The following is a 72,089-nucleotide window of genomic DNA, read 5'->3' on the forward strand; positions in this document are numbered from 1 at the left end:
CTAAAAGACATTCATTAATAGAGAGCATGTAGGATTGATAGTAGCAATTATAATTTATTGCCGCTTGATTATTGTTCATTAATACCAATATTTAGGCTGTATTTTATGTACATACAGTGTGACTTTTATGGGGAACTGTGCTTGCATATAAGAGTTGGCTAAAGACATGGCAGGTGGGAGCAAAATGTAAAAACATGCTTGATTTGATTTGGGGGAATGTTCCAATCTCATCATGGGATTTTGAGATCCGTTGTCTCACCCAGATGCTGGGGCGATTCACTGATACATGTCATTCTGCTTTTCCTTTTACTAGAAGACGCTCTCTAGTGGCTAAAGCAGGTCACTACTGTGGTTCATCACCCAGTAAATAGTCCTGTTCTCCTGCTACAGTATCAGTCTTCAGTGCCACTCAATGTGAAACTAGAAGTCTGGCACACAGTAAGCAATTCCCAAGGGGCAGAAGGTCTCTTAGGAGAGAACTTGCCTACCCCAATCCAGATAAGAAATTCTCCTAACCAATCGAAACTGCTTATGTCCATCTACACCTGAGTATCAGTCAGTCACACCAGTAACCTAAGGGCCAACTCAAATGAAATGTTATTTGTCACATGCCTCATAAACAACAGGTGTAGACTAACAGTGAAACTTACGGGCCCTTCCAAACAATGCAGAGAGAAAGAAAGAGAAATAATAGAAACATAAAAAAAGAATAACAGAAGGAATAAATACACAACGAGTAACGATGACATGGCTATATACACGAGGTACCAGTACCGAGTCTACAGTGCATTCAGAAAGTATTCAGACCCCTTGACATTTTCCACATTTTGTTACGTTACAGCCTTATTCTAAAATTGATTAAATTAATGCATTCAGGCCAAATAGTTCAATCTTGGTTTCATCAGACCAGACAATCTTGTTTCTCATGGTCTGAGAGTCTTTAGGTGCCTTTTGGCAAACTCCAAGCGGGCTGTCATGTTCCTTTTACTGAGGAGTGGCTTCTGTCTGGCCACTCTACAATAAAGGCCTGATTGGTGGAGTTCTGCAGAGATGGTTGTCCTTCTGGAAGGTTCTCCCATCTCCACAGAGGAACTCTGGGAGCTCTGTTAAAGTGACCATTGGGTTCTTGGTCACCTCCCTGACCAAGTCCCTTCTCCCCGATTGCTCAGTTTGGCCGGGCGGCCAGTTCTAGGAAGAGTCTTGGTGGTTCGAAACTTCTTCCATTTAAGAATGATGGAGGCCACTGTGTTCTTGGGGACCTTCAATGCTGCAGACATTTTTGGTACCCTTCCCCAGATCTGTGCCTCGACACAATCCTGTCCCGGAGCTCTACGGACAATTCCTTCGACCTCATGACTTGGTTTTTGCTCTGAAATGCACTGTCAACTGTGGGACCTTATATAGACAGGTGTGTGCCTTTCCAAATCATGTCCAATTAATTGAATTTACCACAGGTGGATGTAGTATCTGAGGAATTATGACTTTGCTAATGTTTTCAAAGTGGAACCTGAGAGGATGTTTATTCAGTTTTAGGGGGAGCAGTTTTAGAGGGACACCCCATAGAACAGAGGAAGTCTGTTGTGTGGAGACAGGTGATTGGTCAGTATGGGAAACCACCCATATCCTGGTAAAGATTATAAATACTTGGTTGAGACAAAGGAGATCAGAACAGGCATATTATTTTGGGACACTGTTCTCCAGATGCTGCAGACGTCTGTAAACTTATGCTGAAATCTTGTGATATAAATAAAACGTATAATCAAAGTACAGTATAAGCGGACTCCTTGGTTTCACAGCATAATTAGCAACGTTTTCTCGACACAACATGGACACCAATCAAGTTGTAGAAGCATCCCAAGGATGACCAATGTAAACAGGATGCACACAAGCTCAATTTCTAGTCTCATAGCAAAGGGTCTGAATACTTATGTAAATAAGGTATTTATTTATTTATTTTTGCAAAAAAATCTAAAAACCTGTTTTCGCTTTGTCATTATGGGGTATGAGATTTATTTATTTTTAATACATTTTAGAATAAGGCTGTAACGTCACAAAATGTGGAATAAGTCAAGGGGTCTGAATACTTTCTGAATATACTGTATGTGCAGAGGTAAGAACGAGGTAATTGAGGTAGATATATACATATAGGTAGTCTTATCAGACTCCCTAGTCGTATCAGTAACAGTAAGCAGGCAATAAGTTGATGAGCCAGCCACATGTCAGACAGACCAGGGACACAGTCAGTCACGCCTCGCTGCCAAACCGGCCTCAGACCACCAGAACAGGTGTGATTTTCATCTCATCCTGCTGCTGACACCTCTTTATCTGTCCTTTCCATCAGTACTCACTTCCCTTTTCTCTCTCTCTCTCTCTCTCTCTCTCTCTCTCTCTCTCTCTCTCTCTCTCTCTCTCTCTCTCTCTCTCAGTGCAGAGTTGAGTGAAGAGACGTGCTACTTACACAGCAGGCTCTCAATGAATATGCCCAGATATGCTTATCAGGGTGTTTATTGTAAAGATGACAGGTTTGTATGTCTCTGCATTAAAAATGATGATGCTGAATAGATATTTATCAATGTTGAGAGTAAACTGTAAAAAACAACAACAATAGAACTGACTCCTAGGTTGAAAGGAGAGTGTAGAGTGGTAGAGAGGTGGGGTGGGTGTTCATGGTAGAAAAGCATACATCCAGTCATTGTTACTTCCCTCGTTTTATTACCTAGTCCTTTGTCTAACTTTCTCTGTCTACCCAAGTGTCCTTGTGTCTCTCTCTCTTCCACAAGTTTAAAACAAGTTACCCAGCAGCAATTTACTTACACAGACAGCAGTGGAGGCTGCTGAGGGGAGAACGGCTCATAATATTGGCCGGAACGGAGAAAATGAAATGGCATCAAACACCTGGAAACCATGTGTTTGATGTATTTGATACCATTCCACCCATTCCGCTCCAGTCATTACCACGAGCCTGTTCTCCCCAATTAAGGTGCCACTAGCCTCCTGTGACAGACAGGAGTAATAAAATGGCAATGGAGAACATACGATGCACAATGGAATAGGGCACACAGTGACAACTGCTGACTGAATCAAGGTCTAACTTATTTGCATCCAAGAAATTGCTTTGATTAATAATTACACAAATAAAGAGTTTGAGAAGAATATTGATAGTTCACACAAATCACAAATGTAATTATTTCCATAAATAGTTTTCAAGGTACGAAAACAAATGTGTACATTTCTAATTTAGGTGAACTATACCTCATCTCTATTTTGAACTGATATGCAGCCAGGACACTTCAATTGTAAATTACCTCAATAAGAAACAATATTGTTGCTTTGATCACATCAGAAGATATCCTCCTCGCAATCTCCAAAATACTCCTAAATGATGTCACCATTACCCTTGATTCTAAGCAATGTTGTGCTGCTATTTTTATTGACTTGGCCAAAGCTTTTGATACGGTAGACCATTCCATTCTTGTGGGCCGGCTTTGGAGTATTGGTGTCTCTGAGGGGTCTTTGGCCTGGTTTGCTAAGTACCTCTCTCATAGAGTGCAGTGTATAAAGTCAGAACATCTGCTGTCTCAGCCACTGCCTGTCACCAAGGGAATACCCCAAGACTCGATCCTAGGCCCCAAGCTCTTCTCAATTTACATCAACAACATAGCTCAGGCAGTAGGAAGCTCTCTCATCCGTTTGTATGCAGGTGATCCAGCCTTATACTCAGCTGGCCCCTCCGCGGATTTTGTGATAAACGCTCTACCACAAAGCTTTCTTAGTGTCCAACAAGCTTTCTCTGCCCTTAACCGTGTTCTGAACACCTCCAAAACAAAGGTAATGTGGTTTGGTAAGAAGAATGCCCATCTCCCCACCGGTGTGATTACTACCTCTGAGGGTTTAGAGCTTGAGGTAGTCACCTCATACAAGTACTTGGGAGTATGGCTAGACGGCACACTGTCCTTCTCTCAGCACATATCAAAGCTGCAGGCTAAGGTTAAATCTAGACTTGGTTTCCTCTATCGTAATCGCTCCTCTTTCACCCCAGCTGCCAAACGAACCCTGATTCAGATTACCATCCTACCCATGCTAGATTACGGAGACATAATTTATAGATCGGCAGGTAAGGGTGCTTTCGAGCGGCTAGACGGTCTTTACCATTCGGCCATCAGATTTGCCACCAATGCTCCTTATAGGACACATCACTGCACTCTATACTCCTCTGTAAACTGGTCATCTCTGTATACCTGTCGCAAGACCCACTGGTTGATGCTTATTTATAAAACCCTCTTAGGCCTCACTCCCCCCTATCTGAGATACCTACTGCAGCCCTCATCCTCCACATACAACACCCGTTCTGCCAGTCAAATTCTGTTAAAGGTCCCCAAAGCACACACATGCCTGGGTCACTCCTCTTTTCAGTTCGCTGCAGCTAGCGACTGGAACGAGCTGCAAAAAAACACTCAAACTGGACAGTTTTATCTCCATCTCTTCATTAAAGACTCAATCATGGACACTCTTTGTGACAGTTGTGGCTGCGTCGCGTGATGTATTGTTGTCGATACCTTCTTCCCTTTGTGCTGTTGTCTGTGCCCAATAATGTTTGTACCATGTTTTGTGCTGCTACCATGTTGTGCTGCTAACATGTTGTTGTCATGTGGTGTTGCTACCATGTTGTGTTGTCATGTGTTGCTGCCATGCTGTGTTGTTGTCTTAGGTATCTCTTCATGTAGTGTTGTTGTGTCTCTCTTGTCATGATGTGTGTTTTGTCCTCTATTTTTATTTTTACTCCCAGCCCCAGTCCCCGCAGGAGGCATTTTGACTTTTGGTAGGCAGTCATTGTAAATAAGAATTTGTTCTTAACTGACTTGCCTAGTTAAATAAAGGTAAAATAAATAAAAAAGACTTGTATCTTAATATCCCTGTGGTCCATTTTATTGGATGGGGGCTATTGTTCTGTTAAAATGAGGCACTTTGCTCAATTTAGATTTCAAGCATGCATTTCCTACTATGTCCACACAAATCATCATAATTTTACCTAGTGGGAGCTTGTTTTCAGTTTCAGTTTGACCTAGTTGGGAGCTTTGGGTTGTTTCTGGACTGAGCCATGACTTCTAGTCAGGTGGTTCATCAAGACCTGCCTATAAAGTGCCTTAGGAAAGTATTCAGACCCCTTGACGTTTTCCACAATTTGTTACGTTACAGCCTTATTGTAAAATGGATTTTTTTAAAAATATATCCTCAGCAATCTACACACAATACCCCATAATGACAAAGCGAAAACAGGTTTTTAGAAATGTTTGCAAATGTATTAAAGATAAAAAAGCTTATTTACATAAGTATTTAGACCCTTTGCTATGAGACTCGAAATTGACCTCACGTGCATCCTGTTTCCATTGATCATCATTGAGATGTTTCTACAACTTCATTGGAGTCCAGCTGTGGTAAATGAAATTGATGATCATGATTTGGAAAGGCACACACCTGGCTATATAAGGTCCCACAGTTGACAGTGCATGACAGAGCAAAAACCAAGCCATTTCATCCTTGATGAAAACCTGCTCCAGAGCGCTCAGGATATCAGACTGGGGCGAATGTCAATCTTCCAACAGGACAACGACCCTAAGCACACAGCCAAAACAACGCAGGAGTGGCTTCGGGACAAGTCTCTTAATGTCCTTGAGTGGCCCAACCTGATCAAACATCTCTGGAGAGACCTGAAAATAGCTGTGCAGCAACGGTCCCCATCCAACCTGACATTCACTTCATATTACCTCAACTACCTCAACTAGCCGGTGCCCCCGCACATTGACTCTGCAACGGTACCCCCCTGTATATATAGCCTCCCTACTGTCACTTTATTTTACTGTATATATAGCCTCCCTACTGTCACTTTATTTTACTTCTGCTCTTTTTTTCTCAACACTTTTTTTGTTGTTGTTTTATTCTTACTTTTTTGTTTAAAATAAATGCACTGTTGGTTAAGGGCTGTAAATAAGCATTTCACTGTAATGTCTGCACCTGTTGTATTCGGCGCATGTGACCAATAAAATTTGATTTGATTTGATTTGATTTGATCTTGAGGGGATCTGCAGAGAAGAATGGGAGAAACTCCCCATATACATGTGCGGTAAGCTTGAAGCGTTGTACCCAAGAAGACTCGAGGCTGTAATTGCTGCCAAACGTGCTTCAACAAAGTACTGAGTAAAGGGTCTGAAAACGTATGTAAATGTGATATTTCAGTTATTATTATTATTATTATTATTATTAGTTTTTTGCTTTGTCATTATGGGGTATTGTAGAATAAGGCTGTAACGTAACAAAATGTGGAAAAAGTCAAGGGGTCTGAATACTGTCCGAATGCACTTTATATATGTATAAATTCAGTACACACAAATAATCAATACTGCTAGTCCATATGTCACATGGTTATGTCTTAATTAACGCCCAGGTCTCAAGGTGCAGCTTGTTGCAATTGTGGGTGGGGCTTGGATGTTAATAAGCAAGCCTTTGGCTTATTCCTGGGCAAGACCTAAACCATGTCACACATACATTCATCTAATAATTCAATTTGATAGAAAAGCAAACACAGAATGATAATAACATTCTTATTTTTCTTTGCAATCAATCATCAAGGCGTGTCAGCATCTCATGAAATGGCAGAGCATGATCGGCCCGACGTGGACCAGTACAAGGACCGCATCACCAGTGCAGGGCGAAAAGTATGGAGTGGATCCAGCTGTCCTCGGTGGTATCATCTCTAGAGTCCAGGGATGGGACAGGACTGGTCAATGGCTCAGGGGACAATGGAAATGCCCATGGGCTAATGCGGGTAATTTAAACATTTATGTGAGAATGAATGTGAGACTCTGGATCAAGGGTTGAAATGACATAATTACAATCATGATTGTATGCTGGTTGTAGAGACATCATTTTTACATCCATTATTGTAATCTGGTTGTTTCATTTCTAACTTTTTTTTACCCACTGTGCAACTGCTTCCCAGGAGGTCATGTCTAATGTGGAATTACTTGTTTGATGAGCATTCTACAATACAATATGAGTCTACAGAATCTACAATTCTATCAATAGAATCTACAATTCTATTGGAGATCTCTATTATATTTCTAGGTTGACAGGTGCTGGCACCATCCACGGGGGGAATGGGACTGTCAGGAACATATCGAACAAGGCGCACAGTTTTTGGCTGGCTCCTATTCAGATATCCTAGCTGGACCAAGGAGTAGAAGCTGAAAGGTACTCATTGACTCACACCTGGATATAGGTGATGCAACTACTAACCTATTCTGTTTATGTTTTTCAGGGGCGTTGGCAGCCTACAATATGGGGGCGGGCAGCATCTCCTCATATGAGTAGGTGGATGCTAAAACCACTGGAGGGGGCTATGCCAATGATGTTGTTGCCAGAGCTCAACATTTCAAAAGGCATTGCTATTAAAGTCTCACAGGCTGACTGGCAGTCTGTCATTCCAAGGAAAGATAATTACATCCTCTGTTTTTGAGTTCAGCTATAAACTCTTATTAAAACTTTGGATTACAATTACATTTTATGTTCATGAACAATAGTGGTAATCTTTAGGCTATTACAGACATTATATTGTATTGTTTTTTTCTCTCACATGTTTATGCATTAATCTCTAATTTAACAGTTCACTTCACTTTCTGAGAAAGATTGTGTAATAAGTCATGTAAGGCTTTGCAGTCTAAGGTTTTACAACAATGCTTTACATAACACATCACACAAGTGCCCAATAAAACGCATTATTAGCCTACAATTGTATTTGATTTTCTTGACCTCTTTTTAAGCAACCATCATTATGAGACATTATAATGCCACTAGTACAACATACGTTATCTGATTCTGTTTTATAGACTATTATTATGATAATACTTTTTAATATGCCTACATATTGGATATAGTTGTTGTAAAGTCTCAAAATAAATCTGCAAAGTAGTTGGCCTGGCCTACATATTTTTTGAATGATATTAACAGTTTCCCCAAACTATGTCTGGATATTCAATTTAGGCTAGCAGGCCTAGACAATTCTGTTTTGTCTGATCCCTAAAGATGGCGCTATGCATTTAAAGTGCTTTTATCCACAGTTCAAAGAGAAGAGGCATGCTTTAGTCTACACTTTTGTCATTATTGCTTTTCGACAGCAAGAGATTGGCCTGTTTTGTCATTATAATGTAGAAAGGGTGCATATATATTGTCATTGAGCATGGAGAGCTGAGGACAACTTCAAGGGATGGAAATATTGTCACCTTCACAGTGAGACTAGTCTGCATGCAGATGTGGGCATGCGCACTGCATCGGTTCTACAGGGGACGGGAAGACATCACGGAAAACTCGCCGTACCCGAATCCCACGCTGAAATTCATTCTTGGTTGCAGTGTAGCACGACTACCGACTACCATGTTTGATACACCGTTGAAGTCAGGGCCTACTTGACACCCTGGCGAATTAAGTCGTCGCAAAACCGTATAAAATACCGTATGGGAACAGTATGCGGGAAATGGTTGGAGGTTGCTGCGTGTGTTCCGATGAGCGAGGCTGGGCTGAAAATCCTCTTGTATACTGTGATGGGCACGGGTGCAGCGTCGCTGTGCACCAGGGTAACTAGCTTGCTATATTACAATGTAATTACGGTATTGGGGAAGGATGGGGTGGTGCGTGCCTACGTGCGCGCGTGTCTGTGTGTTTATGTGGGAGGGGGTGTTTTCCTTCAGCACGCGTTGACGTGGTGCTAGCGCGAGAGAGGGGACATTTACATTTACAATTACATTAAGCCCTTATGGCGCCGACTGTTGCGGTTTTGGTAGCGTGGCTATTATTCGATACTAAGTCACGCAGAGTTAGCAAGCATTTGCTACTACTGGAGCAGCAGACTAGCTGGCCTATCGGGCCTTCCGGATGCATTGTTTCCTGAACTATGTATCCACATGCTTTGTTGACATCTTTGTATCCCCTGTATGTCCATGAGTTTTGATTTTAATAAGAGGCAATAATTAGGATTTAATTTGTACATCTTTACAGTTGTAAGGCTTTAAGAGTTGTGCACACCTTCACAGGATATCACCCAAGGCTTTTATTTATTGTTTTTATCACCCAAGGCTTTTATGTATTTATTTATAGGAAACATCAATTACAATATCGTATGTAGCCGACACACAATACAATCTGAGTTTATAAACTGTTATTAATGTCATATTATTATAAATCAGCCTATGTCTTGCAAAGTAAAACCACTATGGCTGCATTCAAACCACCACCATTCTTTGAAAAAGGTGCCCTACATCAATAGCCTATCAATATTGGGATCATCTCGGGAATATCTGTGACAAGAAATCTATAAATCATTGTCACACTTAACTTTATTCCCTAACTATGCCTTCTCTTAATTCAGTGGCCTTGTGGTAAGAATGTCTGTCCTGATAAGGTTGGGAGTTTGATCCCCGGTCGAGTCATACCAAAGACTGTAAAAATGGGACCTGCTGCATCTCTGCTTGGCACTCAGCATTAAGGAGATAGATTGGGGGTAAAGCCCTGGATATACTAGCATCCTGTCCAGGGGGTGTACTTGTACATCAAGCTGCTTCAAGCTACAGAAACAGCTCTTGCTCCTATGAGTCGTTCCGTCTCTCACAAGCCAAGGCTTGTGCAAGGCTACTTACTATGCTTGCTCTCAACAGTAAAAACAAAAAAACAAATTAAAAGTTGAAGGTATACCAAGAAGTTAGTTAGTTACATATCTAATAAGTTATGTATCGGTTTTGGTTCCTTTGTTTGTGTCTCATTCATTTGAGTGGTAGACTAAAGATGTGTCTGTATTTGTGTCTAAATGTGTGTGTGTGTGTGTGTGTGTGTGTGTGTGTGTGTGTGTGTGTGTGTGTGTGTGTGTGTGTGTGTGTGTCACAGCGTGCTATGGCATCGTCCAGGTGCCCACTGGACCGTGGTTCTGTCGAAAATGTGAGTCTCAGGAGAGAGCTGCAAGAGTGGTGAGTATATACAGCACCAGTCAGACGTTTGGACACACCTACTCATTCAAGGGTTTTTCTTTATTTTTTACTATTTTCTACATTGTAGAATAAAAGTGAAGACATCAAAACTATGAAATAACACATATGGAATCATGTAGTAACCAAAAAAGTGTTAAACAAATCAAAATATATTTAAGATTTGAGATTCTTCAAAGTAGCCACCCTTTGCCTTAATGACAGCTTTGCACACTCTTGGCTTTCTCTCAACCAGCTTCATGAGGAACGCTTTTCCAACAGTCTTGAAGGAGTTCCCACATATGCTGAGCACTTGTTGGCTGCTTTTTCTTCACTCTGCGGTCCAACTCATCCCAAACCAACTCAATTGGGTTGAGGTCGGGTGATTGTGGAAGCAAGGTCATCTGATGCAGCACTCCATCACTCTCCTTCTTGGTCAAATAGCCCTTACACAGCCTGGAGGTGTGTTGAGTCATTGTCCTGTTGAAAAACAAATGATAGTCCCACTAAGCGCAAACCAGATGGGATGGCGTATCGCTGCAGAATGCTGTGGTAGCAATGCTGGTTAAGTGTGTCTTGAGTTCTAAATAAATCACTGACAGTGTCACCAGCAAAGCACCCCCACACCATCACATCTCCTCCTCCATGCTTCACGGTGGGAACCACACATGCAGAGATCATCCGTTCACCTACTCTGCATCTCACAAAGACACAGTGGTTGGAACCAGAAATCTCAAATTTGGACTCATCAGACCAAAGGACAGATTTCCACTGGTCTAATGTCCATTGCTCATGTTTCTTGGCCCAAGCAAATATCTTCTTCTTATTGGTGTCCTTTAGTAGTGGTTTCTTTGCAGCAATTCGACTATGAAGGCCTGATTCACGCAGTCTCCTCTGAACAGTTGATGTTGAGATGTGTCTGTTACTTGAAGTCTGTGAAGCATTTATTTGGGCTGAAATCTGAGGTGCAGTTAACTCTAATGAACTTATCCTCTGCAGCAGAGGTAACTCTGGGTCTTCCTTTCTTGTGGCGTCCTCATGAGAGCCAGTTTCATCATAGCGCTTGATGTTTTTTGCGACTGCACTTTAAAAGTTCTTGAAATGTTCCGGATTGACTGACCTTCATGGCTTAAAGTAATGATGGACTATCGTTTCTCTTTGCTTATTTGAGGTGACCTTGCCATAATATGGACTTGGTCTTTTACCAAATCTTCTGTATTCCACCTCTACCTTGTCACAACAAAACCGATTGGCTCAAACACATTAAGAAGGAAAGAAATTCCACAAATTAACTTTTAACAAGGCACACCTGTTAATTGAAATGCATTCCAGGTGACTACCTCATGAAGCTGGTTGAGAGAATGCAAAGAGTGTGCAAAGCTGTCATCAAGGCAAAGGGTTGCTACTTTGAAGAATCTCAAATATAAAATATATTTTGATTTGTTTAACACTCTTGTGGTTACTACATGATTCCATATGTGTTATTTAATAGTTTTGATGTCTTCACTATTATTCTACAATGTAGAAAATAGTAAAAATAAAGAAAAACCTTGGAACGAGTAGGTGTGTCCAAACTTTTGACTGGTGCTGTATGTCCAATATATCAATATATTATCCATATACTCATTAAAATCAATGTAATGTACTTCATCTCTATCAATGTACAGCATAACCCTGCCTGTTGTAGTAATAACTCTGATAGTACAGTATGCTATTGAAGCTACTGTGCGTAGTTGGTTATTGTGAGGTGTGCTCTTATTTCTCATCAGAGATGTGAGCTGTGCCCTCACAAAGATGGCGCCCTCAAGAGGACAGACAGTGGAGGTAAACTACTGAACGCGCACTTTCTTCCCTCTATACTTCATCCTCCACTTTCCATCAATCCCGCCTTCCTCCACTTTTGCCTTGTTTTACAAATATATGATTAGTGTTAATGTGTGTGTATGCACGTCAGGGTGTGCGTATGTGTGTGTATGTGTGTGTACTAATGTGAGCTGTTCTCTCTCCAGGCTGGGCCCACGTGGTGTGTGCGCTCTATATTCCCGAGGTGCAGTTTGCCAACGTTCTCACCATGGAACCTATCGTGCTGCAGTACGTCCCTCACGACAGATACATCAAGGTATTCTTCACTGTTCACTTCAACTTTTGATAACCTTGTTTGTCTTTTGTGAAGGGTGTTCTGACTGTCATTTGAAATGCATTGTATAGGCCTATAAAGATTTAATCAAATTTGATATATTGTTTATTTAGCCAGAGTAAATGGTTGTTCATCAATGTGCCTATCTTGAATATTCCACACAAACACGTGGGGACATTTTTGTCATATTCTGTGATTTGCAGAAGCATATGATGTGACTGCAAGCAGTCATTAGTATACAATATATTTTTGCACAGGCAAAGCTTTCATGAGATCCTCCAGAGTTTTTACAAAGCCCTCTCTTTCAAGTCCTCGCTGCAAGTTAGCCCATTTAGAGTTGGCATCTGGATGGTCATGTGCCATGTATCCCACCACAGTCTGCATGCTTTTAGGCCTAATGGTCTTGAGTGATCGCTATTGTGGAAAAATCTATATTCAACATACGCCCATCAGACAGATTTTTTGAACGAAAGCTTTTATATGATTAGATTACATTTCTATTAGAGTCAATGGGAAGCTACTAAGATGCTTGCTGCTGTACAATAGTGAGTGCTTGTCTGGTAGTGGTCTCATGTTACAGTGTCAGGTGAAGCCATAGTAAATGGCTTGCACCTCTCTAGTCTGGGTTGTCAGAGCCATTCATCCGGATTTGCTGCCCTGCATTCTTAGAGAGCGTTTGAGTGGACAATGGCCGTGTCCCAAACAGTACCCTATCCCCTATGGGCCCTGGTCAAAAGTAGCTTTACTACACAGAGTATAGGGTGCCATTTGGGATGCAGACAATGAGTGAAGACTCAATAAGCCCACCACCCTCCCTCCTTTACAGTAGCTCCAGATGCCGTTTCTCTGTTTCCCTTCGGCCCACGATACATATGGCTCAGAAGGGGAGAGGAGAGGTAGATGAAGGGAGAAGAAAGAGAAGGAGCCCGCTGTTCCTTTGTCCAGCACCTGTTGCTAGGCCTCTCGTGCCCCCGTAGACAGCCAGCCCCCTCTGTCTGGGTAGTAGCCGTGGGGGAGCGAGATGTGAAGAGGAAGGGGGGCAGAATGTTTCATAAAAGGCTGCTATCAATGACAGGCTAGGGTTGGGCTCTGGGCGCTGGTGAGGCTCATACAGTTGAACAGTATCACACAGAGTGCGTCCCAAATTGCACCGTATTCTCTATGTGGTGCACTACTTTTGACCAGAGCCTAGAGTACAGTGCACTACTTTTTATCCCTATGGGGCCCTGGTCAAAAGTAGTGCACTATATAGGGAATAGGGTGCCATTTGGGTCGTTCCACCAATTAGGTACTTTTTGAGTAGTGTAACTTTTTATTTCACCTAATTTTATCATTCTGTCATATAGAGCACATGTTCAACTTAATAAAAAAACACGTTTTCCCATCCCCAGAGGTGAAATAAAAAAATTACTATAGTAAGTGCCTATTAAGTGCCAAATAAAGTAACAGGGTTGATGACTTCATCTAAAATCAGCCAGGAATCCCCTTGTGACAGGGGGAATGGAGGCTTGTTGTGTGCGACAGGGAGAGGCAATTGAATGCATGCTTCACAATTTATTTATTTTTATCTAAAAATGTATAGTCTGTCTATCTATGGGTAACAGGGTTGACGTGTTATGCTCGACCCGCTCAGTTTTCCACCACAAAACGCCAGAAAATGGCCAAAAAGAGTAGAACCAGTTTACCTGCTTTTAAACTATGATTTGACTATTAGATGTTCAATGTCTCTTGAATTTTCCATTTAAAAAAGCAATACTTTCCCCATATTAAAACGAGAGTTCAGTTCACGTAACAGGGTTGACCTTAAAATGAATCACTAATAACATTAAATAAATAATTATCTTCAGAAATGACTGTCAAAGCGACCAAATAACTAGGGCGAACTTGGAGAAATGTTGGGGTTAAGTGGGTTAAAATCTTCATATAAGTCACGGAGGATGCACAGAGGGACATGTCAAGTCTTTATTCATATAAAAAATCGGATGTATTGAATTTTCCATGTGGTCTATATTAAAGGGCATTTACAGTAATATAACAGGATTTTAAAATGCAATATTTGTGCACAATTTCTACTTAAAATATCAAAGGGACGCAAAAGCCACTCATTTCGTGGAACGACTGATTTACTTTCCATAGCTAAGTCTGCCCTTTACATCTGTGTGTGATTTCAGGTTGACATCTGATGTTGATAAGAGGAGATATGTTCTGGTCAGTCATCATTCTTTTTCATCTTTCTTTTCCACCATTTTTCTTCTTCTCCTCCTCTGTCTTTAGACGTGTTATATCTGTGAAGACCACGGGCGAGAGAGCAAGGCTGCCTGTGGAGCCTGCATGACGTGCAACCGCCAGGGCTGTCGACAAGCCTTCCACGTCACCTGGTGAGTGGTCTGTGTGTGTGTGTGTGTGTGTGTGTGTGTGTGTGTGTGTGTCGGTGTGTGTGACTGTGCGTGTGTGTGTCCTCTCCGGTCTGTCTGACTGTCTGACCCTGTGCAGTGCTCAGATGGCTGGCCTGCTGTGTGAGGAGGAGGGCCCTGAGGCTGACAACGTCAAGTACTGTGGCTACTGCAAGCACCATTACAGCAAGATGGTAAGAGACTGGCAATCTATTCGACTCTGTTTTCAGAGATCTCCAATTCTTATTTATTTAAATGGCATGTAATGTGTAAATGTGTTATATTGTGTAATAAGAAGGCTTTGGAAAGGACTTACAACTTTTCAGTTGGATTTGTAACTTCCATTCACATACTGCATTGAGGAAGGCAAGGAGGCATAGCTTTTCAAGCCTGCGTAGAGAAATATCCCCTGTGACAGTTTCCCTTCTAGCTACTGCCCCCTAGTTGCCCCTGTAGCTGTAACTATTGCCCCACTAGCTATTGCCCCTCTAGCTGTACTTGCCCCTGTGATTGTTACTGTTGGCAGCAGTGTGATTCTCTGCCTCTCCACTGTGGGTTCCTGTAGCAGAAGAAGATGCGCTCCAGTGGGGAGAACACAGAACGCAGCTCCTTCGGCCACTCTAGGGGGCGCTCCACCTCCCCCTCCCCCTCCCAGGACAAACACGGCTCCCACCACCACAGGCCCAGGAAGGTGAGTGTGTGTGTATTGTGTACATACTGAACGTGCATTTGACTATTGCTTTGTGTGGCTTGTATTGCTGTATTTGCATGAATGCTCAAATCCTCAGCCTCTCCCTTTGGTTTCATTCAGAGTCACAAGGACAAGATGAGGCAAAAGGAGCGGCATAAAAAGTCATCTGATGGTCTGGGGTCCTCACTGTCCAGCAGCATGGACAAGGTAAAGCCTAGCCAACCCCAATATTTACACCCCTACATGCACAGTCTCTGTCTCTCTCTAACCTCTCACATCTCTCTCTGTCTCTCTGTCTCTCTCTCTCTCTCTCTCTCTCTCTCTCTCTCTCTGTTTCTCTCTCTCTCTCTCTCTCTCTCTCTCTCTGCTCTCTCTCTCTCTCTCTGTCTCTCTCTCTCTCTCTCTATCTATCTCTCTCTGCTCTCTCTCTCTCTCTCTCTCTATCTCTCTCTCTCTCTCTCTCTCTCGTCTCTCTCTCTCCCTCTCTCTCTCTCGCTCTCTCTATCTCTATATTCTCTCTCTCTCTCTCTCTCTCTCTCTCTGTCTCTCTCTCTCTCTCTCTCTCTCTCTCTCTCTCTCTCTCTCTCTCTCTGTCTCTCTCTCTCTCTGCTCTCTCTCTCTCTCTCTCTGTCTCTCTCTCTCTCTCTCTCTCTCTCTCTCTCTCTCTCTCTCTCTCTCTCTCTCTCTCTCTCTCTCTCTCTCTCTCTCTCTCTCTTTCCCCACATCCACCCGTCCTATCTGTCTTTCTACATTGTTCTAATATAACCATTTGGACTCCTAAATAGTTTGAACTATTGCGTATTGCTAAGTTGATACATTTGAGAAAATGGTTTTATCCAGATGAGGTCCTTGGTTGAACTCTCTTAACAGGACCGTCTAACAATACTTTCTAATGAGCGTAAATGGCTTTAATCTATTACATCAAACCGCTCTCACTCTATAATGACACATTTTCCCCCGTGACCTCTCTGTGTTGTTGATGTAGTTGTCGTCGGGTCACCATGGCAACAAGGACAGCGAGGGGAATTTGAAGAGGTTGAGCTCTCACAGTCAGCTGGGACATCGCAGTAAGAAGACAGGAAGCATTGGCAAGAGCTGCTCCTCTTCCTCTTGCTCCTCCAGTCCCTTCAACACTGGTACAAACCTAATCCTTTATGGACCAACCAACCAGCCATTTTGTGTCCAAGCAACTTCTCATTCAGTTCTGTTTGTTTGTGAATAACCAAATCCATAACTCTCTAGTGCAGAACTGCTCGATATTTAGCGCTTTGTTTTGGTATAATTTCACTGTGTTTAGTCTGAACGTTTGTTTAATAATGGTTTAGGTATAACTGCACCGTATAGTGTTGTCTGGTTATTGTGCTGTGTTTAGGTATAACTATGGTGTGTATTCCCAGGTGGCGGCTCCCAAGACTTCCTCCCGTTCTCCTCTACCTCTCGTTTGGAGTGTGACCCCGACCGAGGAGAGGACGAGCACGGTGCTGAGGAGCACCACGAAGAGCGGACCAGACGGACAGTGCCTGAGGAAGATGACGAAGAAGAGGAGGAGGAAAGGGAAGAAGAGAAAGAAGAGGAAGAGGAATTGGACAATAGTAAATACCACAACAAGGCCTCTCTGCAGCCCCCGGCCCTGACCCCGGTTGACGGACCTCACGGAGGGTCGTCGCAGGGTCACGAGAGGTCAGAGGGCGAGGCCAGCTCCATCGAGACCAAGGTCACCATCTCCACCTTCGGCTCCATCATGCGCATCACTTCCTCCTCGGGTGGGCTAGGCGGCGGCAGCAGCAAGCTCCGCAAAATCTCCTCCTCCTCTTCCTCGGGGGACTACAAGCCTTCCAAGTCGCTTCTCAAGTCCCCGCACCTAGCCACGCCCCCTATACTGGAGGAGGCCGACCTAGAGGAAGACAAGGCCACGCCCCCACCACCACTGCCAACACACCGGGAGAGGAGGCACCGTGGCAACAAGAAGAGCCGGCACGGACCGGGGCGCCCGCGGGGGAGCAAGAACCGGGAGCGGACGGAGAGGCGAGAGGAGGAGTACCGTCAGCACCATCACCACACGGCCCCTGCTCCACCTCCACCCCTAACCTCCTCCACCTTGTCCTCCTCGCTCTTCCCCAGCTCCCCCACCCTCCCCCACACAGCATACTCCTCCACCCTGCACACCTCCTCCCTCTCCTCCTCCTCCTTCCCCTCCTCCTCCACTTCCTCTAGCGTCAGTTTCTCCACAGGCCGCGGCAATACGCTGCTCGGCTCCGGTGAGTTTCTCACCAGATCCATCTGAGTGGGTGTGCTGTGTGGTATCCCTCTAGCTTCCTGTGAGCGCACAAGTGACACTTGCATGTGGAAATAATACACCGCATTTCTATGTATATTGACTGTGGATGATGAACATACACGTTATAAGTATGTGTATTTAGAGATGTTCATGTAGCAAGATACCTCATTTAGAAAATGGGGGCCAGATTTAAGCTTGTACATATTTGCACTAGAGAGAAAGAAAAGGATGAAGAAAAGTAACAGATTGAGTAAAAATAAGAGTAAAGAACCCTTTGTATAAAGCTTTGTTGCTTATGACTTTTTGAACAGAACTAGAAGTGCAGGCTTTGCACATACATAGTAAATCTGACCTTAGGTAGTTAGTGATCTGTGCGTAGTCAAGAGATTTGCTAGATTGTGGTTTTGTGTGTAGTGTCAACAGTGAGAGCGTGTGCGTCAATGGCTGGGTTGACTTCCTGCTTTTGCTCTACTCTCAGAAGATAGAACCTTAGCACTTTTAGGTGTGCGCTTGTGGGTGTGTGTATGTGTCTGTACATATGTGCATGTGTGTGTTCTATAAATGTATTGCATTTATGAATTAAGTCTGATATTATTATCTTCTTTAGGAAACTACATCAGTCACAAGGACCCTCTGTCTTTGAGTAGGGGTGTCTGTAACACCCCTTTGTCTTTGGGCGGAGGGGTGTGCACCACCCCTCTATCGTTGGGCGGGGGCATATGTAGCACCGCTCTCTCTTCAGGACTCCTGCCATCTCACGTCTCCACACTGTCACTTCAACCAGTCAACTCTGCCCCCAACACACAGGTACTCCAGAAATCAACATAATGTCTGGGTTAGAGCCCTGCACAGATATTAATTTTAAGCCCTACCCATACCCATGACATTCAGGCCCTACCCTACCCAGGTCCGATTGCCTCTGCCAAATTTAAGGCCCTGCCCGAAACCCGAAATCAGAAATAACTTCCTCAGTTAGTAAATCCTAGTTATTGATGAAAAAACTGGCCCTACCCGGCCCTAACCCGATGTATAATGTCGGAGCCCGTCAAGCTTGGGTCAGGTAGCAGAGCTTTAGTCTGCACCCCAAATGGCACCCTATTCCCTATATACAGATGTATGATCTTAATTTGAGCCAGTTTGCTAAAGCAGAAAAATTATCCTGCTGCAACATAAAATGTGAATTATTATGTGGATTACAATTAATGGACACTTTTGTAGGAGTTGATACATTTTTCGTAAGGGAGTCTGACATTTCAAAGTGGAAATTCAAACTTCAGACACCTTTTTAAACCTCAAATACACTACAAGTTAAAAATGGGCTCTGGTCAAAGTAGTGCACTATGCAGGGAATATATAGTGCCATTTGAAACGCAGCCCATGACTGAGCTTATCAATGATATCATGTTAAAACTAAAATAGTATCCCACATGTATTCAGTTGCCAGGTAAATGAGATCCTAACTTTGTTCTCTGTGTGTTAAACCCTTGTAGGTCCACCCATGTTCCAGTTCTTCCTACAACCTCAGCTCCTCTCAGCCCTTTGGCAGGATCCTTTCTACTGCCTCTACACTGCCCTCACTACTCAGCCAAGCCCAGACCTCACTTCCAGGTAACACACACACACGCTCGTTAGTGAGATACTTATGTTTGCTATGAAGTTACATAGGGGAGAGTGGGGTAAATTGAACCAAAGGGGTAAGTTGAGCCACCCTTGTTTCTAGGAAACTATACACAAAATTAATAATTTGACCAAATATTTAGGAAGAAACCACATGGAAAAAGTGGTAAGCAAGTTAGGTAAAAAAAAAGAAATCACCAAGTCAAATGAATGTGTTAGAGGTTTCATGATACTTGTATCTATAACCAAAGTAGATAATTTTAAGATTGTTTGATACATCAGTTGGGGTCTCTCTAAGCTTCAATATGAGGTCCTAAACCTGGCATGAAAGTGCATCCTTGTAGCTGTATGGGCTAATATAGTCTAAATGTTTCCATGGGGTAAGTTGAGCCAATGGCCATGGAGTAAGTTGAGCCAATGGCCATGGGGTAAGTTGAGCCAATGGCCATGGGGTAAGTTGAGCCAATGGCCATGGGGTAAGTTGAGCCAATGGCCATGGGGTAAGCTGAGCCAATGGCCATGGGGTAAGTTGAGCCAATGGCCATGGGGTAAGTTGAGCCAATGGTTGAGCCAATAGCAAGTTGAGCAAATTGAAGTGTTTCCTTCCCAGGCATAATGCAAGGCATTATCTCTGGGATATGAGGTAACAACAGGGCCTGGCCTATGTTAAAAGTGTTAAAAAAGTACAAAGTGTTTGTTAGGTGTTAAGCCTCTGTTAAAAGATGCTTAAAATTATTAAAAGACAAAAAGCGATTGTGATTGCTTTGAATTGTGTTGGGGAAATAATGATAGACATGGTTTTAAAAAGGTAATGGTAATATTACATTTAGTACAGACATTTGTAGGCAGCTTAACTTACCCTGTCCCACGGCTCAACTAAGTTGTCTTAACTTACCCTGTCCCACAGCTCAACTAAGTTGTCTTAACTTACCCTGTCCCACGGCTCAACTAAGTTGTCTTAACTTACCTTGTCCCACGGCTCAACTAAGTTGTCTTAACTTACCTTGTCCCACGGCTCAACTAAGTTGTCTTAACTTACCCTGTCCCACGGCTCAACTAAGTTGTCTTAACTTACCCTGTCCCACGGCTCAACTAAGTTGTCTTAACTTACCTTGTCCCACGGCTCAACTAAGTTGTCTTAACTTACCTTGTCCCACGGCTCAACTAAGTTGTCTTAACTTACCCTGTCCCACGGCTCAACTAAGTTGTCTTAACTTACCCTGTCCCACGGCTCAACTAAGTTGTCTTAACTTACCTTGTCCCACGGCTCAACTAAGTTGTCTTAACTTACCTTGTCCCACGGCTCAACTAAGTTGTCTTAACTTACCTTGTCCCACGGCTCAACTAAGTTGTCTTAACTTACCTTGTCCCACGGCTCAACTAAGTTGTCTTAACTTACCCTGTCCCACGGCTCAACTAAGTTGTCTTAACTTATCTTGTCCCACGGCTCAACTAAGTTGTCTTAACTTACCCTGTTCCACGGCTCAACTAAGTTGTCTTAATTTACCCTGTCCCATGGCTCAACTAAGTTGTCTTAATTTACCCTGTCCCATGGCTCAACTAAGTTGTCTTAACTTACCCTGTTCCACGGCTCAACTAAGTTGTCTTAATTTACCCTGTCCCATGGCTCAACTAAGTTGTCTTAATTTACCCTGTCCCATGGCTCAACTAAGTTGTCTTAACTTACCCTGTCCCATGGCTCAACTAAGTTGTCTTAACTTACCCTTGTCCCATGGCTCAACTAAGTTGTCTTAACTTACCCTGTCCCACGGCTCAACTAAGTTGTCTTAACTTACCCTGTCCCATGGCTCAACTAAGTTGTCTTAATTTACCCTGTCCCATGGCTCAACTAAGTTGTCTTAACTTACCTTGTCCCACGGCTCAACTAAGTTGTCTTAACTTACCCTGTCCCACAGCTCAACTAAGTTGTGCCAAGAGACCACTTTTGTTTGGACAAGCTATGTTTTCAAAACAGAAAGAAATACTATATTTCCCTTGACGGAGTGATGCTGAATGTAAAAAACGGCTCAACTTACCCCACTCTCCCTTACTGTAGCTACTTGGTAGTTTATCGTGATTGCCCTCTCTCCTCTCAGAGTCCGAGATGGACGACTGTCGCTTCCCATGTCACGACAACTCGCCACGAGAGAGCCTTTCATCACAGTAAGTTTCTCTATGACTCTACTCTCACTGTCACTATCAATACTATTTTCTCTCACTGTCACTATCAACACTATTCTCTCTCATGGTCACTATCAAAACTATTCTCTCACTATCAACACTGTTTTATCTCACTGTCACTATCAACACTATTCTCTCTCACTGTTACTATCAACACTGTTCTCTCTCACTAACACCATCAACACTATTCTCTCTTACTGTCACTATCAACACTGTTCTCTCTCACCGTTACTATCAACACTGTTCTCTCTCACTGTTACTATCAACACTATTCTCTCTCACTGTCACTATCAATACTGTTCTCTCTCACTGTCACTATCAACACTGTTCTCTCTCACTGTTACTATCAACACTGTTCTCTCTCACTGTCACTATCAACACTGTGCTCTCTCACTGGTACTATCAACACTGTTCTCTCTCACTGTTACTATCAACACTGTTCTCTCTCACTGTTACTATCAACACTGTTCTCTCTCACTGTCACTATCAACACTGTTCTCTCTCACTGTTACTATCAACACTGTTCTCTCTCACTGGTACTATCAACACTATTCTCTCTCACTGTCACTATCAACACTAATCTCTCTCACTGTTATTGTCAACACTATTCTCTCTCACTGTTACTATCAGTACTGTTCTCTCTCACTGTCACTATCAACACTATTCCCTCACTGTCAACACTGTTCTCTCTCACTGTTACTATCAACACTATTCTCTCTCACTGTCACTATCAACACTATTCTGTCTTACTGTGATTATCAACACTATTCTCTCTCACTGTCACTATCAACACTGTTCTCGCCTACTGTTACTATCAACAATAATCTCTCTCACTGTTATTGTCAACACTGTTCTCTCACACTGTCACTTTTACTTTTGTATACTTTACCATTCCATTTCATTCTGTCTCTTGTGTACCACCTTTTTTCCATTTCAATCTGTTTCTGTTCTCTGTAGCCGTATCCCTGTTCATTTACCACTGTTCTTCTCTCAGGTCTCCTATGAGCAGTCTGCCCCTGCTGTTTGACCAGAGAGAGGGCGTAGGCCCTGGGGTCAGAGGTCGCCCTGAAAACGTCCCTCCATCCAGCTTCCACATAGAGCTCCTACTGGAGAAGCATGGCAACGGAGAGATGGGAGCCAACAGTAAGTACACTGGGATGCTTTGTGGCAGTCTATAATATATCTTCATTCTCTGAGAATTTTCCGTTTGTCTTTTTTGGGCGATGTGTCTGCCTTTATGACACAGTCTGTCATACACACCCACTGTAAAATGTATTTTTGGACTCTTGGAAGATGAAGTGGATTCTTATCAACCCGAGTCAGTCTGATACACTGATCTTCTTGCTTTCAGATAATTTCAAATGCGCTGTTCAGCAATGATCATTAGTTTATCCCTTAGGACCTGTCTTTGCACAAACAGCACTGTGCGACACAACACTCAGTATGGAAGCTGTAACAAAAAACGGAAGTGACTCTAATACAGTGCCCCCTCCCCGTCTCCTTCCCCCTTTCCATCTCTCTCTCTCCTCCAGTTGTAGAGATGCTCCAGTCCCTCCACTCGCTGCAGCAGGAGAACCAGCGTCTCCAGGACCAGATCCTCAGCCTGACGGCCAAGAAGGAGCGGCTGCAGCTGCTCAACGTGGAGCTGGCCTGTTCCTTCCCCCTGCAGGTCCACCACTCCCACCACTCCGCCCAGGGCCTAGTGCCCACCCCCACCCACATCAGCTTCCTCTCCTCCGCACACGGTCAGATTCAGAAAACCCTCCTTATCCTCCACTCCTCCTTCACCTCTCAGAAGCTTTCCATCCTCCTTACCTCATTCGTTGTTAGAGTTAGTTTGCTAGTCTGTATGACATCTAAAGCCATGTCTGGAAAGAGTGCCACATGCCACCATCCCCAAACACAAACCTTGTTTTTGTCATCATAATCTGGATGGTTGTGTGTTGTGTTTTTGGAGTTGGTTCCCTGTCCCTGTATCTATATCCCTGTGTGTGTACCTCTCTTATCCCTATAGACCCCCTCAGCACCAATAAGAGTCCCCTGTCTAAAAGCTGCTTCCTGAATGATACCTCCTTCATCACCTCATCCGAGGTGAGAACCCCTTTGTGCCCACCATACCTTATCACCATAGTATCAACCAATACCTGAACCCACTGTGTAGTTAGTTATACATTACACTTATCCTTTATCCCAAACTGTAGCATTAAAGGTGACATCTGAGTTTCATTTCCAATCAAAAGTGCTGCCTCTACTTGTTTGTACGTTGAGTAGCAACGGTCAACTAAATTGTTAAAAGGTTTTTTTAAACATTCGAATAAATGCAACAGAAGGACAATGGATGAAGATACTCCAAACTTTTAGAATTGTTGTAATCCATCAGATATTGACAGAATTATAACACATAAAATATCTTACTGGCACGGACAAATAATGAATGTGCAGGGATTTTGGTGGGAATTCAGGTATTCAATTTATTGTAAAATTTCACATTTTTTCTTAGAATGCACTCATATATAAATGTTATTATTGTATCAGGTATTGTTTTATATTTTGTGTTAAAATGAAGAAAATGTTATGTGCATCATTTGCATAAATACACCAGTTAAAAAATATATAGATATATTTTTTTACATTTACAGATTAACATAAAGGGGTGGGGAAGGGCTGCAACAACCAAACACTTGCTCTGTCTACCCTACCAGCACTCTCCTGCACTGTCTAGACCGCCTCATTAATTACTGTTGTTGTCACTTTGTCTTGCATAATTCAACAAGTGCGTCAATAGCAGGGTACCCTCGGTGTAAAAATCAACACGCTTCGCTCTAGATTACACCTATTTAAACATACTTGACATTGTTTGCGAGATCAAACATAATATCACTATAATCCGAGTGTTCATTTTCGGAAGTTGCTTTCATTTCAGGGCATCAAAATAAAGTCATGTTTCTTGTGATGTAAGTGTCAAGACGGTGCGTTAAATACCTGACGAAGCTTTAGCGTTCTTATAGATTCAATGTAAAGACAATTTATTCCATTGAGACCATTTTAGCCATTACCAGAGTGTGTTTGACAGGTCATTACAAACATTTCCACAGTCGTAACGTTAACGGAAAAAAACGTCAGGCACAAGCAAGAGTATGAAAGAGTCGCAGGAGTGAAATGAAAGGAATTAATCCAGTGAGATTTAAGTGACAAGTGGATTTTTCACCCCTCAAACACAGGAAATAGATGGCTGAAAATAGATCCTCAGGTGGGCGGGACATGCGCGTTGTTACATTGAGGGAATGGTAATGTGTGAAATATGGGGAAATGAAACTTACAGATTGCACCTTTAAATGAACCATAACTGTCCTATTAGTTTTACCCTGTGTTTTTATCTTCCGACTCTAGGAGCTCCACTCTGGTAGTCCCTCCCGCAGTAGCTCATCCCTCTCCTTCCAGAGCACCCCGCCCCCTCAGCAGAGTCCCGCCTCCTTCGGCCAGCCCTTGCTGAACGGGCTGGGTGGGCGGGGATTGACTGACAGCCTGGGGGGCCTCAATCAGGCCAGCAGTTCCATGGTGGGTGGGCTCATGGCCTCCCTAGCAGGAAGTCCCCAGCTGAACATGAACGGCGTGCTGGGCAGCCTGAACGGGGTGATCCAGTCGCCTGTCCAGAACGCCCCCCAGCCCACCCTGCCTGCCCTGCGGCCCCAGCCTCCTCCTTTGGGCACCCAGGCACTGGCACAGGGCCTGCAACTCCCCAAGAGCATGAGTCCGTGAGTACCTCCTCCCTGTCTGATCACCAAAAAAGTATAATGATAGTGTTGGTTGATTGTTTTGTGATGATGTTGTTGGTCGATTGCTGTTGATCGGTTGTTGTTGTTGTTGTGATAGCCACGGCCACTCTTTTTGTGACAGTGATACATTTTGATATAATCTGACAGTGACAGACAGTTGATTTCTTGTTGTGACTGTGTTGGTTGATGTTGTGAATGGCTGTGCTGACTGATTTTGTTCTAGACTGTTACCGTAATTGATTGTTGTTGTGACTAATGGGTTGGCTGGGTAAGTGTTATTTGGACTGGAAGTGTCCCATGATGAGTAATATTTAACATGGTTGTGTTTCAGGTCTTCCCTCCTGTCTGAGCAGCAGAAGCAGCTCCTTCTCCAGCAGCACTTCACTCCAGTAATGACTCTACCATGCCCTACAAACACACTCAGCCATGCAAACACTTGCAGTAAATGCTCTTGATGTTTGGTAACGCAATACAACACAACCGTGATGATAAGATGGTTATCATAAGAAGTTAAGATAAAACTGAAACAGTATTAATGGATGAATTGTCAGGACCGAAATATGAGATATAACTGCGAGCAGCAATGAACGGGGTTCACAGGATGACAAAAAGGACACAAGATCAGTTGGATAACAAAAAAAGCACTCGATCATGTAGGAACTATCTTCCTTTGTGTGAATCTGACGTATGGTTCATGAGTAGATGATTTTGAGCATTAGTGTTACATATGCGAAGAATGAGTTGTTATTAATAGTTTCCTTGTTTTTTTTTAGATATCATTACCAAATTCAGTGTGGTTCATGTTAGGGACGTCTATGATAGCGATGACAAGTTTCAAGTTGATAGGCCACTGTGGAGTGGACACGTCAAATCAGATTTTTTATTTGGAGATAGACGCTTGTTAGGGGGCGCTACAGGCTGGTGGAGCTGGATAGGGGGTGCTACAGGCTGGAGCTGGATAGGAAGAGGTTGGATCGGATGAGTCTGGGGGTGAGGTGGCCAAGGTGATTGGTAGGGGGAGGCTGCGGCTACAGCCCTGCTGGTGGTTCAGGTTGATCAGGTGTAGCTAATGCCAACACTGGGAACTGCGTTGGTGTGGAGTACTGTTTTGGACTGGAATTTGTGCTAGAAGGTGCCGTCTGAAACCTCAGCTGCTCCAAGATTACTCCATGATTTTTGATGGTTGCCTTTAAAGCTTGCATCATAGCCTGAAGCTGTTGGATTGGATTGTCCTGACCTGATGGACGAGGTCAAGGGTTGTCTTTGGTGTCCGGTTATGGGGGTTGGACCTGGATGAGGGTTGAACTTTGAAGTCTCCCACTTGTTCCTCCTCAGATTCTTTGTGCTCCTGTGCAGGGGTGAAAGTAGAATTAATTTATTCCCGGTACGGGACCTACTGTAGTGCACCAACATTTTTTAAGGGCCTAATCATAGAATTACATATAGAATCCCTATTAATTCAATAGGATCTCTGTGGGCCTAGTCGTAAAGAATTGTCATTTAACTTTAAAAATGTATTACCTTTTATTTTGTATTTTATTAGGATCCCAATTAGCTGTTGCTAAAGCAGCAGCTACCCTTCCTGGGGTCCACACAAAACATGACATAATACAGAACAAAATTCCCAAGATGGAGGAAAACCTGTGCTGACGGACGTTATGGGTCATTGAAGCAAATTAGTTCAGCATGAGGAAAGACACCTACATTGCCTTCCGAAAGTATTCATACCCCTTGACTTATTCCACATTTTGTTGTGTTACAGCCTGAATTCAAAATGGATTAAATATTTATTTTTTTCACCCATCTACACACAATACCCCATAATGACGAAGTGAAAACATGTTTTTAGAAATGTTTGCAAATGTATTGAAAATGAAATATAGAAATATCTCATTTACATAAGTATTCACACCCCTGAGTCAATACATGTTAGAATCACCTTTGACCTGTGAGTCTTTCTGGGTAAGTCTCTAAGAGCTTTGCACACCTGGATTGTACAATAGTTGCACATTATTATTTTAAAGCCGATTTAAGTTTAAACTGTAACTAGGCAACTCAGGAACATTCAATGTTATCTTGGTAACCAACTCCACTATATATTTGGCCTTGTGTTTTAGGTTATTGTCCTGCTGAAAGGTGAATTTGTCTCCCAGTTTCTGTTGGAAAGAAGACTGGTACTCAGTGATGTGTTGTGTTGGATTTTCCCCAAACATATCGCTTTGTATTCAGGAAATAAAGTTAATTTCTTTGCAGTTTTACTTTAGTGCCTTAGTGCAAACAGGATGCATGTTTTGGAATATGTTTACTCTGTACAGGCTTTCTTCTTTTCCCTGAGCGGTTTCCTTCCTCTCCGACAACTGAGTTAGGAAGGACACCTGTATCTATGTAGTGACAGGGTGTATTGATACACCATCCAAAGTGTAATTAATAACTTCACCATGCTCAAAGAGATATTCAATGTTTGCTTTTTTTATTTTTACCCATCTACCAATAGGTGCCCTTCTTTGCCAGGCATTGGAAAACCTCCCTGGTCTTTATGGTGTTTGAAATTCACTGCTTGACTGAGGGGCCTTACAAATAATTGTATGTGTGCGGTACAGAGATGAGGTAGTCATTAAAAAATCATCTTAAACACTATTATTGCACACAGAGTGAGTCCAAGCAACGTATTATGTGACCTGTTGAGCACATTTTTACTTCTGAACTTATTTAGTCTTGCCATAACAAAGGGGTTGAATACTTGACTCAAGACATTTCAGCTTTTCATTTATAATTAATTTGTAAACATTTCTAAAAACACAATTCCACTTTGACATTGTGGGATATTGTGTGTAGGCCAGTGACACAAAATCTCAATTTAATCAATTTTAAATTTGGGCTGTAACACAACAAAATGTGAAAAATGTCAAGGGGTGTGAATACTTTCTGAAGGAACTGTACATACAAAGTTTCAAGTCTCTAGGTCAAACGGGGCTTTGGATATGATGGTTTAAGTGAGACTGCTTATAACAGTGCCACCTATAGGCCAATCGGTGCCATTATTTTTGTCCAAGTTACTCATGGCCTCTAGCTCTCTGTGCCAAATTATTAAAAAAGTTACCAATCTGCTTGGCTGTTACCCATAATTATTCAATGAGTGTGACCATGGCCAGGTTTATTTTGGTCCCAAAAAATAAATGGAGAAAAAACCCCAGCATACAGTATATGCTGCGGTCTTTTTTTGGCCCAGCACCGATGGATTAATTTGGGATGTGCGTATCACTACCCATTTTCCAAGTCCCTTATCTCTTGGGCTGTGTGTGTCCCAGGAGCAGCAGGTGGTGGTCTATCAGATGTTGCAACAGCAGCGGCAGAGGGAGCTACAGCGCCTCACGCTGACCGGGGCCCTCACCTCCACCCCCACTGCCCAGTCCCCCAACCTGGGGGCCTCGCCCCTGCAGGGTGGCCAGGGAAACGCCCTCTTCAGCCTACAGGAAAATGCACTTCACAAGCCCGGGGTGAGTGCCGATATGCAGTTGTTCAAGACTCCTTATTTGAATAGACCACTGTATATAATAATAATAATAATATGCCATTTAGCAATGTCAATGCTTGATCAACTGAAGCTTTAAAGAATAAACTGCTTTTGTTGATGTTGACTTGCTTTGTAATGCTGTTAAACCTGAGGAAATACTGTAGGTGTATACTCCATAAATGTTGACAAATGTATGTGTGGGCCAAACATCTAAACTCACAGGTCAGTTTTAAATGTGTTTGATTGCAGGGGATGGGAGAGAAGGGCGGAGACAAGAATGGCTGACATGTCTTCTTCATGTCTGAACTGTTGCAGCTATAACAGCAGCTATAACAGGTGGGAAGGAAGGTAATTGAGCTGTTCCATCAGAAACTAATGTCACCTTTAATCTCCATCTGAAAGACTCTTGACTCTCTATCGTCTGTCTTTCCCACTCTTTTATGAATGTATAATGGAACCGACTTAAACGGTTGTTATTTTTTATTTGAGGAAGTTTTTTTCTTCTAGGTCCGTATGTATGTGTAGGCAGCTTTCAGAGAGCATGAATACAGTGGTCTGTAATTGAATTGCACTAATCTGTTAACAAGACCAATTGGTTTTGCTCTTGTAGCAGAGCCAGAGACTCTGGTGTCCTGAAGGTAGATGTGGAGGGTATCGGGGGTCCAGCATAGAACCCTTAGCCGCTACTCCCAAGGCACTTCCTGAGATCTGAAATGATTAGATGGGTGTAAACAATATGGTGAATATTCCACCCAGCCAATCAGAAGGCAAGGTAAATCAATTACCTTATCATTTTAAACCTATCCAATCCTTTTAGATCTACCGGAGTGCCTATGGGTTGGGCCAAGTGTCGACTTGGAATTTGGGTGTGAGTGTTTTGGGCCAAAGTGTCCTTAGGCCATAACTTTACTGAAGCACTGACCCTCCACTTAAGCAATTATACCCCTATGGAACCAATGTATCCCTCCAAACGTCCTTGTTGAGGACGAACTGTCTGCCACCTTTCTAAACATCAACTGTCTTCCTCAAGGTCTGAATTCCTTTCATTTTCATCCCTCTCATATATTTTACAACTATGATATTCCTATTCTATCCTATTAAATGTCACAGCTACAGACTGGCACCAAATTATCTGGGGACTGGCATTGGCAGGGTAGAGTGCCAACTATGCCTCAGTCCACCCCTGAGAATGTATAGAGATTGTATGAAGTTCAATATGTGTGCCGCTGCCGAGATTAATGAAACCAAACCAAACATTTGAAAATTGTCAAAGTAAAATGTAAGATTATTATTTTAATTTTGTTCAACCCATGTATACTTTTCTTCGAAAATGAACCACCGATATAGAACCTAATAAGGGATATTTGGTACTTACTGTTACTAGGCTACATGGAACTGACAAGTTAGTGATTGATTAGTATGAATATTTTGCACTCTATCCTGAACTGTTAGTGTTTCTTATTTGTTTCTGTTGTACATATTGTTCTTTTGATGCCCGGAAAACTAGTTGTTCTTTTAGCAATACTGTATAGTTGTCAATGCCTTAAAATGATGCTAGAGTTACTGAGGGAAAACAACTCACTCTTAACAGCAAAAAGGCAGGTTCTCTTCTCTTCTAATTTTTTTGTCTTGTTTTTGTTCTGGTTACATTTACCATTATTTCAGATTTAGGTGAAAGCACTCTTTTCAATCTTACAATTTATAATATTGATAGGCAACAGTGATATGTCAACAATTGTAAAATGAAAATAGGTTTATTGATAAGTCTCAAATCATCTGTAATAGTGTCTTAAGATGCTGCTCAATGTTCTAGTTTTTAGAAGAACTGACAAGTAACATCCCATTTTAGACGGTATCACTTTACTTTGTCATAAGATCTATAAAATGCTGTCATAGTAATGGCATAGCGGTCATGGTGTTTGTGACTATGTTCTTATACTACCGTGATTCAAACCATTATTGCTGACTTTATCTGTTATGATATGACTGCCTATGACATCTGTTACGTCATTCTAATAACAGCATAATGTATAGTATGTCTTACGACTGAGATCATGATGTCAAGTTATAAATGTTACCATTCAGAACACATAGGCAACTCGGGAACTCTAATATGTTATTTTTTTTACTGCATCTACTTTCTTGTGTGGCACATAATAACAAGTCCTTCTGTGCTGGGATCAAGCTAATCTATTAACATCGGTCAAAGATCATTTCCAAACGTGGATTCGTTTTCTGTTTGCAACCTCGATATTGACCTCCCGTACATGTGATATCGGAAAGTATTAGAACTGTTCTGTTTTTGTAGATAGTTGTCAGTGAGGAACTTTCAAGCGACTATTTTAGTTGGTAAAATACTGTAGCAACGAGACTATAGGAGAATGTTAACATTGATAACACATGAGCCTATTCCTCCATATTGACAGGACTTCTAAAGGAGGTCTGCAGTTGAACAAGTACGTCCTTATAAGTTGTTGTATGATTAAGGTAAAAATCTAGGAAAGAACATGTCGAAGAGATTGTTTTGACTGAAAGAGTACTGCGAAGGAATCTTGAAGGGGAATCTTTCCCATGTTGCACTGGGGCGATTTGGCCCAATGAAATGTACATGTTTTTTATGTATATATACTTTTGTTGTTTTTTATTGTTTGAGTACAAATTGTATACTTAAATGTGTTTGTGTATAGACACATTCATTTTCTAAGCTTTGAAGTTTGGGTAACCAAGATAATCAATGTTATTATGTACGTATGTTGTACTGTGTATCTGTTATGTATTACAGCATATTTAAGCACCTCTCTCTCAATGAAGTTTGATGAAAATGGAACAAACTTCTTGGGACATAAAATGCATGAAATGCATTTAAGTCTCTCAAATCAGTAGCTAAATACCAAGTTAGACTACACATAGTTTTTAAATGCATTGTTCTCAAAAAATGTTTGAATGAAATTTAAATTGAGCACTGCATTTGAGAAAGGACAAGCATTGTTGTCAATGTACATTGTATTTGTTTGAGATAATTAATCAACAATGAATTTGCCAATATTCAGATGTAATGCCCTGTAAAGTATTTTGATATTTTTGTGTAAAAATTAAAAAGGAACTATTAAGACGACTGAACTTTTACTGTCAATAAATGTATTTTACTGAGTTGATTTGCATGTTCTCGAAGCTTCATTTCCAGACTGCAGCATTGACAAAGTCCTTGTTGTGCGCATTACTTACTTGAAGCAGCTTGTCATAATGCCTTCATGAACCAGTCATAACAGTGTTATGAACAGTCATTACTGAAAGAGAGCGGCTCTCCGGTTGGGCTGGTCAGTGACTCACTGACACATTTTCCAGTCAGAGGAATAAGGCAACGTCACAGAGAGTTACACACAATAGAGAACTTTATTTCCAGAGGACATACATATGAGATGGATGTGGTTCTGTACAGATAAGAGATATGAACGAATATACTGTACATAATAAACATAGCATTAGAATGAGTAACAGCACAATAGCAATTATATTCAGTGGTGTAAAGTACTTAAGTAAAAATACTTTCAAGTACAACTTAAGTCTTTTTGGGGGGTATCTGTACTTTACTATGGGTTTTTTTGGACAACTTTTACTTTTACTTCACTACATTCCTAAAGAAAATAATGTACTTTTTACTCCATACATTTTCCCTGACACCCAAAAGTACTCGTTACATTTTGAATGCTTAGTAAGTACTTTACAGCACTGTACATCATTAGACATCACACTATTAACAAACATTTTCCTTCCTCAGCTCTATGACAAAGACAGTCCCTTTGTAGCCCTGCAACCTCCAGGTAAGAAGTAGCTAGAACACTAGTTGCTTACACATATCTAGTACTGACACAAACACTAGCTAGTTGCTTGCACATATCTAGTACTGACACAAACACTAGCTAGTTGCTTGCACATATCTAGTACTGACACAAACACTAGCTAGTTGCTTACACATATCTAGTACTGACACAAACACTAGCTAGTTGCTTGCACATATCTAGTACTGACACAAACACTAGCTAGTTGCTTACACATATCTAGTACTAACACAAACACTAGCTAGTTGCTTACACATATCTAGTACTAACACAAACACTAGCTAGTTGCTTACACATATCTAGTACTGACACAAACACTAGCTAGTTGCTTGCACATAGTACTGACACTCACTGTGGTGGTTGGAAATGGGTATTGGGGCTGGACAGGTGTGACCCTCCACTGTCGGAGACTACAAACATCCATTCAGGGTGGGGGTGGCGATCGAGGGGTGATTGAGGATCAAATGGGTGGAAAAGGACTAATATGTTCATCTGTATAACACAAATTCTGTATTTATGTTGCAGATGATAGATATGATAATATAAATTCCTGTCAGTTTGAAAAAGAAAGCGGCCCAGTTGATGCATGTATCTGCCTTTTGGAACCACATTCTGCTTCATCAAGAGAATCACAACACCACATGCTGGCCTGTGCAAGTGGGCTTCCTAGACTCAAAGTAAGGAAAATGACTTTCAAACTCATTTTAACTCTCTTCCCTGCCACACATTCTTCATTCCTCAGTACAGTGTGTTAAGACTCAAGTTCTCATTTCACCTTTCTTTCTGTAGTGTCAGCAATGACTTAAGTCTGAAGAGCCTGCACACAATATAAATATTGGAAGCTATCCTCAGAGCGATGGAAAAAGGATGTGTAAGTTCCATGTTCCTTGTCCCAATGAAAATGGCACCATGCAGGAATTTGTTAGAAATAGCGTAATTCAAATCTGGTATTGGAATAAGAGAAAACATCATCAAGAGATATTCAATCCAAGCTAAATTTATTATATGCAAAATGTATGTATGATAAGTATGATGGTTCGTATACGGGTTCACTGAAATACCACGCAGGGCAGACAGAGAACTGATCCATTGTTACAGGCTCTTCTTCAAATACTCTGACAGAGATAGTTCCCGCTCCCTGCTGGCCAATCAGAGTAGAGACTGAGCGTGGTTTAGACTTACTCAGCCTATCCGTTGGCACACAGGCTGGTCCCAGGCCCTTGGCGCTTCACTGTTGCCAGGTGTCTAGTTGTGTTGCAACTTATCCAGAAAGTCAGCACTTTTGCAGTACACATCCTTGAGTATGATGGTTTAACAAAGAGGCAGTGTTCGTGTATGTGAGACATTTGAGACACAAGTTCTTATCTCCCCCTACTCCCTAACAGCTCCTCACATGAATCACAGCTTGTTATGTGAAACAATTTATATCAGTACAGTACAAACCTATTATGTTTAATCATTAATGCATTCTTTCTAAGCTAGGCATCACATCTAGATCCAAGCAATCCCCCTTTTTACACCCACTGGGTGTGAACCCAAAATAAGAAAACCCAAAATAAGAAATTTCAGGGAAATGTTGGATTCCCCGTATTGACACCCTCTAGGGTGTCACTCATTAAAATACAATACAAACAAAAAGAATCACACTTTTATTAATAGGCAATAATGATAATAAAAAGGCCTTCAGTCCTTCCATCTACACCTAACTTGTACTAGGCTGGCTACCAGCCACCCAGGAACTTCAAACCTTCACATAAGGAAAGACAAACATTCACAATGGTTAACTTGATTAATAAAGCATAAAACACAGGATTAATAGAACACAAAACACAAGATTAATAAAACATAAAACACAAACAGGGAAGTACACACCCTCTAGGGTGTCACTCCACCAAGCCTGGTAGGTCATATCCTTCATTCCTTAGGTTGGAGTCCGGGATTGTGCCGTATCTCACCATCTGTTGGGAAACCGCCTGCTCCATCGCCTTTCTCACCAACCCTCGGACACAGGGAAGAAGACAACATCCACAAAGAACAAGTATACCCATAGAAGCTATAACTTCACCCAGAATAGTTACAACAATAGTTTTCCATTTACCAAATATGTTATCAAACCAACCGTTTAGGGAGCTATCAATACCAGAGTTCTCAGCCCGTTCGTTCGCCAGCGTGGTGAGTCCCTGAAGCGCTTTGGTCACGGACCCGTCCGGTGCTGTATTGTTGGGGATGAAAGTATAGCACATAGATCCAAACAGAACACAAACTCCGCCACGCTCAGCCAAAAGCATATCTAAAGCTATTCTATTCTGCCATGCCATTAAGCTAGTTGCCGCTGTCTGCTCAGCTAATCCCTTTATTGCATCACGAGTGTGGTTTATAAATCTTTGCTGGTTATAGTAAATATAATTTATCCAATCTACGTTTTTATTAATTGTTGACCAACAGAAAATATTTGATTCAAACCCAGCTGCGATCTGATTCCTAGCTTTGAATTCTTCTGGAACCCCTCAAGGTACTCCTATCCCATCAATATATATCCTTTCATCAAAGGATCCCGGGAGGAGGTCCCACTTTCTACGTGACAACTCACCAGTCTCTGACACGTTTGATTGTTTGCGTATGTAGGTGAGTTCACAATCTGTTATCACCACACAACCATCAGATGTCAGCACGGGCCTGGTTTTGGTTCCTAAAATCCTCTGGCGGCAACAAAGAGGAGAGATTAGTCATGGTCTCTTTAGTTGTGACATTCTCTGTGTGGGAGCAGGAGCTAAGATGCCCTACCCTGTATCCTATCTTATTAGTCCTAGAAAAACAATAATAAGAATCCCCTGAGACTTCAAACGGAGGCAACCTAGGTCGGGGTGACTTTGTTATCGGGGGATACAGATAGTGCAAGTTACTACAAGACTCCTTCACCACATTCCCAGGTGGCTTGAACAATTTAATCATGGAGGATAAACCTGACGGAGAGTTAAAGCCTGTCAAGGGGAACGGAGTAGTTGTTAACCTTGGTTTGGCTGTCCCACAGGCATAACAGTCCTCTTTAGACATAGTTCTTGCCGTATACTGAATCCATTCCAACCACAGGTTAGGATCTCTATACCTCGTCTCCACCTGTACTACTTCCTTCAGGTCTATAGTTTGCACTATCTTCACCACAGCCCCGGTCTCACTACCTCCCTCAGAGAGGTTTACTCTATAGGGTGCCCCAGTTGAAGAGGATATCTCACTTGTCAGGTCTGTAACCTGTTTTAGCGTAATTCAGACTTTCAGACAGTACCTACCCTTATATGGGTCGCACTGCCATTTCTGGTAATTCCCTACTTTCACAATACTACACCTGTCCTTAAACTGTGTATGGAGATTGACATATTCGCCCCCCCCCCCCCCCCCGCTTGGTATGAGCAACTACATAGTCCCAGGATGTACATGGTGACATAATACATATATATCTCCCATCCTTTACGATACTACCAGCCAGTAGTCCCGAACTGGTCCGCAAAGACCTCAAAAGGTGATGTCCTTCCCTAAAGTCCCTAGTACTTCCCCTTTCCCTACGTCTATCTGTCTCTTATGCCTTCGTAGATTGTGCTCAGGTATTATTTTATCAACTTGTGTTAGGTTAACTACTACTTCTGGCGGATCAGGAGGGTTTGAGTGTGTTAGGAATATGGCCCCCACAATCAGACAGCTACCTACCGTCAGGAGACCTGTGAATCCCCACCCTCGCCCTGAGAACATGTCAGACGCCAGAGGCCAACCCATTGCTTTACCTTCTATCGAACTCACACAGGGATGATCAGACAGGGTAAGGGAATCTTCGTTAAGGAGCCAACCCCCAAGCCCTAGTGGTGATCGGTTCTTTCTCCTAACTCTGTGTTTGTTCGTCAGGTGTAGCTGGGTTTACCTTTTTGCAGTGGGTGACATGCACCCAGGTGGATCTCTCAGCTATTCTGCTGGCAAAGGCAGTGACCAATAGGACTTGGTAGGGCCCTTCCCAACAGGCCTGCTTCCAGTTTTTCTTCTTTAGGGACTGGATGCTCACCAGTCTCCTGGTTAGATAGAGTGGGTCACCTTCTCCTTTAGTTCACCTGTGGGGCACAAAACCTCTGACATACGGGTGTGGTTAATAAACTATCTTCACACATACATGTTCAGCTCTCAATTTCTTTCATTTATTTTTTAATTTATTTTTTTAAGTATTTTGTCCTCTCCTTCGTATATATTTATTATTTAATCCTACCATCCCCCTTTTGACACATGATTTGCCCATGTATCAATATTACCACCTACCTAAACAATCACTTAGATTGTGCCTTCCTCTGATTACTGCAGCTCATTACAATAATTTAGTTTCAAAAACCAACTTGTTGTTTATTAAAGCATACTAAAAATGAAATTTAAATGACAACCTTTGATAATACCTCAATTTACTTCTATCCCGTAAAAGTAATCCAAGATTAGTACAATTGACTATCAACAGGTATCCCTCATTCAGGGAAAGCTCTCTCTCTCTCTCTCTTCTGTTATTTTATGGTTCAAATCATATATATTATTACCAAATTATAATCTTCTTCACACTTTTCACAGTATTATAAATTACCCTCAACTTAGTAAAATAAACTATCTTAAAGTCCTCCTCTCATGCCTTTAGAATTTACTAGTGTGGATGATTAATTAACACCAGAAAGTTAAACATTAATGCATTCTTTCTAAGCTAGGCATCACATCTAGATCCCCACAATTTGCAGTGTTGAATTTGAGAAGACTCATGTTGTCATTTGTTTTCTCTTCCAGTTATTAGAAGATCAGACGAGGCATATGATCGGGATAAGCAATAAGTTTAACTTGGTAAGTGGAATGCATGCCTTTGCCTCTTAAAAAAATGTGAATATGATGCATCATCACTACTTCCTCTTGCTCATTTCTTACTACATTTTTAGAGCAACATGGTTTCTTGCCCCTCTATTTTCTAATAAGGAAGTATTCACACAGCACAGTAATTATTCATAAGAATACAAGAATGTTCTCTTCATGCCTGGGAAATGGGGCAAAATGCTCCTTAGTGTTTGTGAGGAAGCCAAAGGGTGGGGTGCCCGTCTTCATTGGTTAAGAACTTCTCAGAATCCATTTTACATCCTGCTGACCCAGGACATACCCAGGAGAAAAGGAAACCGGAATGTCCTGTTTGGTGTTATTACATTTGAATCGCTGATTGCATTGGAGTCATTCCTCAACCTGATTTGTCACATAGAATATCTAGCAACCTGATGCGCATGAATTTCACGTTATGACCCATTGCCGATTGGCGTGTTGTCTCTAGGGCTGGGCGATATGGCCAAAATATAATTTTACAATATTTTTCAGATATATGGCATTATTTGATTATTAATAGTAAAAGTTCTAAATATGTTTTGTATGTAGCGCATGACCCTAACATGGCATCAAATACATTCTAAGTGGTTTTAATGGTCTTTCTTCATTCTGATTTTGTTTTATACTCAACCAAACTAGGACAAAACTGACAATAAAGTAATCTAATTTGTAGAACTTTCCATATATGTAGCACTATCAAAATACCTTTTATAGAGGGTATTGTAAAAATACATAATAGTATGTTGATCCATACCGGTATACCTTAGAATACGATATATTGCCCAGCCCTAATTGTCTCATGACAATGGATGGTAAAGACTAAATCAGTGTTTTGGTGACTGGTAACTCTCTGTGGTCAGCATGTGCCGGAGGTCCTGGACAACGCGATATGCTGGCTGGAGCGGACAGGAGAGCCCCGCATCAAGCAGCATGTTCAGGAGCTGGGCCGCAGAGGGAACTGCTTTGCTGCTCTTCAACTCATCTTCGCTTTGTGTAAGAACCACTGAGAGTCAGGCAGTGTCCTCCATTGCTGTTCATATGGGGATCTGATGATGTACTGTGACTGTTTGAGCTTCAGACAGTGTTTTTACGGCCTTCTCACACAAAATATGAACACACTGATGCCCAGTTCGGGCTTAGTGGTAGGTAGCTTAGAGGTTAGAAAGGTTGAAAGGTAAAACATGTCTTATGTTAGGTAGGTTAGAGAGGCTGAAAGGTTATTGGGCAATAACATGTCACACGGTTTATCCTACTCTAGAAACTTGGTTAGCAGTGAATGGGTCCTAATATGAACATCATTAACCTCTTCTCTCATCAGATGCTCATTATACACAGGCCATGGGAGTCAGTATAAAATAAATGATGCGAGACCTTGCACAGGGCCCCTGCCAATGGTCTATTGAGGTAAGTGGGTTGGACCGCAAGGTTGTCCAATCCGGCCCGCGGGTGACTTGAGATACTTATTTATATTTTTGAGTGTTTTGGAGGTGTTTTTTGGGGAAACAAAGTCAATATACTTTAAGATGACTAAACCCAAATCAAAACTGTGTAGAAGTAGTGTCACGCCCTGGCTCTGGGACTCTGTTATGTTGAGCCAGGGTGTGTAGTTTCTATGTGTTTGTGTTCTAGGTTCTTTATCTAGCTCATGGTTCTCAATCAGAGGCAACGAGTATCAGCTGTTGCTTGTTGTCTCTGATTGGGAACCATACTTAGGCAGCCTGTTTTGCCACAGTGTTTGTGGGATCTTGTTCCGTGTTGGTTTTGTGTTGTAAACCAAGGACTTCACGTATCGTTTTGTTGTTTTGTTCGTGTGGGTAAATATAAATAAAAGTATGTTCGCATATCACGCTGCGCCTTGGTCCACTGTGTTTGACGATCGTGACAGAAGATCCCACCACAACAGGACCAAGCAGCGTGTCCAGGAGCACACGCAGGAGGTGACGTTGGTGGATGTCCTCCTCGGTTGGGGGCAGATCACGGAGGAGGAGGCTGTCCGTTGCCGGAGGGCTATGAAGGGGGAGACCCAGGCAGGAGAGGAGAAGCGGCGCCAACCGGGCCGTGGTCGGACAGGCGAGAGGTACCCCCAAGAAATGTTTAGGGGGGGGGCACATGGCATGGAAGACGGGGCTGCTGGAGGCAGATAAAGGGCGAGTTTGTGGACATGGAGAGAAGGCCACCAGGTTACGGGGGCCATTGGTCATTAGAGGGAAGGAAAGTGTAGAGGCACGGCGAGAGGTACTGAAGTGTGTTACCAGTCCGGTCCGGCCCGTTCCTGTCCCTCGCACCAAGCCTGTGATGCACGTCGCCAGCCCGGCCCGGCCTGTTCCTGCCCCTCGCACCAAACATACGGTGCGCGTCGCCAGCCCGGCCCGGCCTGTTCCTGCCCCTCGCACCAAGCCTACGGTGCGCGTCGCCAGCCCGGCCTGTTCCTGCCCCTCGCACCAAGCCTACGGTGCGCGTCGCCAGCCCGGCCTGTTCCTGCCCCTCGCACCAAGCCTACGGTGCGCGTCGCCAGCCCGGCCCGGCCTGTTCCTGCCCCTCGCACCAAGCCTACGGTGCGCGTCGCCAGCCCGGCCCGGCCTGTTCCTGCCCCTCGCACCAAGCCTACGGTGCGCGTCGCCAGCCCGGCCCGGCCTGTTCCTGCCCCCTCGCACCAAGCCTACGGTGCGCGTCGCCAGCCCGGCCCGGCCTGTTCCTGCCCCTCGCACCAAGCCTACGGTGCGCGTCACCAGCCCGGCCCGGCCTGTTCCTGCCCCTCGCACCAAGCCAATGGTGCGCGTCGCCAGCCTGGCCCGGCCTGTTCCTGCTCCCCACACCAAGCCAATGGTGCGCGTCGTCAGCCCGGTCCGGCCCATTCCTGCTCCCCGCACCAAGCATGGGGTGCGCATCGTCAGCCTGGTCCGGCCCGTTCCTGCTCCCCGCACCAAGCCTGTGGTGCGCTTCGTCAGCCCGGTTCGGCCCGTCCCTGCTCCCCGCACCAAGCCTGTGGTGCGCGTCGTCAGCCCGGTCTGGCCCATTCCTGCTCCCCGCACCAAGCATGGGGTGCGCATCGTCAGCCCGGTCCGGCCCTTTCCTGCTCCCCGCACCAAGCCAGGGGTGCGCGTCGTCAGCCTGGTCCGGCCCGTTCCTGCTCCCCGCACCAAGCCTGTGGTGCGCTTCGTCAGCCCGGTTCGGCCCGTCCCTGCTCCCCGCACCAAGCCTGTGGTGCGCGTCGTCAGCCCAGTCCGGCCCGATCCTGCTCCCCGCACCAAGCCTGTGGTGCGCGTCGTCAGCCCGGTCCGGCCCGTTCCTGCTCCCCGCACCAAGCCTGTGGTGCGCGTCTTCAGTCCGGCACAGCCCGTGCCTGGGTCACCGGTGCCTGGTCAGGTACCGGTCAGCTGCTCCACATCGGAGCCTAAGCAATCCGCTTCACCGATGTCCAGTCCAGCTCCAGCCAGCGGGGCCAGACCGGACCAGGGGCGCTACGGTGGGATTGTTAAAGGGTGGTGGTCATGCCCGGAGCCGGAACCGCCTCCGAGGAGGAATGCCCACCCGGCCCTCCCCTGTTCGGTTTATGTTTTGGCGCGGTCACAGTCCGCGCCTTTGGGGGGGGGTACTGTCACGCCCTGGCTCTGGGACTCTGTTATGTTGAGCCAGGGTGTGTAGTTTCTATGTGTTTGTGTTCTAGGTTCTTTATCTAGCTCATGTGTTTCTGTGTTGGCCGGGGTGGTTCTCAATCAGAGGCAACGAGTATCAGCTGTGTTTGACGATCGTGACAAGTAGATGTGGTCCTCTGTAGCTCAGCTGGTAGAGCACGGCGCTTGTAACGCCAAGGTAGTGGGTTCGATCCCCGGGACCACCCATACACAAAAAAAATGTATGCACGCATGACTGTAAGTCGCTTTGGATAAAAGCGTCTGCTAAATGGCATATTATTATTATTATTATTATAGTAATGGACCTACAGTGCCTATAGAAAGTCTTTAACCTTTTTCACATTTTGCTGCCTTAAAATTAAATCTAAAAAGGGACTAAATTAGATGTGATTCCTACAGATCTACAGAACCTACTCCACATTTTCAAAGTGCAAGAAAGTTATAAAATGTTTTCCTAATTGTCTCGCTGAGAAATAAAACTATATCCCAGGGTTAGATTTTCAGAAGACAGAGGTGGGTTTTCCTCTAGCTTTTTACCTGGGCTTTATTTCTTTCATATTTATTTTGATCCTGAAACTCCCCAGTCCCTGCCGATGACAAGCATACCCATAACATGATGTAGCCGCCACAATACTTGAAAATAGAGAGGGTTTCACTCTCTTGTGTTGGATTTGATTTGTATACTTTAATTTAGGCCAAAAAGTTAATGTCTTTGCCATGTTGTCTTGCAGTACTACTTAACAGCCTTGTTGCAAACAGAATGGATGATTGAGTGGATTTTTTAACACTGCTTCTTTTCACTTTGTCATCGAAGCCAGTAATATGGAGTGAATGCAATGTTGTTGATCCCTTTGTATTTTCAAGTATTGTGGTGGCAGCATCATGTTATGGGTATGCTTGTCACCGGCAGGGACTGGGGAATTTGTCAGGATCCAAATAAATATGAAAAAGAGCAAAGACCAGGTAAAAAGTTAGGGGGGGTGGAGACTTATCCAATTATGATATTTCAGTTTTTATTTTCTCTTAATTTGGAAAATGTTCTATAACTTTTTTTCACTTTGAAAATGTGGAGTATGTTGTTTAGATCTATCGGAATATAATCTACTTTAATCCCTTTATAGATTACATTTTAAGGCAGCAAAATGTGAAAGAAATTCAAGGGGGTTTAGACTTTCTATAGGCACTCATTCATACGGTTTCTTGACTGTGTCCAGCTCGCTAATAATTACTGAAATGAAAGCTAGCCTCTTAGATGTTTAAGAAGTTTGCAGGCTTTGCAGTTCTGGGACTATTATATGGGTCCATATAGCCAGGCAAACTAAATCAAGTGCAGATAAAGCATTTTAAATGATTTAAAATAGTACTTGAACCCAGGTCTGCATGCTTGACTGAGGGACATGTCACGCAGCATGTCACCATAGGTAATAGGACTCACTCTCTTCCACAGCACCCTCTGCTGTGTGCTTCTAAACTGTCTGGCACACTGACATGGTGTGGGTGTTCTCTGGCAGAAAAGGGACAGTTGACAGTTGACATTTGGTTAAATTAAACAAGGTCATCCAAAGACTAAATAATTTATACAGATTGGTAACAGATTGGTAACAGATTGGTCATAGTGGTTATAGTATACAGTAGCTCAGACAGAGACTAGATCCTACAATACAGACAATACAGAATCCAATAGTAATATGTGGTATAAGATAGAGAAGTTGTAGAATTGTCTGTCTGAAGGACATTTAACAGATAAACCCTTCACTCCTACAGATGTAGGATCTTAATTTGATCGCCTTGTTTCAGGAGAACTTTCCTGCAATACAGGAAATGTAAAACTTGTAGTGTATTAGAGGTTTAAAAAGGCATCTGAGGTTATTAATTTCCACTTTGAAATTTCAGACTTGATTTTCCCTTACGATATATGTATCAACCCCTACAAAAATGTCCATGAATTATAATCCACATAATAATTCACATTTCCTGTTGCTACAGGATTATTTTCCTCCTGCTGTAGCAAATTGGCTCAAATTAAGATCCTACATCTGTATTAAAAGGGAACTCAGACCTGACTCTCACAATGTATCACTCCATCCCTCCATCTCTCCCTTCTCATATCAAAGCCTAATCAGAGGAGAGCTGATGAGGACCTCCAGCACACAGCCAGGCTATATCTTGTCTCCAGTTTGGCCGCTCACTCCTCACCGTCAGCAGTACAGTACATCTCTTCCTGAGAGGCACCATCCATATGGTGAAGCATGGTGTTGGCAGCAACATGCTGTAGGGATGTTTTTCAGCAGCAGGGACTGGTAGACTGGTTAAGATGGAGGGAAAGATGAACGGAGCAAAGTACAGAGAGATCCTTGATGAAAACCTGCTCCAGAGCGCTCAGGACCTCAGACTTGGGTGAAGGTTCACCTTCCAACAGGACAACAACCCTAAGCATACAGCCAAGACAACGCAGGAGTGGCTTCAGGACAAGCCTCTGAATGTCCTTGAGTGGCCCAGCCAGAGCCCGGACTTGAACCCGATCGGTCATCTCCGGAGAGACCTGAAAATAGCTGTGCAGTGACGCTCCCCATCCAACCTGACAGAGCTTGAGAGGATCTGCGAAGAAGAATGGGAGGAACTCCCCAAATACAGGTGTGCCAAGCTTGTAGCATCATACCCAATAAGAGTCGAGGCTGTAATCGCTGCCAAGGGTGCTTCAACAAAGTACTGAGTAAAGGGTTTGAATACTTATGTAAATGTAATATTTCAGTTTTGTATTTTTAATACATTTGCAAACATTTCTAAGAACCTGTTTTTGCTTTGTCATTATGGGGTATTGTGTGTAGATTGATGAGGTAAAAATAAATACAAATTAAACCATTTTAGAATAAGGCTGTAACGTAATAAAATGTGGAAAAAGTCAAGGGGTCTGAATGGTTTCCGAATGCACTGTATATATCAACGAATTGGCAAGGGCACTAGAACAGTCTGCAGCACTACTAGAATCAGATGTCAAATGTAATTAGAGCCGTTTTAGTAACCTATCGCCTGCTCTCTTTATAGCTGCAGTAAATCATGTCAGTAATTGTGATTTGAGGTGGTGTTTTTAAATCATGTCAGGTTGTGTGGTTTGACAGGTGCTACACCTCCCTCTCCCTCTCAGGTGCTGAGGCAGAAACAGCTGGACAGTGCAGACTCAGAGGTCAAGCAGGTGGGTTTGAGATGCTTGTTGTCCTATGAGTAAGCCGAGCACCTTGCCGTTTACACACACACACACGCACACTATAATCATATTTCTCGCTCATTCTTTTCCAGGGATAACCTCAGTCCCATCAGAGTGGACGAGGTTCTCAACAGTTTTGACAATACAGGGAATGTCTGTGAGTACATCCTCCATATACATGTTTAAGAGTGTTAATTTAACCTATGACTACCTCCCTATGATGACCTCCTGTTACACACTGTTTTCCTACTTACATCGATTGCACTTCTGGTGAGTCACTTAGCCTGTTGGAAAGAGAGAGTGAGAACAGGCTATTTTTACCTCGCTGAGGGCAGATTGAGGATCACCTTTTGTACAGTCTCATGCAATACAAATGATCTGTTGTTAAGGCGTGGAAGCCAATCAAATCAGCATCCCGAGGAGATGATGATGATGATGATGAGAGGTGAGAAGGTTGTGCAGTTATTTTGCTGCATCGGAAGTGGTCGATGAGGGCCCTCTGATTTAGTTAAATTAATCTTGTAGCCTGAGAAATCATTGAATAATTCAATAATATTAACATGAGATGTAATTGAAGTCTCGGGGCTAGAGATGAATATCAAAACATCATCAGCATACAAGCTTATTTTATGACGAACGTATAGCAGGCGTTACTCTGATGGCCTCGGCCATTACGAGCACAAATAAGAGAGGGGACAAAGGACAGCCCTGTCTGGTACCTCTGTGTGTGGAGAAGCTATTTGACCATAGCCCATTAGTAAGGGCAGCAGCCTGAGGGTCATCATATAAAACCTTAACCCATTTTATTAAGTTTTCACCTAGACCAAATGTTGTCAGAGCAAACAAAAGGTAGGACCACTCCACACGGTCAAATGCTTTTTTCAGCATCTAGGGAGAGCACAAGACCATCCACAGCACTTCGTTGGTAGGCTTGAATAACATTAAGAACCCGCCTGACATTATTACATGAGTTACGGCCCTTAATGAAGCTAGTTTGGTCCCATTTCACAATTAGTGGCAATAAGTCCTCTAGCCGTGTGGCTAGGATTTTAGAAAGCAATTTTCTATCCATGTTCAGAAGGGCAATAGGTCTGTACGATGGGCATTTTCCCTTTTTGAGAATAAGTGAAATGTTAGCTTCCCTCAGTGTTTGAGGGAGGCGGTCATTTGAAAATGATTGGTTAAACATATCAAGCAAAGGCTCGAGGATCAGGCCATGGAACTCCTTATAGAACTCACTACAAAACCCGTCTGGTCCTGGGGCCCTACCATTTTGCAGATTCTCAATTGCAAACATTATCTCTTCCTTGGTAATAGGGGCATTAAAGAGAGACCTCTGTTCTTCAGAAATAGTAGGGAGCTCAATCTTAGTAAATAAGTTTGGGTGCATCATTTGTCAGTTCTGAGGCAGAAAAGATTTGCATAACATTTCTTAAATTATACATTTATTTTCATATAAATGGCTGCTCTCTTTTTAGCTAGGTACGCCAAATATTTTCCTGGTTTATCGCCATGTTCATAAAGCTTTTGCCTGACAAATCTTATTTTATTTTCAGCGTCTTGTGTTAGGAGAGAGTCCAACGTTGCTCTAAGGACTGATATTTCCTTTAATAGGGCAGGAGTGGGAACTTCTCTTTAGTTGCCAATTCTCTTTAGTTGCCGCTTTACAGAAGAGTGGCCAGAAAAAAGCCATTGCTTAAAGAAAAAAATAAGCAAACAAGTTTGGTGTTCATCTAAAGGCATGTGGGAGACTCCAAACATATGGAAGAAGGTACTCTGGTCAGATGAGACTACAATTGAGCTTTCTGGCCATCAAGGAAAACGCTATGTCTGGCGCAAACCCAACACCTCTCATCACCCCGAGAACACCATCCCCACAGTGAAGCATGGTGGTGGCAGCATCATGCTCTGGGATGTTTTTCATCGGCAGGGACTGGGAAACTGGTCAGAATTGAAGGAATGATGGATGGCGCTAAATACAGGGAAATTCTTGAGGGAAACCTGTTTCAGTCTTCCAGAGATTTGAGACGGGGACAGAGGTTCACCTTCCAGCAGGACAATGACCCTAAGCATACTGCTAAAGCAACACTCGAGTGGTTTAAGGGGAAACTTTTAAATGTCTTGGAATGGCCTAGTCAAAGCCCAGACCTCAATCCAATTGAGAATCTGTGGTATGACTTAAAGATTGCTGTACACCAGCGGAACCCATCCAACTTGAAGGAGCAGGAGCAGTTTTGCCTTGAAGAATGGGCAAAAATCCCAGTGGCTAGATGTGCCAAGCTTATAGAGACATACCCCAAGAGACTTGCAGCTGTAATTGCTGCAAAAGGTGGCTCTACAAAGTATTGACTTTAGGGGGGTGAATAGTTATGCACGCTGAAGTTTTCTGTTTTTTTTGTCTTATTTCTTGTTTGTTTCACAAAAAAATATATTTTGCATCTTCAAAGTGGTAGGCATGTTGTGTAAATCAAATCATACAAACCCCCCAAAAATCCATTTTAATTCCAGGTTGTAAGGCAACAAAATAGGAAAAATGCCAAGGGGGGTGAATACTTTCGCAAACCACTGTATAGACCTTCTAGAGTTTAATTCGGGAGATGGTAACTCTTTACACAACCGCTCTCGTGGTGCCTCAAATCCTAATGAGTTAATTGTTACATTATTAATTTAATCAGGTAACAATTTAACATAGTTAGTTAATTAGAGAAATAACAGTCAACAGTTAAAAGTCAAGTCACGACACATCCATGGCAGGCATTGTTGTCACCTTAGCTTGCTACACAACAACTTCTGTTTCCGTTTGAGCCACTCCTCCGTGCCAGCTTCATAATGGCGTTTTAATTCCAGGGTGTGCAGGAAGCTAGTCTTTAAGTGGCTGCATGCAGAGGCTCTGTGTCCTTCCTCGCATTGTAGAAGGCTGTTCTCTTAAGAGTGTCCCACATCTCGGGGTCAAAGTTTTTCACCACACCCTATTCCACACCACTAGGGTTAAAGGGGTAGTCGCTAATCGGGTGTTTAGCCTTAATATGATATGCAGCTTACTGTACATACTGTAACCTAAACCTTTTTCGTAATATTCCGTTTAGTAATTCATCATTACCTATTTTGCACTCTCTGTATGTAAAATAAACAGTACATTATTGATGATGAAATGCTGGCCGGAATATATGGATCATAAGAAGTTTGCTGACATATTTGTATTTCTCATGATATAGATTCCTTAATTCCTATAGTCGTCCATGTTATAAGGGTGGGAACTGGACTAGGTCAGCAGCCTCACAGTAGAACTAGATGGTGTTACTGTGTTCTGTTCCCAGGGCCTAAAACCTCCATCGATCTGATGGCTCTAGGCTTCCCCCTGAAACAGACAGGGGGTATTACATCTTTAAAACAAGCTTTCTTATTGGAGATATTAGGTCATTAATTTCAAAGGCTTACATATGGAAATATTGACTCTTCCCAGACACCTTCTTATATCCTCATCTCTCCTATGTCCCGACCAGGCTTTCGATAAATACATCTCTTTTAGCCAAGGTAAAATCGATACGCCATGGATTTATTCATTTTAGAGAAACTGATAAACAATGTATTCAATTATTATATAATTACTATATTGGCCAATTGATTCATATGAAGGGGGGAATGTATGGTGGCTTGGACATGTGTGGGAGATTCATGTATTCAATGATTTTGTACATACACTACTTGGAAATTACAGTTACCTTTTCAAGGTTACTTCTAAAACTTTTTGACTAGATTGCATGGGTCAATATTATGAGATAGATAGAGATTTCAAGTCCTGATTTGAAATATGCTCCATCAGACACAAAGATCAAATGTAACATTACTAACAGCTGAACTCTAGCAGTTTTTCAAAAAAACAGTTTTATCCATTTCAAATCGTTTCGAAACTTAGAATGAAGCTATGACCTCCTTTTCTCCTCACTGTCACACCCTGATCGATTTCACCTGTCTTTGTGCTTGTCTCCACCCCCCTCCAGGTGTCACCCATCTTCCCCATTATCCCCTGTGCATTTATACCTGTGTTCTCTGTTCGTCTGTTGCCAGTTCGTCTCGTCTCGTCAGGTCTTACCAGCGTGCTTTCCAGTCTTCCTGTTTTCTCAAGTTTCTGTTTCCTAGTTTCCCCGGCTGACCATTCTGCCTGCCCTGACCCCAAGCCTGCCTGCCGTTCTGTACCTGCCTGACTCTGACCCGATTACGAACCTCTGCCTGCCCTGACCCCGAGCCTGCCTGACATTCTGTACCTGCCTGACTCTGCCCTGGATTACGAACCTCTGCCTGCCCTTGACCTGTCGTCTGCCTGCCCCCTGTTTGATCAATAAACATCTGTGATTCTAGCTGTCTGCATCTTATCCTGAGTTCTGATACTCAGTCTCTGAAAACCCATTGTAATTTACAATCCCTGAGAATCTAGAAAAAGAGACAAGTTTGAGGAGTGGGTGACCACAGTAAATACCAGTAAACTTTCACCACTAATGGGACACTACGGTAACACATTTAAATAAAATATGGTCCTGTTCCTAAAAGTAATTTCAGGAGCAGGAGCAGTTTTGCCTTGAAGAATGGGCAAAAATCCCAGTGGCTAGATGTGCCAAGCTTATAGAGACATACCCCAAGAGACTTGCAGCTGTAATTGCTGCAAAAGGTGGCTCTACAAAGTATTGACTTTAGGGGGGTGAATAGTTATGCACGCTGAAGTTTTCTGTTTTTTTTGTCTTATTTCTTGTTTGTTTCACAAAAAAATATATTTTGCATCTTCAAAGTGGTAGGCATGTTGTGTAAATCAAATCATACAAACCCCCAAAAATCCATTTTAATTCCAGGTTGTAAGGCAACAAAATAGGAAAAATGCCAAGGGGGGTGAATACTTTCGCAAACCACTGTATAGACCTTCTAGAGTTTAATTCGGGAGATGGTAACTCTTTACACAACCGCTCTCGTGGTGCCTCAAATCCTAATGAGTTAATTGTTACATTATTAATTTAATCAGGTAACAATTTAACATAGTTAGTTAATTAGAGAAATAACAGTCAACAGTTAAAAGTCAAGTCACGACACATCCATGGCAGGCATTGTTGTCACCTTAGCTTGCTACACAACAACTTCTGTTTCCGTTTGAGCCACTCCTCCGTGCCAGCTTCATAATGGCGTTTTAATTCCAGGGTGTGCAGGAAGCTAGTCTTTAAGTGGCTGCATGCAGAGGCTCTGTGTCCTTCCTCGCATTGTAGAAGGCTGTTCTCTTAAGAGTGTCCCACATCTCGGGGTCAAAGTTTTTCACCACACCCTATTCCACACCACTAGGGTTAAAGGGGTAGTCGCTAATCGGGTGTTTAGCCTTAATATGATATGCAGCTTACTGTACATACTGTAACCTAAACCTTTTTCGTAATATTCCGTTTAGTAATTCATCATTACCTATTTTGCACTCTCTGTATGTAAAATAAACAGTACATTATTGATGATGAAATGCTGGCCGGAATATATGGATCATAAGAAGTTTGCTGACATATTTGTATTTCTCATGATATAGATTCCTTAATTCCTATAGTCGTCCATGTTATAAGGGTGGGAACTGGACTAGGTCAGCAGCCTCACAGTAGAACTAGATGGTGTTACTGTGTTCTGTTCCCAGGGCCTAAAACCTCCATCGATCTGATGGCTCTAGGCTTCCCCCTGAAACAGACAGGGGGTATTACATCTTTAAAACAAGCTTTCTTATTGGAGATATTAGGTCATTAATTTCAAAGGCTTACATATGGAAATATTGACTCTTCCCAGACACCTTCTTATATCCTCATCTCTCCTATGTCCCGACCAGGCTTTCGATAAATACATCTCTTTTAGCCAAGGTAAAATCGATACGCCATGGATTTATTCATTTTAGAGAAACTGATAAACAATGTATTCAATTATTATATAATTACTATATTGGCCAATTGATTCATATGAAGGGGGAATGTATGGTGGCTTGGACATGTGTGGGAGATTCATGTATTCAATGATTTTGTACATACACTACTTGGAAATTACAGTTACCTTTTCAAGGTTACTTCTAAAACTTTTTGACTAGATTGCATGGGTCAATATTATGAGATAGATAGAGATTTCAAGTCCTGATTTGAAATATGCTCCATCAGACACAAAGATCAAATGTAACATTACTAACAGCTGAACTCTAGCAGTTTTTCAAAAAAACAGTTTTATCCATTTCAAATCGTTTGAAACTTAGAATGAAGCTATGACCTCCTTTTCTCCTCACTGTCACACCCTGATCGATTTCACCTGTCTTTGTGCTTGTCTCCACCCCCCTCCAGGTGTCACCCATCTTCCCCCATTATCCCCTGTGCATTTATACCTGTGTTCTCTGTTCGTCTGTTGCCAGTTCGTCTCGTCTCGTCAGGTCTTACCAGCGTGCTTTCCAGTCTTCCTGTTTTCTCAAGTTTCTGTTTCCTAGTTTCCCCGGCTGACCATTCTGCCTGCCCTGACCCCAAGCCTGCCTGCCGTTCTGTACCTGCCTGACTCTGACCCGATTACGAACCTCTGCCTGCCCTGACCCCGAGCCTGCCTGACATTCTGTACTTGCCTGACTCTGCCCTGGATTACGAACCTCTGCCTGCCCTTGACCTGTCGTCTGCCTGCCCCCTGTTTGATCAATAAACATCTGTGATTCTAGCTGTCTGCATCTTATCCTGAGTTCTGATACTCAGTCTCTGAAAACCCATTGTAATTTACAATCCCTGAGAATCTAGAAAAAGAGACAAGTTTGAGGAGTGGGTGACCACAGTAAATACCAGTAAACTTTCACCACTAATGGGACACTACGGTAACACATTTAAATAAAATATGGTCCTGTTCCTAAAAGTAATTTCTGCATCTTTCTTAAATATGTACAATGTTGGCATAGAAACTAGAGACAAGTTTGAGGAGTGGGTGACCACAGTAACTTAAATACCAGTAAACTCTCACCACTAACAGGATAAGTCCCCTTCTACGGTAACACATTGAAATAAAATATGGTCCTGTTCATTAAAAAAGACAGCTGCATCTTTATTAAATATGTACAATGTTGGCATTTTAATTAAAATGTATTATCAAAAAATGTATTCGCTATGGTGCCCACCTCTGTTCAGAGTTTACAGTGCAATTGAAACCGTATATATTTACAGTCCACTTCCCCAACCCTTCTACTTCCATTGAAACTCAGCAAGAGCACTTACACTCTGAGATGATTGGTATTTCAACGGTATCCACGTACAATATTTATTTCTTAAAAACGCTTGACAATACCACCAGAGGAAAGTCTTGGTGATTGACTTGGCAGGTTTTCAAAACATCCATTCTGGGAAGGAACACGATCGCTCATTGAAGCAGTTGCCCTCCTTAATATAGCGTGGCCAGAACCTAACGCCCAAATCTTTCCAGGTATTCACCACTGGACAGTGCGTATACGTCCACAGCCACTGCAGAAATGTTCTGTGGGCTTTCTTGGCCACTTTTACCCGCTTCCCGTAGGGGGTAGGAGATCCATATTTTTAATATCGTTGGGCATGGGTCCTTGCAGTTTCATCTGGGCGTCTTGCACGGAGAGATTCACCAGGATGGGCGAGTTGATGGACATGAAGTTGGGATCAAAGTTGCTGCCGAGCTTAATCCACAGAGTCCTCTTGGCCAGGTCCTGTTCCCGGGGGTCGTATTCCTCCTTGAGGCCTGGCCCGGGAAGATGAAGGTGCTCGTTGGGCGAGGGGTGCAGACCTAGATAATGTTGAGAAACTCACAAGTAAATGGACAGAAGTCCACAAACTAGTAGCGTCTGTGAGAAGGCCATTTTTATCTTGTTTGCGTAAAGGCTCTTCTGGTGCACTTTGAAATGAGTAGCCGCACAAGCAAGACGAGAGGCACGAGCAAGACGATACATTAAATAGACCATGTCTAGACATCATGGCTTAACCATGACAATCACAAGAAACCCTTTTGGCTTCGAAAAAATGTATTGCGGCACTGCCTTCTCGCACAAGCGAGGGGCATGTTGAGGTATATTTGCTAACTGCGAGGGTTGCATGATGTAATCTCTTGACGGGCTGGAAGATGGACTCTTGTATTTTCTATGTTCACTCGCACTGTCATATGAGATATTACGATTAATATACAGTACCAGTCAAAAGTTTGGACAGACCTACTCATTCCAGGGTTTTTCTTTATTATTATTTTTACTATTTTCTACATTGTAGAATAAACTATGAAATAACACATATGGAATCATGTAGTAACCAAAAAAGTGTTAAACAAATCAAAATATATTTTTTATTTTAGATTCTTCAAAGTAGCCACCCTTTGCCTTGATGGCAGCTTTGCACACTCTTGGCATTCTCTCAACCAGCTTCACCTGGAATGCTTTTCCAACAGTCTTGAAGCTCCTGTAAGTCGCTCTGGATAAGAGCGTCTGCTAAATGACTAAAAATGTAAAATGTAAAGGAGTTGCCACGTATGCTGAGCACTTGTTGGCTGCTTTTCCTTCACTGTGGTCCAACTCATCCCAAACCATCTCAATTGGGTTGAGGTCGGGTGATTGTGGAGGCCAGGTCATCTGATGCAGCACTCCATCACTCTCCTTCTTGGTCAAATAGCCCTTACACAGCCTGGAGGTGTGTTGGGTCATTGTCCTGTTGAAAAACAAATGGGATGGCGTATCGCTGCAGAATGCAGAATGAACAATGTCCATTGAGAACGCACAACGACTATACCACTTAGCTAAGAATGACGTGAATAATCAAGTCAATAAACGTTGGGTAGTTAGTTAGATTATAGTTAATATACTGCCTGGCAAGTTTGATGTATTAGTAGCCAATTAACGTTAAAATTACTCGTTAGCAGTGGTGGAAAAAGTACCCAATTGTCATACTTAAAAGTGAAAGTCACCCAGTAAAATACTACATGAGTAAAAGTCTAAAAGTATCTGGTTTTAAATATACTTAAGTATCAAAAGTAAATGTAATTGATAACATTTACTTAAGTGTCAAAAGTAAAAGTATAAATCATTTAAAGTGGCGCAGTGGTCTAAGGCTGTGCCACTAGAGATCCTGGTTCGAATCCAGGCTTGACCAGGAGACCCATGAAGCGGCGCACAATTGGTCCAGGGTAGGGGAGGGAATGGCCGGCAGGGATGTAGCTCAGTTGGTAGAGCATGGCGTTTGCAACGCCAGGGTTGTGGGTTTGATTCCCACGGGGGGCCAGTATTAAAAATAATGTATGCACTCACTAACTGTAAGTCGCTCTGGATAAGAGCGTCTGCTAAATGACTAAAATGTAAATATTAAGCAAACCAAACGGCACAATTTTCTTATTTTTTAAATTTACAGATAGCCAGGGGCACACTCCAACACTCAGACATAATTTACAAACGAAGCATGTGTGTTTAGTGAGTCTGCCAGATCAGAGGTTCTCTTGATAAGTGCGTAAATTGGACCATTTTCCTGTCCTGCTAAGCATTCAAAATGTAACAAATACTTTTGGGTATCAGGGAAAATATATGGAGTAAAAAGTACATTCTTTTCTTTAGGAATGTAGTGAAGTAAAAGTAAAAGTTGTCATAAAATAAAGATAGTAAAGTACAGATACCCAAAAAATACTTAAGTAGTACTTTAAAGTATTTTTACTTAAGTACTTTACACAACTGCATTTACAGGTGTAGTGTCTTGGCTCTGTGATTGTGCTGACATTGCAAATGGTGTAACAGATGAACTTTACTCTACTTTGCTGAAACATCTGGAAAGCATTACTAAAGTTCCTGGAAAAAAGGATATGGGGAGATATGTGAAAAAGGCCAGGGATTGGATATTAAAATCACGCCATACTATGTCATATATGATATAAATACCATGTCTTGAACAGAGAGAGGGGGGAATAGCGAATTACAGAATTGGCTCCTGCTGTTCTTCAGATATCTGCAGGTATCTGTAAATCTGACGCTGAAACTCTTTGTTATAATAAACCTTTATAAACAAAGTACAGTGTCGGCGGACTTCTTATCATCACGGCATTATCAGCAAAGGTTTGTTTTCGGCAACCACATTAATGGCGACGAGGTTGTTTTATTTTTTTGGGTCGTGATACATCTTTTCTCTGCATTCCATTCCTGGGCTACAAAGTGACTCCCGCTCAAGAAGCCGGCAGATAAGGTGAGCTTAATCCCTAACATTGGGCGCTGGCCGTTTTGTGAGTCCAGAGTGTGTGCGTTCAAGATGTACCGTCAAATTACTTGTGCGTGCGTTTTGCTGGTTTTTTGCTGTGTGATAGGAATTCCGTTCTAAATTTTCTAAATTAGTTTGCGTTGAGAACAACGCAAAAAGTGGGGAGTGTCTATAGGGCACACCGATAGGGCACACATATATTTGACTTTAATAAAAGGAAAAGGAGTGTCCAGGAAAATTATGAAGAAATAAGGCCAGGAATAAAAGACAGTATACTTTTAGGACGCCGTTAATTTAAGGAAGCCCTTGAAAACGAGGCGATCAATATGATGGGCCATAAATCTTGATAGTTATTAGATTAACTCTCAAGTCAGTTCTGGGAACTGCAGGTTGTAGAAGATATTCAATTGTATGTTAACCGCTCAGAATCTATTTGACGAAGTATTTGTCTGAAGTAATCCTCTCTTTTGAATGTCTACAACCTGAAGGTAGCAGAAATTTAGCAAAGGAATATAAAGGAAAATAGGGACGGCGGTAAGCATGCTTTGTATGAACGGATGCATTCTTTTCGTGTGTGTATGACAGAAACGAAGCCTGTGTGTGTGTATGTGTGTGTATGAGAGGAGAACCTACGTGTGTGAGAGAGAGAGAAAAAAAAATTAAAAAGAGGTCTCTGATGAGTTCCAGCTGTGTGTCGACTAAGGCTATGACAACAGGGGTTTTAGTCTTTTGTAAGGAAATATGTTAGTTAAGGTTAAAACCTTATGAGTCTCTATAAAAAGAGAACGTTCATTAACTATTAGAATAGCATGACCCTACAGGGAGGATTTTTTAAAGAGTGTATAGAGATGTTTTGTAATTGATAACAACATAACTATAAATCTGCAGATTAGGATAAGTGAAGATAACAAACTTGGAAGTGGGATTTGTGTTGTATGTTCTATGTGTTCCGTGTTCGTTTGTGAGTTCTGTTAAGTCTTATTGTTTGTCTATGGGAGGAGAGAACGGAGCGACAGTGTTCCTTTCACTCTGAAATCACATTGGTGACTGAACTGCGCACGCGTAGGATTTTATGAGTTTAGAGTTACGTAGAACAGATGTGCCACTCCCCTACCTCCACTGAACTACTGGGAGAGGCAGTCTTAGAGCAGACCAGGAGGGAGGGAATCTTGCACACAAGTGGAATGTTCTTGTTGAATTAACTGTTGCTTGACTGTGAAACTGTTTGGTTGATAATCGGTTGAGTTGGTAAATGAGAGATATATTGACGGATTAAAAATAATAATAATAAAATAAATAAATAAAATAAAATGTTATTGAGCTATTTATAATATTCCTGAGTTAAGCTGTTTGCTTATTTCTTAGCGTGAATGTGAAGAAGAAAAAAAAAACTAAATTCTTGTTTGTTCTTTTGTCTTTCTGTCATATGAGAGACGAGAAGGAGGAGACAGAGAGAGAGAGAGAGAGAGAGAGAGAGGAGGTGCTGACATCAGCTGACATCAGCGACAACAACCCAGTCCAATCAAGGCCAGTACTGTTCTTATCCACAAAACCTACTTTCCCTTACAGGATATAATTGATACATTGTGTCTACATAGAATATTTCATGTTGTGACCATTTCGCAGGAACTTGGCAACAGACTGATGAATTGATCTAATTGATAATTGCACATTAGAGTTTTTGTGAATGACTTGTTTTGATTAGAGTTGTGTTGGAAATCCAGCATTGACATTATTCTGTAAAATTAAGGTAATTAGGTGCTTATTAAGCAATTGGGTTGTGAGTGCTCTAGTGTTGCTGGTACAGGTCTTTTATTTTTGGATTGCTCTGAAGTTGACTACTTTCCTTTACTTTTCCTGATCGGATGTGGTAAGACTGCCACTAATCAATAATTTGGTAAAATAAAATTCACAAAATAAATTGATATATTGATTGATTAGTTGATTGATTGGATTGATTGGTTGATTGATTGAATTAGTGGATTAGTTGGTTGATTGATTGATTGATTTAATTGGTTTATGTATTGATTGATTAGTTGATTGATTGGATTGATTGACTGTTTGATTGATTTAGTTAGTTGATTGATTGATTTGATTAGTTGGTTGATTGATTGATTGATTTATTTAATTGGTTGATGTATTGATTGATTAGTTGATTGATTTAGTTAGTTGATTGATTGATTGGATTAGTTGATTGGTTGATTGATTTAATTGGTTAATTGATTGATTGGATTAATTGATTAATTATTTTTAATTAAAATAAAATAAAAATGTTTTTTTTATAAATAAGAACAATTCTGATTAAATAATAAAATAATAAAACATTTAAAAATAAATAACAAAAATTTTAAATATATATATAAAAAAAAAGATTACAAAAAAGAGGGGAACACATAACAGAGTCATTACAATGGGGAAAAAGGACATCAAAACTACAAAAGCAATTACTCCTCTTGATGTAGTACAGAATAGTAATCCTCTAGTTAATGGTATAGCAAAATTATCTGAAAAATGGAATAAACGTTGGCCTGACATTGAACAACCATGGCCAGTGGAAGGGACTCTTAACCCAGACGTCATCAAGATAATGCAAGTGCTTGTATCCACGTATAAGGCAGATCAAAAGAAGGGGAAGAAAGGAAAACTACGTAAAGAACAAAGACAAAGAGAGCTGGGTGTTCTTAAGCTGTTTGAAAATGAAGGACAAAAACTGATAAAAGATACAAAAGATAAGAGAGACAGAGGTACAGAGAAAATGGCAAAAGAGGTGAAGGTGACAGAAAAACTAATGGCAGAAGTCAATACACCTTTCTCATATATGGATTCAGCAAAAAACACCCCCACCTTATGAGAAAGAAGCCAAGTTTAAGGACGTTTATCCTCAGCTTCCAGTGATCATTCAGGAGGGTGACTATTGCATCAGAGATGAAGATGAACAAATAATAGAGAGAGGACAAGCAGAAACGACCATAAAGATGAATCCAAACTCCAAAAGCAGGAAGAAAACGAGATGTCTGGAAACTAAGGGTAGAGCGAGGTTCAGGAGGATGGAACTTTATGATGATGATGATGACGATGATGATGATCAGAGTGATTCAGAAGAGATCATGGGTGGATATGACCCTGTCATCAGACAGAGGTTGGCCAGAGCGGAAAGAAGGGGTGATGGAAGTTGGAAGAAGAAGAATACAAGTGATTCGAGTCCTGATGAAAATGAAGATGGAGACAACGATGAAGATTTGGAGATTAAAGGTGCTTCATATTCAAGAGGATTTTATCCTACAATGACTAGCACAGAAGAAATAGAAAGAGATATAGACCGATGCGTCTCATGCCTGGATAAAGTGACTAGTTTAGAAGAAGTGAAAAAACTGGAGGAACAACTCCAGAAGCTGCAGATAAAGAAAAAGAAGCTGCTGAGAAAAGAATCCCAAGAATCTGAGAATAAATATACATTGAGGCCAAGAAAAGAGGGCACTAGTAAGAAAATTATGCCGGTGATCATTCGAGGACAAAACCTAGAATATAAGCCTTTGCAGAATACCGATATGTCAGATATACTTGAGAAGCTGCCTACTCTTCAAGATGGAGCATATCCTTGGATTTCAAAGTTGGAAGAAATTACGGTGGGAACACAGTCTGCCATAGGAGACATTAAGAGACTTTTGGCTAATCTCCTTGGGATTCCAGGCATGGAAGACATTTTTCAGAGAGCTGGACTTCATAGATATGTGGGGACTGCAGTGAACGACCCTGAATTGTTGGCTGCAAGTAGAAATCGGCTGTGGAGAGCACTGAGAGATACGTTTCCAACAAATGTGCATCCTGACAACATTCTGATTGACCCACTAGGACAACAAGAAAATCCGAGAGCCTACGTGTCAAGAGTTCATCAATTGTGGAGAAATATTACCGGAAATGATCCAGATGTGAGTCAAATTGAGCAGTCAATCTTGAGAGCTAAACTACAGATGGGACTGCCCTTACCGGTAAGGAGCAAACTGGCAGAAGTGGTTGGACTTGGGAGCATGACAAAAGGTGTCTATACAGATCATATAGCCCATCAAGTGGATCTGTACCGGAAAAAGGAACACAACCAGAAAGAACAGGACCAAGAAACTCTCAGAAAACTCAATCAAATACAACTGGTGGAGAAGAAGGAGAAGAGAAGCTTTGGTTATGCAGAATCAGTGTAAACCAAATCAACAATCACTGCTACAGCTTCAACTGAACAAGGTAAAATGCAACTGTACCAGCCACAACAAGTGGTACAAGTTGTTTCATATCCATAGATAGTTTCTGGAAAGAAAGAATTTCAGAGGAAGATAAAGGAGCAAGTGAAGATCACCTGTCCTCCAGGTGAACCCTTATAGGAGCAAGGATTCTAGAGGTGCCCAGAAGATCCGAAAGGGGAGGTTTTCAGCTGGTAGCACCAGTTAGGGAAAAAGATCCAACAAATGAAGTGAAAATAAACAATGGACTATGGGAAGTGATGATGGATAGCAGAAAGGCTGTTATCTGTGTTCAGCCTGAAGAGGTTACACATCTCACTATGTCAAATCAACTAATTATGAGAAGGATTTGGAGGAGTGAAGATCAGCGATTTCTGAAAATGATGATTTTGGCTCAAGGACAAGGAGAGTCATAAGCTGTACGGATGATAAATGAATCTGTTTGAAGTGTGAAGATGGATTAAGAATCTATTAAGGAGAAGATGTTGAAAAAAGTTCAAGAATGTTTGTGATATCAAAGTAGTACTGATATTGGATTTGTGAAATCAGCCCAATTGAGGTGAAAGTTGAACTTCAACCAGGAGGCAGACCTCCTTAGAAGAATCAGTATCCATTGAAAGATGAAGCAATCCAAGGGATTGAACCAGAAATTGAAGGACTTTCGAAAGCAGGTGTTTTGAAGACAATAGAAAAAATCGTTAGAGTAGCAATCAATTATTGTTTTGGGAGAAACCATGATGATTTAATAAGCTATGGGTTAGCTAATGTTGCAAGAGGGGAGATTAGGATAAAGATCACAAAGGAGTAGAGTTTTTGGGAACCATATTTTCTGAAATAGATTGACTATGTCATAGGCAGGTGCACAATCTGTCTGAAAAATAATGTGTGACTGTTATTCTTGGTTACATTCATATACCAAGAGGTGCATAAGATGTTCAACTAAGCTAAAATATGCTCAGTCGGTTGCAAAGTTGTTGTGTAAAGAAGTCATAAGCAGGAGGCAATTTCCTGATTTAATATACTCAGAAAATGGGAAAGAGTTTTGTGAATAAATCAGTGAAATGGTTTTTGAAAAAATTTGAGAAAGAAAAAATTGGAAAAAGTCAGACTAAAATGTTATGAAAACTAGGGTTGAAATAACTCTAGGAAATTTGGAATATCTGATTGTGGGATAATTATATTATTGTGATGAATCAAAGGGGGGAAATGGAATTCATATCATTTTTGGAATTCTTATATTATTGCTGATATTGATGTTTTAATTTGCATGTGTTGTTTTGCAAAAGATACTGTTTGGTATTTTCTTTTCTTCCAGAAGCATATGGGGGAATATGTAGAGGGACTCAAACATGGAAAATATGAATGGACTGGAGGAAGTGGAACAAGGAAGGTGTGGAAATGTTCAGATTCCATCATCGACGTCGCATTGAAAGTCGACACTGTGGAGGAGATGAAGTGTAGTGGACTACATTCCAGTGTTATATTCTTTATGTATTAATTTTTGAAGAATTATGTTTTCTGTTGTTGGGTACATGTGGGGACCTCAGATGTTTTTGTTTATTTCGTTGAAGTTTAGGGATATGGGGTCTAGGCAAGGACAGAGAGAATCCACAGGAGGGTCCGATGGGTCGACCAGCCTGGATGTGGACATTTTGATTGTATTTTGTTTGCTGGGGTTTTCATAGGTATTCAATTGCATCATAGCTTAAAATGTATTGATAAAGATGTATAAATTGATCTGGAGTACTTAGGTGGTCGCCTAGGGCAGAGGGGCCGTGAGAGAATTTTCCTGTCTTGACTGACTGATGGATATTTGGAATGAAAGCTGCCAGACAGGTTTTTCGCTCTTACACTCCATAACAATTTATTTACACTCCATAACAATTTATTTACACTCCATAACAATGTATCTACACTACATACAAAAATGTGTCTATATAAACATGTGTTTACTCTCCATAAATTTTGGTTTATTGCTAAAGTTACTCAAGAAATTTGTCATAATCCTATTCTTTTTGTTTTCGAGACTTAATTAGTCTCGAAGGGGGGAAATATGTAGTGTCTTGGCTCTGTGATTGTGCTGACATTGCAAATGGTGTAACAGATGAACTTTACTCTACTTTGCTGAAACATCTGGAAAGCATTACTAAAGTTCCTGGAAAAAAGGATATGGGGAGATATGTGAAAAAGGCCAGGGATTGGATATTAAAATCACGCCATACTATGTCATATATGATATAAATACCATGTCTTGAACAGAGAGAGGGGGGAATAGCGAATTACAGAATTGGCTCCTGCTGTTCTTCAGATATCTGCAGGTATCTGTAAATCTGACGCTGAAACTCTTTGTTATAATAAACCTTTATAAACAAAGTACAGTGTCGGCGGACTTCTTATCATCACGGCATTATCAGCAAAGGTTTGTTTTCGGTAACCACACAGGCCAATAGTTTACCTGTCTGTGTTACAAAATATCCCTAGAATCATTGTCATTGGCGATGTAAGCCAATTTGGAAGTTGATACTTGTTGTGGGCGGTCTAACTTCTCTTTTAAATGTATTTTCTTGTGTGAAAAGGGTGATGTGAAGGCTACTGGAGATTGTTTTCTCCGACTTTTTTGAGGAGGCAGCCTTACAAAAAAAAAACTCGACCGTCTACAGGGAAATCTACAAAGACGCTCGCGCTCCGCTTCAGGAAGAATGAACGTGATCATAGGAACAATGCGTAATGGGTGCATGGCAACTTTGAGGCAACCTCGGCTATTTGCAGCTGTTACCAGTTCAAGGGTAAGTATCAAGTCAAGGCAAATCCATTGTTGTATGTAGGTCACTTGTGAGTATTGACTGCAAGTGCAATATTTACAGAATAACACCTTTTGACATCTTTCTATGGCGATCTGGATTCCAGCCTCTCAGTAAAGCCTTACTAAACTAGTTAAAATAGACGATATGAGTATCAAAGTATCACTGTTGACGTGCATTCGAATAAAAATAAAAATAATCTAGATTCTATCGTTTAAAGACTAATTATAAGGCATTGTATGAGAACATGTTGTAGGTTGTTCATAGATAAAAGAAGAGCAGCTGTTCAAAGAAAACCTGCCTAATCATCAGTCATTACACACCTTATTCACCCATGGCACAGATATGCCATTCATATGGTAGTGAAACAGCATTGGCCATTACATCTCAATACTTCATTTATGGCTTTTACTTAATCATTAATGACATAACTGAGCAAAGTTCAACAGTCATTTGGCAGGTCCACTGAATAGGCTACTAAATTCCAAGTTAAGTAGGTTCTCGTAGTGCTGGTTTGGAACAAAAAAGATTGTCCACCATGGCAGGGGTTCCCAAACCTTTTCACTCAGGCCCCCTGTTTTTCACTCAGCACTGTTCATGACACAAACTGTTCTCTTGTTGGAGGAGAGAACATTTTGCATGTTTAAAGCTTATTTCCTGCAATTCTACACATTTTGTCATGGGGTGCAGAGAAAATGTTCCAGTTTTAAAGCAAATGTTCTAGCAATTCTATACATTTTGCCATGTCTAATGTGTATTAATGTGATATTTGAGTGACTCGAACATCACTACAAAATCTATGGGCTAAAAAACCTAGCTAAACATTTTTTGCTGACATGGGTTAGTTGATCTTGGGCTCCCGAGTGGCGCAGGCACTGCATCTCAGTGCTTGAGGCGTCACTACAGACCCCCTGGTTCAATTTCAGGCTGTGTCAAAACTGGCCGTGATTGGGAGTCCCACAGGGCGGCGCACAATTGGCCCAGTGTCGTCCGGGTTTGGCCGGTGTAGGCCGTCATTGTAAATAAGAATTTGTTAAAGGTAAAATAAAAAAATCTGGACATTTCTGACAAGCTCTCTTAAGGTATGCAATGACTGACATGACAAGAGGAATACTGATGATGCACTACCCAATTTCGAAATTTCACCTTGCGCATTACCTTCAAAACGTCCTTATACTGTACTGCCTATATTCATTGTTCATAATACTGACAAAAAAACATGCGTTTTCTATTGTTTTGTTCTTCCATCATCTTTGAAATGCGCAATTTAGATTCTGGCCACTAGATGGCAGCAGTGTGTGTGAAAGTTTCAGATTGATCCAGTGAAGCATTGCGATACTGGACTATCTTGTATCAAGTCTGCCCAAATGTGCTGAATTGGTCAGTTGATACAATTTTCAAGTACATAACTATAGAGAACATACAAAAATGATATGGTAATACAAAATGTAAGTTTACACACTCCCAGGAATGTCATACATGATGGATCATTAGCTTATACACTAACTTTCACACATCTAGATGGCCGAGCGTGTAACGATCCCGGCTGTCTGAGTCGGGTCCTGGTCGTAATCTCCAGTTTCCCGAGGGTTCGGGAACGCTCCGGGGAGCGCTCTGGTTTCCGCACCTGCTTCCCATTAGCAATCTGCACACCTGGGCCTAATCAGCACCTTTCTTAGGCTCTGGCCCAACATCCAGTTCCTGCCGGATCGTTAGCCATGAACAGTAGGTGTTCTGTGTATCAGTTTAGAGTGTTCTAGCGTGAGTTTTGTTATTTTGTACTTTGTTGAGTTTTTGTGTTCTTACCTCCGTTTTTGTTCCACCTGCAGTCACACGTCCGGAACCTTCACCCCACCTCTGCCTGATGGTCGGCGGCTGCCGAGCCATCACTGGACCCAGTACTGCACCCCCAACTACTCAACCACGCCGCCCGCTCTGTCCCTGGATTATTCTGCACCTTTTGTCGTATCTAATAAACCCTCACCTTCGTTCAACTCTCCTTGTCCTGGTCTGCTTTTGGGTTCTGGCTGAGGGAACTGTGACAGAACGATCCGGCCAATTATGAACCCAGCGGACCTGGACTCAGTTCGCCATGCCATTACCCAGCAGGAGAAGATGTTGGGCCATCATAGCACGGTACTACAGGAGATCGCGTTGTCAGTTCGGGAACCTTTCTACCGGCCTGATGGAGGTCCAGAACCAACGCCAGTGTCCGGTGGAGGATCCACTACCGGTTTCACCCATCTCGCCTGCCGCTTCTGAAGTTGTGTCCCTCCGTGAGCCCAAGGTTCCGACGCCGGATAAATATGAGGGGGAGCTGGGAGGATGCCGTTCCTTCCTTATGCAGTGTGGATTAGTGTTCGATCTACAGCCCTACTCTTATGCCACAGACAAGGCTAGGATAGCCTTTGTGATTGAGTTGCTGCGTGGTCGAGCGCTGGAGTGGGCTTCAGCCGTTTGGGAACGACAGGATCCCTGCATGGCTTCATACCAGGGGTTCACGGCCGAGATGAGGAAGCTCTTCGACCATTCCGTCCGAGGGAGGGACGCAGCTAGGCGCCTGTTTTCTCTTCACCAAGGAACTCGCAGCGTGGCCGACTTCGTGATCGAGTTCAAGACGTTGGCTGTGGAGAGTGGGTGGAACGAGGAGTCTTTGCAAGCGGCCTTTTACCAGGGTCTGTCGGAGCAGCTCAAGGATGAGTTGATCTCCTATCCGGAGCCTAGTGACCTGGACAGCTTGGTAGCCTTGTCTATTCGGGTGGATAATCGAGTCCGAGAGCGAAGGAGGGAGAAGCAATGGGGTCCGTCCAATCGATCAGCTTCTCAGTTCCCAGTCGGGTCGGGTGGTGGACCAGAACACGTCGATCATTCTCCACCACAAAGGATTAGTGGAGAGGACCTCACTCCCGATTCTGAACCCATGCAAGTGGGGCGACACGGGTTAACCAAGGAGGAGCGTCAACATAGACGTAGGACCAACTGCTGCCTCTACTGTGGTCGCCGGGACATTACATCTCCACTTGCTCCCGGCGGTCGTCAAACTGCCCGGCTCGCTAAAGTTGGGAGGACTTTTAGCGAGCCAGTTTCAACCTCTCAGTACCTCTGTCAGACCCCGCTTCCGGCTACCCTTGTGAACAGGAATCAGAGCTTAGCGCTTAACGCGTTTATCGATTCAGGTGCCGATGGAAGCTTTCTTGATGCCGAGTTGGTGGAACAGCTGGGGCTTTCCAAGGAGCAATTGCCGGAAGCCATTGAAGCGACCACTCTGAACGGCAGTAGTCTGGCACGTATCACGATGAGGACTGAACCGGTTAAGATGCGGTTGTCGGGGAATCATTCGGAGATGATTTCATTTTTCATTCTGCCGTCTTCCCATGTTCCTCTGGTCCTTGGATACCCCTGGCTGAAGGAACACAATCCCACGTTCGATTGGGTGACGGGCAAGGTAACGAGTTGGAGCCTTGATTGTCATGCTAACTGTCTCAAGACTGCCTGCCCCCATTCGGTTCCCAGTCAGGTGATTGAGGCTAAACCCCCAGATTTGTCCCTGGTTCCCGAGACATATCACGATTTGGGGGAAGTTTTCAGTAAGCAGAAGGCTCTGTCACTTCCTCCCCACCGACCATATGATTGTGCCATCAACCTGGTTCCTGGAGCTGTCTACCCCAAGGGAAGGTTATACAGTATCTCCCGACCTGAACGTGAGGCGTTGGAGACCTACATCAAGGAGTCCCTAGCTGCTGGTCTCGTTCGTCCCTCGTCATCACCCCTGGGGGCAGGATTCTTCTTTGTGGGAAAGAAGGATGGCTCTCTTCGACCGTGTATTGATTATCGGGGGTTGAATGACATCACGGTCAAGAACAAGTATCCCCTGCCCTTGATGAGTTCTGCCTTCGACTCTTACAGGGTGCTACGGTGTTCACTAAGCTAGACCCACGCAATGCGTATCACCTGGTCCGGATCAGAGAGGGGGACGAGTGGTTGACGGGTTTCAATACACCGATGGGTCACTTGAGTATCAGGTGATGCCGTTTGACTGACCAATGCTCCAGCGGTATTCCAGAGTATGGTGAACGACGTCCCTGAGAGATATGATCGGTCTCTTCGTGTTTGTTTACCTGGATGACATTCTGATCTTCTCGAAGGAACCTTCCGACCACGTCCAGCATGTCCGGCAGGTTCTGCAGCGATTGTTGGAGAATCGTCTGTTCGTGAAGGCCGAGAAGTGCGAGTTTCACGCCCACACTACATCCTTTCTGGTACATCATCTCCAGGGGTGAGATTAGGATGGATCAGGAGAAGGTTAGAGCGGTTCTGGAATGGGTCCAGCCCGGTACGAGATTGCAACTCCAGAGATTTTTGGGGTTTGCGAATTTCTACCGCAGATTCATCCGGGATTACAGCCGTGTGGCCGCTCCATTAACTGCCTTGACTTCCAGTATCAGGACCTTCAAGTGGAATCCGGAGGCGGATCGAGCGTTTCTGGATTTGAAGAGGCGATTCACCAACGCACCGATCTCTCTCTCAACCGGACACGGCCCGTCAGTTCGTCGTTGAAGTGGACGCGTCTGATGTGGGAGTTGGCGCCATCCTGTCGCAGCGATGCTCCACGGACAGTAAACTCCATCCCTGCGCCTACTACTCTAAGTCGCCTTTCGCCTGCAGAGAGGAATTACGATGTGGGTAACCGGGAGCTTCTCGCGGTGAAACTTGCCTTGGAGGAGTGGCGCCACTGGTTGGAGGGGGCGGAGCAACCGTTTATTGTCTGGACTGACCACAAGAATCTTGCTTACGTGCAATCGGCTAAACGTCTCAACTCCGCGTCAGGCCAGGTGGGCGTTGTTTTGGACGATTCAAGTTTGCCCTGACGTTCCGACCTGGATCTAAGAACGGCAAGCGGACGCCTTGTCCCGGATGTTCTCCAAGACGGAGGAGAGTGGGTCCAAGACCGAGACTATTCTCCCCCGGAACTGCGTCGTGGGAGCAGTGATGTGGAAGATTGAGGAGGAGGTGCTGGCGGCCCCTTCGGACTCAGCCCGGTCCCGGTAACGGTCCACCCGGTCGGTTGTTTGTGCCTGAGTCGGTTCGTCCTGCTGTCCTCAAATGGTCCCACGCCAGCAAGATGGCTTGTCACCCCGGCGTGGCTCGGACTATGGCGTTTCTTCGCAGACGTTTTTGGTGGCCTGCCATGGCCGAGGATACTCGGGGGTTTGTTGCTGCCTGTCCAGTGTGTGCGCAGAATAAGAGTACCAATCGGCCCAGCTCTGGACTACTTCACCCCCTTCCTATTCCCCGGCGTCCATGGTCGCATCTGGCCCTGGACTTCGTCACGGGGTTGCCCGCTTCTGAGGGGAACACGGTCGTTCTGACTATCGTGGACAGATTCAGCAAGTTCGCCCACTTTGTGCCTATTGCCAAGCTTCCCTCTGCCTCGGAGACGTCCGAGATCCTGGTTAGGGAGGTTTTCAGGGTCCACGGTTGCCCAGTGATATCGTTTCCGACCGTGGCCCTCAGTTTACCTCTGCTGTCTGGAAGTCCTTCTGTTTGGCCATTGGAGCTACAGTCAGTCTCACATCTGGTTTTCACCCCCAATCCAATGGTCAGGCGGAGAGAGCCAACCAGAAGATGGAATCCACGCTACGCTGTCTGGTCTCTTCCAACCCCACCTCCTGGGCCTCTCAGTTGCCTTGGGTTGAGTATGCCCACAATACTCTCCCCTACATCTGCCACTGGGATGTCTCCCTTCCAGTGCCTGTATGGCTACCAACCTCCCCTGTTCCCTTCTCAGGAGAAGGAGCTCTCAGTGCCTTCTGTTCAGGCCCATATTCGGCGTTGCCACCGGACCTGGCATCGGGCCAGAAAGGCACTCCTTAGAGGTTCGGACCGGTATCAGCTCCAGGCGAATCGTCGCCGGATCCCCGCTCCCACCTATACCATCGGAGATAGGGTTTGGTTGGCCACACGGGATCTTCCGTTACGGACTGAGTCTAGGAAGTTGTTACCGAAGTTTATTGGTCCGTTTGTGGTGGAGAAGGTGATCAATCCAGTGGCAGTGCGACTCAAACTACCGAGGACGCTCAGAGTCCATCCCACTTTTCATGTCTCCTGCCTCAAGCCTGTCTTCCTCAGTCCTCTGTTGCCTCCTCCGCCTCCTCCTCCTCCTCCTCGGATGATCGGAGGTGGTCCTGCCTACACGGTGCGTCGCATTATGGATTCCAGACGGCGGGGCCGGGGTTTCCAGTATCTCGTGGACTGGGAGGGGTATGGTCCTGAAGAGAGGAGTTGGATTCCCGCGGCGACAGGTCCTAGATGCGGATCTCATCAGGGACTTTTACCGCCTCCATCCTGGCGCTCCGGGGAGTCCGCCCGGTGGCGTTCGTCGGAGGGGGGTACTGTAACGATCCCGGCTGTCTGAGTCGGGTCCTGGTCGTAATCTCCAGTTTCCCGAGGGTTGGGAACGCTCCGGGAGCGCTCTGGTTTCCGCACCTGCTTCCCATTAGCAATCTGCACACCTGGGCCTAATCAGCACCTTTCTTAGGCTCTGGCCCAACATCCAGTTCCTGCCGGATCGTTAGCCATGAACAGTAGGTGTTCTGTGTATCAGTTTAGAGTGTTCTAGCGTGAGTTTTGTTATTTTGTACTTTGTTGAGTTTTTGTGTTCTTACCTCCGTTTTTGTTCCACCTGCAGTCACACGTCCGGAACCTTCACCCCACCTCTGCCTGATGGTCGGCGGCTGCCGAGCCATCACTGGACCCAGTACTGCACCCCCAACTACTCAACCACGCCGCCCGCTCTGTCCCTGGATTATTCTGCACCTTTTGTCGTATCTAATAAACCCTCACCTTCGTTCAACTCTCCTTGTCCTGGTCTGCTTTTGGGTTCTGGCTGAGGGAACTGTGACAGAGCGGGGTGGGTGTGGAGCCAGAGACAGCAAGTGTTCAAACTGTAGAACCCGGTTCCTACATTTGAATATAAAAATGGATTTTATCAAACAAAACTATGCTACATTTTATCTCTGGGACCCTCAGGATGACAAATCAGAACAAGATTACTGAATGTAAGTACATTATTCAGAGATGAATGTATCAAACCAGTTGCCTTGATAATTTTTGTTGTTGTTGTGCACTCTCCTCAAACAATAGCATGGTATTTCTTCACTTTAATAGCTACTGTAAATTGGACAGTGCAGTTACAGTTGAAGTCGGAAGTTTACATACACTTAGGTTGGAGTCATTAAAACTTGTTTTTCAACCACTCCACAAATGTCTTGTTAACAAACTATAGTTTTGGCAAGTCGGTTAGGTCATCTACTTTGTGCATGACACAAGTAATTGTTCCAACAATTGTTTACAGACAGATTATTTCACTTATAATTCACTGTATCACAATTCCAGTGAGTCAGAAGTTTACATACACTAAGTTGACTGTGCCTTTAAACAGCTTGGAAAATTCCAGAAAATGATGTCATGGCTTTAGAAGCTTTTGATAGGCTAATTGACATCATTTGAGTCAATTGGAGGTGTACCTATGGATGTATTTCAAGGCCTACCTTCAAACTCAGTGCCTCTTTGCTTGACATCATGAGAAAATCAAAAGAAATCAGCCAAGACCGCAGAAAAAAAATGTGTAGACCTCCACAAGTCTGGTTCATCCTTGGGAGAAATTTCCAAATGCCTGAAGGTACCACGTTCATCTGTACAAACAATAGTACGCAAGTATAAACAACATGGGACCACGCAGCCGTCATACCGCTCAGGAAGGAGACGCTTTCTGTCTCCTAGAGATGAACGTACTTTGGTGCGAAAAGTGCAAATCAATCCCAGAACAACAGCAAAGGACCTTGTGAAGATGCTGGAGGAAACAGGTACAAAAGTATCTATATCCACAGTAAAACAAGTCCTATTTCGACATAACCTGAAAGGCCGCTCAGCAAGGAAGAAGCCACTGCTCCAAAACGGCCATAAAAAAGCCAGACTACGGTTTGCAACTGCACATGGGGACAAAGATCGTACTTTTTGGAGAAATGTCCTCTGGTCTGATGAAACAAAAATAGAACTGTTTGGCCATAATGACCATCGTTATGTTTGGAGGAAAAAGGGTGGAGCTTGCAAGCCGAAGAACACCATCCCAACCGTGAAGCACGGGGGTGGCAGCATCATGCTGTGGGGGTGCTTTGCTGCAGGAGGGACTGGTGCACTTCACAAAATAGATGTGGATATATTGAAGCAACATCTCAAGACATCAGTCAGGAAGTTAAAGCTTGGTCGCAAATGGGTCTTCCAAATGGACAATGACCCCAAGCATACTTCCAAAGTTGTGGCAAATTGGCCTAAGGACAACAAAGTCAAGGTATTGGAGTGGCCATCACAAAGCCCTGACCTCAATCCTATAGAAAATGTTTGGGCAGAACTGAAAAAGCGTGTGCGAGCAAGGAGGCCTACAAAGCTGACTCAGTTACACCAGCTCTGTCAGGAGGAATGGGCCAAAATTCCCCCAACTTATTGTGGGAAGCTTGTGGAAGGCTACCCGAAACGTTTGACCCAAGTTAAACAATTTAAAGGCAATGCTACCAAATACTAATTGAGTGTATGTAAACTTCTGATCCACTGGGAATGTGATGAAAGAAATAAAAGCTGAAATAAATCATTCTCTCTACTATTTTTTGGACATTTTAAATTCTTAAAATAAAGTGGTGATCCTAACTGACCTAAGACAGGGAATTTTTACTAGGATTAAATGTCAGGAATTGTGAAAAACTGAGTTGAAATGTATTTGGCTAAGGTGTATGTAAACTTCCGACTTCAGCTGTAGATTAACAAGAATTTAAGCTTTCTGCCCATGTTTATGTCCTGGAAGGTTTGCTGTTACTTACAACAGTCATGCTAATCACATTAACTCAACCGTCCCGTATACGGGACACCGATCCCATAGAGGTTAAACCATGCATTATTTTGAGTAACATTCAGGCAATGTAGATATTAGAAGAAGAGAGTGACTTTTGGCCTACATAGAACAAAGCTCATGTTCATGTTAAAGATCAAAGGCAATCATCAAAGAGCCTGAGCTCAAACTGGAGGCAAGAGATGATGCAAGGATAGTGAAACAGGCCTACTGCAGCAAATCAAAAAAATATGTTGTATTCATATCTGTCTAACATGCTGGTACCTGGCAAGTTCAAATAGCTGATATATGATGATCGTCCTTAAACTTAATTAATGAGTAAAAAAATATGAGGGATTAAGGTCACTTTATTGGTCCGCTTTTAACTCAACCCCTCCGAAAGACACATGTATACAGGTTTTGGAGAGGTGCAGGGGGGCTGCCACACTGGGCGCTCGGGGAGCTGTTGTTGTGAGGGTTAAGTGCCTTTCTCAAGGGCACAACAGCAGGAAAATTGCAGCTAGGAATTTGATACCAGCAACCAATGGTTGCCAGCTCTTCCAGACAGATTTTTCCAGTCAGACCCGAGATTCGAAATGGCAATCCTCCGGCCGCTGGTTCACCTCTCTAACCAGTCATGTTGTCAACAAGGCAGCATGGTGCATCATCCAGAAATATATAAAACATCTCATTTCCATAAAATATATTTTCATTGGGAAGGCAGATAAAGCATTTTTGTCAAAAGCAATCACTTTGGCTGCGTTTACACAGGCATCCCAATTCTGCCTGTGTAAACACAGAATCCTACTCATTACTCCACATGCTTAATCTAGCCTAGTCTGCCACTTTTGTTTTGAGCCGACTTGCAATGGGCTTTGAACAGGGAACCTGGTTTATGCTCCAGCCTGGTCTCATAGACTAGAAGTAACATTGTAAATGTAAATCCGGGACACTCAAATTAGTATGATATGTTACGTTTGGTATGGTTACATACAACAGAGGATTACTTAACGCAAAAACAAAAGTAAGTTGGTTGGTCGGGAGTGGATAGGTGGGCGTATTATGCGAACGTCTATCAACCCAAAGGTTGCATGTTTGAATCTCATCATGGACAACTTTAGCTAATTAGCAACTTTGCAACTACTTACTACTTTTTAGCTACTTTGCAACTACTTAGCATGTTAGCTAACCCTTCCCCTAACCTAAACCCTTTAACCTAACTCCTAACCCTGACCCTAACCCTAACCCCAAGCCTAGCTAGGTTGCCACCTAGCTCAATCAATCAATCAATCAAATGTATTTATAAAGCCCTTTTTACATCAGCAGATGTCACAAAGTGCTATACAGAAACCCAGCCTAAAACCCCAAACAGCAAGCAATGCAGATGTAGAAGCACAGTGGCTGGGAAAAACTCCCTAGAAAGGCAGAAACCTAGAGCGGAACCAGGCTCTGAGGGGTGGCCAACATTAGCTACAACAAATTGGAATTCTTAACATATCAAAAGTTTTGTAAATTTGTAACATATTATACGAATTGTAATCCGTAACATATCATACTAAATCGATTATGGACATCTACAAATTAATACATACCATACGAAACGTAACTAATACTAATTGAGTGTCCCAGAATTTACATTTACTATGTTACATCTACCCCTGAGTCCAGGTTGCACGCTCAGGAAGCAGCCCAGTTCCAAAACGAATTCACTTTTCGCCCGGTGAAACTCTTACCACCGGCGTAACCCGGGCCAGATAATCGAATCCCCTCAATGCTGCGCATCTTGCTTGGCGAGAAGATGCATGTAGCGGCCCAC

At 43.0% G+C, this 72,089-nt stretch overlaps 1 protein-coding gene and 1 pseudogene across 2 annotated transcripts; one reads left to right on the forward strand and one right to left on the reverse strand.

The window, feature by feature from the left end:
- The first annotated feature begins 8,341 nt into the window (after positions 1-8,341).
- On the forward strand, positions 8,342-31,739 carry LOC123488224 (protein AF-17-like). Of its 2 annotated transcripts, none has more exons than XM_045219110.1 (20): positions 8,342-8,627; positions 9,931-10,010; positions 11,777-11,831; positions 12,017-12,126; positions 14,419-14,522; positions 14,638-14,731; positions 15,103-15,228; positions 15,349-15,435; positions 16,214-16,364; positions 16,626-17,486; positions 18,114-18,313; positions 18,997-19,114; positions 21,220-21,286; positions 22,299-22,447; positions 22,837-23,049; positions 23,319-23,395; positions 24,695-25,059; positions 25,412-25,469; positions 28,389-28,577; positions 28,844-31,739. In XM_045219110.1, exons 1-20 carry the CDS (start codon positions 8,519-8,521, stop codon positions 28,877-28,879), a joined length of 3,249 nt encoding a protein of 1,082 aa, XP_045075045.1. In that variant the 5' UTR covers positions 8,342-8,518; the 3' UTR covers positions 28,880-31,739. The 2 variants fall into 2 exon arrangements, with proteins under 2 accessions (XP_045075045.1, XP_045075046.1); XM_045219111.1 differs by having other exon boundaries at positions 28,395-28,577.
- A 19,633-nt stretch (positions 31,740-51,372) lies between these two features.
- On the reverse strand, positions 51,373-52,197 carry LOC123488223 (annotated as a pseudogene).
- Positions 52,198-72,089: the final 19,892 nt, after the last annotated feature.

Source organism: Coregonus clupeaformis, unplaced genomic scaffold (assembly GCF_020615455.1).
Source record: "Coregonus clupeaformis isolate EN_2021a unplaced genomic scaffold, ASM2061545v1 scaf2070, whole genome shotgun sequence".
Taxonomy (NCBI): domain Eukaryota; kingdom Metazoa; phylum Chordata; class Actinopteri; order Salmoniformes; family Salmonidae; genus Coregonus; species Coregonus clupeaformis.

Coding starts and splice junctions, on each gene's coding strand:
- LOC123488224 (XM_045219110.1), top strand. CDS start 8,519: ATGCGGGAAATGGTTGGAGGTTGCTGCGTGTGTTCCGATGAGCGAGGC. Junction 12,127..14,418: donor CTCACGACAGATACATCAAG/GTATTCTTCACT, acceptor CTCTGTCTTTAG/ACGTGTTATATCTGTGAAGA. Junction 14,732..15,102: donor AGCACCATTACAGCAAGATG/GTAAGAGACTGG, acceptor GGGTTCCTGTAG/CAGAAGAAGATGCGCTCCAG.